At 39.3% G+C, this 72,089-nt stretch overlaps 1 protein-coding gene across 1 annotated transcript; it reads left to right on the top strand.

Moving 5' to 3' along the window:
* The first annotated feature begins 27,928 nt into the window (after positions 1-27,928).
* On the top strand, positions 27,929-28,442 carry LOC133052069 (spermatid nuclear transition protein 3-like). The gene is made up of 2 exons (XM_061136841.1): positions 27,929-28,045; positions 28,227-28,442. Exons 1-2 carry the CDS (start codon positions 27,929-27,931, stop codon positions 28,440-28,442), a joined length of 333 nt encoding a protein of 110 aa, XP_060992824.1.
* The last annotated feature ends 43,647 nt before the right edge of the window (positions 28,443-72,089 follow it).

The raw sequence follows: 72,089 nt of genomic DNA, 5'->3' as shown, positions 1-72,089 counted from the left end.
ATTAACTGGCTTAAGTGAATACAAGAAGGGACTTACATTTGTATGGGAGAAGATAACATGCTTCCAGTCCCACCATATTTTAACTGCCTCTGTGTCATTCAGATGGAGATATCCAGCTAGTAGCTGAAAAATATGGCCAAAGACCTCAGAAGAAAATTCAGAACAGGTTACTGAAGTATATAGTAAGGAAGTTAAATCCATATGAGTGAAGGAAATTATTTAAGGTAAACCATATAAAGCAAAACATAAAAAGAAGAGACTACATGGAGATCAAAATAAAACCTGCTTTGGGAATGTTTGGCTTATTTTTTTTTTTAATTTTTATTGATATCCATCACAGTGTGTAGTCAACATACTATTATCTAATTCTCTCAGCAAAGAGGGAAATTATAGAAAAATAGAGATACATTTATCATTATTATAGCAAGTTATATAATTCTTCTAAAATACTCATTTATTGCATAACTCCAAAGAGATGGATTGTGCTGCTTCCCAGGTGGTACAGTGGTAAAGAATATGCTTCCAATGCAGGAGATTCAAGAGAGGAGAGTTCAATTGCTGGGTTGGGAAGATCCCTTGGAGTAGGAATGGCAACCCACTCTAGTATTCTTGCCTGGAGAACCCATAGACAGAGGAGCCTGGCAGGCTATAGGCCATGGGGTCACAAAATGTCAGACACAACTGAGCACACATGCATGTAAAGGGATAGAGTATTAGAAAAATTGTTTTCTGATTAGAACATGACCTTACATGATAAGAAGATGCATTGCTTTATTTCATTCTGATATATTTTGGTCCTATGGGCTTTTCCCTTATTATTTAAGATGCACTATTAAGATTCATCTATTTATGTTAGGATCTCTGTAAACGAAGTCCCATCTAAAGTATTGGATCTAAGTGTCTGAAGTATTCTGACTCATACAAATTTCAGCATCTAAGATGATATGTCTGCCCTTAAATACCAGAAGAGAAAAGAAGATTTATCTGAAATCATTGATGCCTATCAAATATTAAAAAATTGAACAGGCAGGACTGGGGTTCTGCTTGGTTATTTTCCCATTTGCTTTTAGAAAGTTTCTTCCCTCAAATATAGCATCATCATTCCTGTAAAAAGAACAATGCCTTTTCCTGAAGTTATCCAGAAAGTCAAAGGGAAAATTAGGTTATAAATCTGGCCCAGTTTTTTCTTAGACATGTGATATTCCAAAGTCATTTGACTTCTCTAGGTCTCAGTTCCTTATGTTAAGAGTTTTAAAAATATACAATTATGAAGATGATTAAGTAAAAGTCTGCTGCATAGCATGTAAGATATTAACTCTCTCCAACACAGTTCCACAAAACCAGGAGTTATTCTCTATTGTCCCAATTGATGTGCCCAGGAAAATTCTTGGCACAAGGTATTTAATCAATAAATATTTCTGGAATGGATGAATTAATTTTATCTTATTTTACCTGACTTTAACATCTTTCAAGTTGCAAATAAAAAGCAAAAAGAAAAATAAATAAAAACATACAGAAAAACATTTACATTGATAAAAATAGGTAAAACTATTTCATGGAAGCCAAGAGATCATAATATAGTTTCTTTGAATGGGAAACACCAAATCAGACCAAGTAGAAAATCTTAAAATATGCAAAAGAGGAACATTCTGTGCCATAATTTCTATTCATCTCAATTTTTAAATAAGCTTACAGTAAGAAACCAAAGCAAAATAAACTTTCACCAGGACGTAGGAGTTTTGAATATTTTTAATGCATCCGTATGTGTATTTTCTGAATTGTCTACTCTCTTCAATTAGTTTCATAAGCTAACACCACGTTTTACCATTACTAAGCATGTCTCACCCCAATTATACCACCTGTGGTCACTCTGCTGTTGGTGTTTTTAATGTAAAAGGTTTAAATTCTAGGGCAATTGCTTTTATGAATGAATGTTGCAAACAGGTCTATTTTTGATTTATCTGTGTATCAGACTGGAGATCCTCACATCATTTTACAAATCTCTTTCCCTTTCCATAAATTGTTTTCTTTTCCTCTTGCTTTTGGTTAAACATTAGCTGCATATTCTTTTTAAAATGCCTCTATGTTTTAGTCATTTAGATATTTTGCCCTGAATTCATTTCAATTTTTCATCATCCACTGAAGTCTAATACACTTCCTGAATAATTTAGTGGTTGCCCAAGCATTTGCAATATAAATTTGCTACTGATCCAACTCACCTTTCAGATAACACTGTAGCATATCATGGATAACGAAGGTAACATAACAGATGTAACCAACTCTTTGTTCCTGTCCCTTATAACATTGCTGTCATTCATTTCACTTATCTGTATGCTATAATCACCTAATACATTGTTAGCATTATTTGAGAAGTTATATAGAAGATCAATGAAGAAGAATTAAAATATCTTATTTTCCCTTCACATATTCCTTTTCTGATGGTTGCTTTCCTTACATAGATCTAAACTTATGACCCACATCATCTTTTTTCTCTTTGAAGAACTTTTAACATTACTAGCAGGGCAAATCTGTTGGAGATAAATTCCTTCTCTTTTAATGAATCAGGCTATATTTCCTCTTCACTTTTAAATAATTATTTTGCAGGATATAGAATACTAGGTTGGTATCCATTTTATTTAAATATTTTAATATTTCACTCTCCTCCCTCTTTGTTTGTGTGTATTTTTATGAGAAGTCCTCTGTACAGTTCTTGTTCTTCAATAGGTTAGACTTCTTATCCTTTAACTTTCAAGATTTCACTTAATCTTCAGTTTGCTCAAGTTTTAATATTGTATTCTTTTTTATGGTGCTTTCTTATTGGAATATAATTGCTTTACAATGTTGTGTTAGTTTATGTTGCACAACAATGTGACTCAGCCATATGTATACATATGGTATGCTTCTAAATACATAGAAGAATATACATACATATATAATCATATAAAATCTATATGTATGTAATTTTGGACTTTATCTTGCTTGGTGTTCTCTGAGCTTTTTTGTGTGTGTGGTTTAGTGTCTGTTGTTAATTTTGGAAAGTTATCAGCCAATATTACTTCAATTATTTCTCCTACTCCATTCTCTACTTTACTTCTAATATTCTGATTTTGTGTATGTTATATTTTTTGAAATTCTCCCAGAGTTCTTGGATGTTATGTTCTGTTTCTTTTTTTCTTCTTTTTTCTTTGCATTTCAGCTTAGAAAGTTTCTTTTATTGATGCATCTTTAAGGTTACTAATTTTTTCCTTGGCTCTGTTCAAATTATTTATGTGTTCAACAATGGTACTATTCATTTCTATTATACTATGCTGGATTTCTGTCATTTTCTTTTAACATATTCTTAGCATTTCCATCTTTCTACTAACATTGCTCATCTGTTCTTGCACATTGTCCACTTTTTCTATTAGAGCACTTAACATTTTAATTAAAGTTATTTTAAATTCCCTGTCTGGTAATTGCAAAATCTGTATCATACCTGAATCTTTTTGTGATGATTTGTTAGTCTCATTAGACTGTGTTTTTGTCTTGCCTTTTAGGGTGCTTTGTACTGTTTTGTTGAAATGTAGATGATATATCAGGTAATATGAAATATGTTAATCAGGATTCTCCAGGTAGACAGACCAAAACATTCCTTCAGATTTTCCCATAAGATGTTATGGACTACATATGTTATATTACATATATTTCATGAACCTTGAAAGAAGTAATTGATAAGTTGGGCTTCATTCAAGTGAAAAACTTATGTTCTGTGAAATACAATGTCCAGACCATGAGAAGACAAGACACAGACTGGGAGAAAATATTTGCAAAAGCCACATTTGATAAAAGACTGTTATGTAAAATATACAGAGAACACTTCAAAGTCAACAATAAAAAAATTTGATTACAAAATGAACCAAAATCTTAACAGACACTTTGCTGAAGAAGATATATAGAAGGAAAAAAAAAAACATATGAAAAGATACTCCACACCAGGGAATATGTCATCAGAGAAATGCAAGATAAAACAACAGTGAGATACCATTACACACCTATTAGAATGACCAAAATCCAAAACAGTGACAATACCAAAGGATGTGAAGTAAGGATGTGAAACAATAAGCACTCTTTTTAAAAAATTAATTTATTTATTTTAATTGAAAGCTAATTACTTTATAATATTTTGGTGGTTTTTGCCATACATTGTGAAGAAGGCTGGGCACTGAAGAATTGATGCTTTTGAACTGTGGTTTTGGAGAAGACTCTTGAGAGTCCCTTGGACTGCAAGGAGAGACAACCAGTTCATCCTAAAGGAGATGAGTCCTGGGTGTTCATTAGGACTGATGCTGAAGCTGAAACTCCAGTACTTTGGCCACCTCATGCGAAGAGTTGACTCATTGGAAAAGACCCTGATGCTGGGAGGGATTGGGGACAGAAGGAGAAGGGGACGACAGAGGATGAGATGGCTGGATGGCATCACCGACTTGATGGACATGAGTTTGGGTAAACACCGGGAGTTGGTAATGGACAGGGAGGCCTGGCATGCTGCGATTCATGGGCTTGCAAAGAGTCGCACATGACTGACCAACTTAACTGAACTCAACTGACACGAATCAGCACGGGTGTACCTGTGCCCCTGTCCCGAAACACCTCCCACCTAACTCCCCATCCCATTCCTCTGGGTTGTACAGTGCAACAGCTTTGTGTGCCCTGCTTCATGCATCGAACTTGGACAGGTCACCTATTTCATATATGGTAATATAATGTTTCAATGCTATTCTCTCAAATCATCCCACCCTCACCTTCTCTCAAAGTCCAAAAGTCTTATTCACTACAGGTGAAAATGCAACACAATAGAGCCACCTTAGAAAACAGTCTTGTGTTTCTTACCAAACCGAGCATATGTTTAACATATAGTCAAGTGATTGTGCTCATTGATATTTACCCAAAGAAGTTGAAAACTTAAGTCCATAAAAATAATGTATATACAAATATTTGTGAAAAACTTACTCTAAATTGTGAAAACTTGGAGGCAACCAAGAGGTCCTTCAGTAGGTGAAAGTATAAACTGTGGTACTTTCAAATAATGAAATATTAATCACTTCTAAAAAGTAATGAGCAATGAAGCCGTGAAAGACATGGGGAAATCTTCAATGCATATTACTAGGGGAAACAAGCCAATGTGAAAAGGCTACCTACTATATGATTCCAACTACAGAGCCTTATGAAAAAGGCAAAAGTCTAAAGAGTAAAAAGATCAGTGGTGACAAATGGGTGGGGAGGGATGAATAGGCAGAGCACAGAGAATTTTTAAGTCAGTGAAATTAGACTGTATGATACTATAATGATGAGTACATGTCATTATACATACAGGAGGCCAAATCCATGGACTATGCAATACCAAGATGAACCCTAATGTAGATTAAGTAATTCAGGTGAATATGATCTACCAATGCAGATTCATCAATTGGAATAAATGCACCACACTTATAGGGGGTGTTGAGAATCAGTTCTGTTCCGTTGCTCTGTCATGTCCGACCCTTTGCGACGCCATGGACTGCAGCACGCCAGGCCTCCCTGTCCATCACCAACTCCCGTAGTTTACTTACACTCATGTCCATAGAGTCGGTGATGCCATCCAACCATCTAATCCTCTTTCATCCCCTTCTCCTCATGCCTTCAATTTTTCCGAGCATAAGGGTCTTTTACAATGAGTCATGTCTTCACATAGGTGACCAAAGTACTGGAGTTTCAGCATCAGCATTAGTCCTTACAATGAATATTCAAGACTGATTTCCTTTCGGATGGACTGGTTGAATCTCCTTGCAGTCCAAGAGACTCTCAAGAGTCTTCTCCAATATGACAGTTGAAAAGCATCAATTCTTAGGCACTCAGTTTTCCTTATAGTCCAACACTCACATCCGTACATGACTACTGGAAAAGCCATAGCTTTGACTAGATGGACATTTATTGACAAAGTAATATCTCTGCATTTAAATATGCTGTCTAGGTTTGTCATAACTTTTCTTCCATGGAGCAATCGTTTTAATTTCATGGCTGCAGTCACCACCTACAGTGATTTTGAAGCCCCCAAAAATAGTCTGTCACTGTTTCTGTTCTTTCCCCATTTCTTTCCCATGAACTGATGGGACCAGATGCCATGATCTTAGTTTTCTGAATGTTGAGTTTTAAGCCAACTTTTTCACTCTCCTCTTTCACTTTCATCAAGAGGTTCTTTAGTTCTTCTTTGCTTTCTGGCATAAGAGTGGTGTCATCTGCTTCTCTGAGGTTATTGATATTTCTCCCAGCAGTCTTGAGTCCAGCTTGTTCTTCATCCAGCCCAACATTTCTCTTTATGTGCTCTGCATATAAGTTACATAAGCAGGGTGATAATATACAGCCTTGATGTGCTCCTTTCCCAATTTGGAACCAGTCTGTTTTTCCATGTCCAGTTCTAACTGTTGTTTCTTGACCTGCATACAGATGTTTCATGAAGCAGGTCAGGTGGTCTGGTATTCCCATCTCTTTCAGAATTTTCCACAGTTTGCTGTGATCCACATAGTCAAAGGAATTGGCATAGTCAGTAAGCAGAAGTAGATGTTTTTCTGGAAATCTTTTGCTTTTTTGATGATCCAACGGATGTTGGCAATTTGATCTCTGGTTCTTCTGCCTTTTCTAAATCCAGCTTGCACGTCTGAAAGTTCATGGTTCTCATACTGTTGAAGCCAGGCTTGGAGAATTTTGAGCATTACTTTGCCAGGGTGTGAGATGAGCACTATTGTGCAGTAGTTTGAACACACTATGACATTGCCTTTCTTTGGGATTGGAATGAAAACTGACCTTTTCCAGTTCTGTGGCCACTGCTAAGTTTGCCAAATGTGCTGGCATACTGAGTGCAGCACTTTCAAAGCATCATCATTTAGGATTTGAAATAGCTCAACTGGGATTCCATCACCTCCACTAACTTAGTTCATAGTGATCCTTCCTAAGGCCCACTTGACTATGCATTCCAGGATGCCTGGCTCTAGATGAGTGATCATGCCATCTTGGTTATCTGGGTCATGAAGTTCTTTTTTGTATAGTTCTGTGTATTCTTGCCACATCTTCTTAACATCTTCTGCTTCTATTAAGTCCATACCATTTCTTTCCTTTATTGTGCCTATCTTTGCATTAACTGTTCTGTTCCTATCTCTAATTTTATTGATAAGATCTCTAGTCTTCCCATTTTATTGCTTTCTTCTATTTCTTAGCATTGATCACTGAGGAAGGCTTTCTTACCTCTCCTTGCTATTTTCTGGAACTCTGCATTCAAATGGGTATATCTTTTCTTTTCTTCTTTGCCATTTGCTTCTCTTCTTTTTTAAGCTTTTTGTAAGGCCTCCTCAGACAACCATTTTACCATTTTGCATTTCTTTTCTTGGGGATGGTCTTGATCACTGCCTTGTGTACAATGCCATGAAACTTCATCCATAGTTCTTCAGGCACTCTGTCTATCAGATCTATCCTTGAATAATCATAAAGGATTTGATTTAGGTCATACCTCAATGGTCTACTGGTTTTCCATACTTTCTTCAATTTAAGTCTGAATTTGGCAATATGGAATTCCAGATCAGAGCCACAGTCAGCTCCCAGTCTTGTTCCTGCTGACAGTATAGACCTTCTCCATCTTTGACTGCAAAGAATATAATCAATGTGATTTCGGTATTGAGCATCTGGTGATGTCTATGTGTAGAGTCTTCTTTTGTGTTGTTGGAAGAGGGTGTTTTCTATAACCAGTGCGTTCTCTTAGGAAAACTCTACTAGCCTTTGCCCTGCTTTGTTTGGTACTCCAAGGCCAAATTTGCCTGTTACCCCAGGTATCTCTTGGCTTTCTACTTTTGCATTCCAGTCCCCTATTATGAAAGGAAAATCATTTTTGAGTGTTCTAGAGCACCTTGTAGGTCTTCAGAGAACCATTCAACTTCTTCAGCATTACTGGTCAGGGCATAAACTTAGATTACTGTGATATTGAATGGTTTGCATTGGAAACGAACAGAGATCATTCTGTCATTTTTGAGACTGCATCCAAGTACTGCATTTTGACCTCTTTTGTTGACTATGATTGCTACTCTATTTCTTCTAAGGGATTCTTACCCACAGTAGTATATATAATGGTCATCTGAGTTAAACTCATCCATTCCAGTCCATTTTAGTTTGCTGATTCCTAAAATGTTGATGTTCACTCTTGAATCGCCTCTTTGACCACTTCCAATTTGCTTTGATTCATGGAACTAACATTCCAGGTTCCTATGCAATATTGCTCTTTACAGCATTGGTCTTCCATCACCAGTCACATCCACAACTGGGTGTTGTTCTTGCTTTGTTTCTGTCTCTTCATTCTTTCTGGAGTTAGTTCTCCACTGATCTCCAGTAGCATATTGGGTACCTACCAGCCTGGGGAGTTCATCTTTCAGTGTCTTATCTTTTTGCCTTTTCATACTGTGCATGGGGTTCTCAAGGAAAGAATACTGAAGAGGTTTGCCATTCCTTTCTCCAGTGGACCATGTTTTCTCAGAGCTCTCCACCATGACCTGTCCGTCATGGGTGGCCCTACACAGCATGGCTCATAGTTTCATTGAGTTAGACAAGGCTGTGTTCCATGTGATCAGATTGGTGAGTTTTGTGCAAGTGTGGGTTTCATTCTGTCTACCCTCTGATGGAGAAGTATAAGAGGCTTATGGAAGCTTCCTGATGGGAGAGAGTCACTGAGTGGGAAACTGGATCTTGCTCTGATGAGCCAGGCCATACTCAGTAAATCTTTAATTCAATCTTCTGTTGATGGGCGGGGTTGTGTTCCCTCCCTGTCATTTGACCTGAGGACGAACTATCCTAGAGTTAATGAAGATAATGGCAATCTCCTTCAAAAGGTGCCATGCAGACACTGCTTCACTCAGAGCCCTCGACTCTATAGCAGACAACTACTGACCCATGCCTCTGCTGGGGATGCCTGGAAGCTCAGCAGCAAGTCTCGGTCAGTGTCCTGTTGGGTCACTGCTCCTTTCTCCGGGGTCCTAGTCCACACAAAACTCTGTTTGTGCTATCCAAGAGTCTGTTTCCCCAGTCCTCTGTAAGTTTTGGCAACTGTATGGTGGGGTTAATGGCAACCTCCTCCAAGAGAGCTTATGCCACAACCAGGTTTACTGTACTGAGAGCCCCTGCTCCAACAGCAGTCCACTGATGACCAGTACCTCTGCAAGAGACACTCAAACACAGTTCTGTCTCAGTCTCTGTGGATTCTTTGGGTCCTGGTGCACACAAGGTTTGTTTGAGCCCTCAGAGAGTCTCTGGTGGGTATGGGGTTTGATTCTAAACGTGACTTTGCCCCTCCTATCATCTTACTGGGGCTTATTCTTTGTGCTTGGATGTAGGGTATCTTTTTTTGGTGGGATCCAACATTCTCCTGTTGACAGTTGTTTAGCAGCGAGTTGTAATTTTGGAGTTCTTGCAGGTGAAGTTGAGCACACGTCCTTCTACTCTGCCATCTTGGAGAAAATGTTGAGAATGGAGAAGGCTATACATGTGTGGACACAGGGAATATATGGGAGATATCTGTACCTTCCTCACAATTTTGCCATGAATCTAAAACTGCTCTAAAAATAATGACCCTAAAAATGAGACAAATAAACAATATACATTCATGGGTCACTTACTTTAAGGCTTCTAGGGCACCCAAAGTGGGATAAGCTACGTCCTTGATCCAGTTGACTGCTCTCAGATCCTTCCACTCTTCTACTTAAAATTCTCCCACAGTGTCAGGGTGCAAGGGGTAGTGAAAGTATAAAAGAGAAGTACAAAGAAGTTGTTTTTTGGTGATGAAATAGCTCTGCATCTTGACTGTGCTGGTAGTTACATGCACTTAACACATTTGACCACATATCCAGGCACTATGGCTGAGCCAAGTTGACAAATAAAGGTAACCATGACAAGGACTGAGGTTTATAAATTGCCCTTTATTGCAAGCTTTGTTGGCTAAAAAACAAATATGCTCTAAAGTAATGAGGGAGTTGATTTGAAAAGATGATTACAATGTGTAATATGAACAAAATCTGAAAGTGTCTCCTAGTCAGCCAGAAATGAATTTTATTTTTATAACAAGGAGTTAACAAGGTTAGAAAGAATTGTTTATGGAAGAGTGATGTGAACCAGTGGCATGATCAGGCAGTTCATATGATGTTCAGGTTCATAAGATGCTGTGATAGAAAACTAGAGTCAAAAATGTTTTTCCTGACGGTCCACACATTCTCAAGAAAGATCCATTTGGGAGTGTTGCTCCAAGATTCATTTGTTATTTGTTTAAGCATCCCAATATTTGTTGTTATTTGTGAGTTAAAGTTCATAAACCATATACACAGAAGAGAAACTTTAAAATTTGTTCAAGTTACAGTTCTCACAAATCACTGGGGCAAACAGTTCAGCTAATTAATCATTGACAAGACAAACAATGTGAAATTGGAGGGTCTGTGCCTGAGTTGTTCTAGGTAAACAAGAGGATGACCTACAAATCTTAGCTAGGCCATAAGGGAAAAAGTGACACTTTGCTGTAGGCTGTTTCTCAGACCACAAAACGTGGTGGGATTTCTTTAATAATAACAGTTTTACAGAATCACAGGGCTCTGGTAAATTTCAAAATTGCTAGGTTTCATGTTTATCTGATTATGAGTTGGGCTTATTTAAGGTTTCCTCTTGATATAGCTGCCAGAGGCTTCAAGGTCCTCTAGTTCTGTCATTGAACTTCTCTCTTCTACTGTCTTTCAGTTCAGTCCTTCAGTCGTGTCCGACTCTTTGCGACCCCATGAATCACAGCACGCCAGGCCTCCCTGTCCATTACCAACTCCTGGAGTTTACTCAAACTCATGTCCATTCAGCCATCTCATCCTCTGTTGTCCCCTTCTCCTCCCACCTTCAGTCTTTCCCAGCACCAGGGTCTTTTCCAATGAGTTAATTCTTCGCATGAGGTGGTCAAAGTATTGGAGTTTCAGCTTCAGCATCAGTCCTTCCAATGAACACCCAAGACTGATCTCCTTTAGGATGGGCTGGCTCTACTGTCTTTAGGTTTCCCTGATAATGCCTTCTTAAATAACAGCAGCAAATTATAAATTAGAGCTATAATCCACTGTTGATTGGGTGAAAAGGTATTAAGTTCAGTTCAGTTGCTCAGTCGTGTCTAACTCTTTGTGATCCCATGGACTGCAGCATGCCAGGCTCCCTGTCCATCACCAACTCCCTGAGCTTGCTCAAACTCATGTCCATCGAGCCAGTGATGCCATCCAATCATTTCATGCTCTGTCATTCCCTTTACTTCCTACCTTGAATCTTAACCAGTTCTAACTGTTGCTTCTTGACCTGCATGCAGATTTCTCAGGAGGTAGGTAAGATGGTCTGATATTCTCATTTCTTTAACAATTTCCCACATTTTGGTGTAATCCACACAGTCAAAGACTTTGGCTTAATCAATGAAGAAGAAATAGATGTATTTCTGGAATTATCTTTATTTTTCTATGATCCAAATGATGTTGGCAATTGGATCTCTGGTTCCTCTGCCTTTTCTCAATCCACCTTGAATATCTAGAAGTTCTTGGTTCATTACTATTGAAGCCTCGCTTGGAGAATTTTGCAATTTACTTTGGTAGCATATGAGATGAGTGCAATTGTTCAGTCCATTGAATATTCTTTGGCTTTGTACTTCTTTGAGATTGGAATGAAAACTGACATTTTCCAGTCCCATGGCCCCTGTTGAGTTTTCCAAATTTGCTGGCATATTCAGTGCAACACTTTCACAGCATCATCTTTTAGGACTCGAAATAGCTCAGCTGGAATTCCATCACCTCCACTAGCTTTGTTTGTAGTGATAGTTCCTAAGGCCTACTTCACTTCACTCTCCCGGATGTCTGGCTCTAGGTGAGTGGTCACATCATCATGGTTATCTGGGTCATTAAGACCTTTTTTGTATAGCTCATCTGTGTATTCTTGCCACTTTTTCTTAATATCTTCTGCTTCTGTTAGGTTCATACAGTTTGTGTCCTTTATTGTTCTTATCTTTACATGAAATGTTCTGCTCATATCTCTATTTTTCTTGAAGAGATCTCTAGTCTTCCCCATTCTATTATTTTCCTCTTTTTATTTGCATCAATCACTGAGGAAGGCTTTCTTACCTCTTCTTGCTATAAAGTATGGGGGCATCAAAGCTCTTTAATCTCACTAAATTTGTCTTTTGGTGTGTTCCTGGGCTGTGACCTTCACAAGAGTTTCTACTTTCCTCTTCCTCCTGCCAGAGACTTGAAAGGATGTTTCTTGACTCTTCACTATGAGAAACTGAAGGGATTCCTGGACCCCATGAAATGATGGAGGCTTTCCTAAATTTTGCAGTCCCTAGGAGTTTCCAACACTGACTCTAGTGCATAATCAGTCTGGCAATTACTCAGAGTTTCTGTTTAGGTGGATTTACCAGTTTGTGGCTCCAGCATCATCCATTTCAGGTAAGCAGATGTGAGCTGTGTTTCTTTGTATTTGCCTATTACCCAGATTTGGGAGTGGGTTTTGCCTTATGACTTCAATTCTCTGGTGGTTTCAGGAGGTCATTTATTTTCAGTTTGTTCAGATCTTTTCTTGCTTGAAGGGTAGGAGTTTTGACTTTTAAGCCCTTTCCATGTCAGAGCTGAAACCAGAAGTCCTCAATGTCATTATAATTTATGATTAAGAATCACTATACAGAATTTAAAGTGCATAAAATCAAATGCACTAATTAAATTTTTGTATATTTTATCTTTGTTTATATTTATCCTTGTGAATGACTTGTTGTTTTCATTGATATAAAGTGTGGTGTTTTATAAATTTTTAATTCAAACAGTCAAAAGTTGAAGGAAATTCTAATTTACTCCATTTGGATATGAAAAGAACACACCTGTCACATAATTTTGTTGATAGATTATTTTATTTCTTGCATATACCTGGTTTTATTTTTTAAAGCCTATTCATGCATATAAAGTTATTTATTCTTAAAAATTAAAACTAAATAGCTCCATTCCAATGGGTGTATCTTTCCTTTTCTGTTTTGTCGTTCACTTCCCTTCTTTTCATAGCTATTTGTAAGGCCTCATCAGACAATCATTTTGGTTTTTGCATTTCTTTTTATTGGGGATGGGCTTGATCCCTGCCTCCTGTACAATGTCAGGAACCTCCATCCATTGTTCTTCAGGCACTCTGTCTATCAGATCTAGTCCCTTAAATCTATTTCTCCCTTCCACTGTATAATTGTGAAGAATTTTATTTAGGTCATAACTGAATGGTCTAGTGGTTTTCCCTACTTCCTTCATTTTAAGTCTGAATTTGGCAATAAGGCATTCATGATCTAAGCCACAGTCAGCTCCTGGTCTTGTTTTTGCTGACTGTATAGAGCTTCTCCATCTTTGGCTGCAAAGAATATAATCAAACATATTTTGGTATTGACCATCTGGTGATGTCCATGCGTAGAGTCTTCTCTTGTGTTGTGGTAAGATGGTGTTTGCAATGATCAGTGTGTTCTTTTGGCAAAATTATGTTAGCCTTTGCCCTGCTTCATACTGTACTCCAAGGCCAAATTTGCCTGTTACTCCAGCTATTTCTTGACTTCCTACTTTTGCATTCCAGTCCCCTATAAAGAAAAAGACATCTTTTCTTCTGTGTTAGTTCTAGAAAGACTTATACGTCTTCATAGAACTGTTCAACTTGAACTTCTTCAGCATACCAGTCAGGGCATAGACTTAGATTACTGTGATATTGAATGGTTTGCCTTGCCCACGAACAGAGTTCATTCTATCATTTTTGAGATTGCATCCAAGGACTCCATTTTGGACTCTTTTGTTGACTATGATGGCTACTCCATTTCTTCTAAGGGATTCTTGCCCACTGTAATAGATATAATGGTCATCTGAGTTAAATTCACCCAATCCAGTTCATTTTAGTTTGGTAATTCCTAAAATGTCAATATTCACTCTTGCCATCTCCTGTTTGACCACTTCTAGTTTGCCTTGATTCATGGACCTAACATTCCAGGTTCCTATGCATTATTGCTCTTACAGCATTGGACTTTACTTGCGTGGTGCCAGAACGAGTATGAGGAGATACCACATTTCCAAGGACAGAGAATACCCAGCAAGACAGCAAACTCTGGAACAGTGCCTGAGTGGTGCTGGAGGGGCGTGCACAGTGCTGAAGTGACTTTGAGGAAATACCCTTTGTCCAAGGGTAAAGGAGAAGCACCAGCAAGACTGTAGGAGAAGTGAGATTGCATTTAGAAACAAACCATATCTGCCAGAGATGCTCAGAGGGCTCAACCATACCTTGTGCGCACCAGGATGCAGACACTCCACAGAGACTTAGACAGAACCGTGCTCCAATGTCTCCTGAGGAGGAACAGGTCAGCAGGGGACTGCTTTGGGGGCAGGGGTTCTTGGTGCTGTAGACCTGGGTATGGTATAAGCCCTCTTGGAGTTCAGTTCAGTTCAGTTCAGTGGCTTAGTCGTGTCCGATTCTATGCGACCCCATAAATCGCAGCACACCAGGCCTCCCTGTCCAAAACCAACTCCCGGAGTTTCCTCAAACTCATACCCATCAAGTCAGTGATGCCATCCAGCCATCTCATCCTCTGTCATCCCCTTCTACTCCTGCCCCCAATCCTTCCCAGCATCAGGGTCTTTTCCAATGAGTCAACTCTTCACATGAGGTGGCTAAAGGATTGGAGTTTCAGCTTCAGCATCAGTCCTTCCAATGAACACCCAGGACTGATCTCATTTAAGATGGACTGGTCAGATCTCCTTGAAGTCCAAGGGACTCTCCAGAGTCTTCTCCAACACCACAGTTCAAAAGCATCAATTTTTCGGCACTCAGCTTTCTTCACAGTCCAACTCTCACATCCATACATGACCACTGGAAAAACCATAGCCTTGACTACACGGACCTTTGTTAGCAAAGTAATTTCTCTGCTTTTTAATATGTTATCTAGATTAGTCATAACTTTCCTTCCAAGGAGTAAGCATCTTATAATTTCATGGCAGCAATCACCATCTGCAGTGATTTTGAAGACCAGAAAAATAAAGTCTGACACTGTTTCCACTGTTTACCCATCTATTTCCCATGAGGTGATGGGACCAGATGCCATGATCCTAGTTTTCTGAATGTTGAGCTTTAAGCCAACTTTTTCACTCTCCTCTTTCTCTTCCATCAAGAGGTTCTTTAGTTCCTCTTCACTTTCTGCCATAAGGGTGGTGTCATCTACATATCTGAGGTTATTGATATTTCTCCCAACAATCTTGATTCCAGCTTGTGCTTCTTCCAGCCCAGCATTTCTCATGAGGTACTCTGCATATAAGCTAAATAAGCAGGGTGACAATATACAGCCTTGACATACTCCTTTTCCTATTTGGAACCAGTCTGTTGTCCAGTTCTAACTGTTGCTTCCTGACCTGCATACAGGTTTCTCAAGAGGTGGGTCAGGTGGTTTGGTATTCCCATCTCTTTCAGAATTTTCCACACTTTATTGTGATCCACATAGTCAAATGCTTTGGCATAATCAACAAAGCAGAAATAGATGTTTTTCTGAAACTCTCTTGCTTTTTCAATGACCCAGTGAATGTTGGCCATTTGATCTCTGGTTCCTCTGTCTTTTCTAAAACCAGCTTGCACATCTGGAAGTTCACGGTTCACATATTGCTGAAGCCTGCCTTGCAGAATTTTGAGCATTACTTTACTAGCATGTGAGATGAGTGCAACTGTGTAGTAGTTTGAGCATGCTTTGAGATTGCCTTTCTTTGGGATTGGAATGAAAACTGACCTTTTCCAGTCCTGTGGCCACTGCTGAGTTTTCCAAATTTGCTGGCATATTGAGTGCAGCACTTTCTCAGCATCATCTTTCAGGATTTGAAATAGCTCAGCTGGAATTCCATCAGCTCCACTAGCTTTGCTCGTAGTGATGCTTTCTAAGGCCCACTTGACTTCACATTTCAGGATGTCTGGCTCTAGGTGAGTGATCACACCTTCGTGTTTATCTAGATTGTGAAGATCTTTTTTTTTTTTTTTTTTTTTTTTTTTTTTACAGTTCTTCTCTGTATTCTTGCCACCTCTTCTTAATATCTTCTGCTTCTGTTAGGTCGATAACATTTCTGTCCTTTATCAAGTAGGTCCATTAACCCCACCGTAGAGCCACCAGAACTTACATAGGACTGGGGAAACAGACTGTTGAAGGACACAAACAGAATCTTGTGTGCACCAGGGCCCAGGAGAAAGGAGCAGTGACCCCAAAAGAGATTGACCCAATCTTGCTCGTGAGTGTCCAAGAGTCTCTGGCGGAGGTGTGGTTCTGCTGTTGCCTGCAGCAAGGTTGGGGACACTGAGTGTAGCAGTGCCTTCATGGGACCTTTAGAAGGAGCTTGCCATTATCTTCATGACCTCTAGGATACATTGGCCTCAGGTCAAATAACAAGGAGGGAACATAGCCTCACCCTTCAGCAGAAAATTGGATTAAAGATTTATTGAGCATGGCCCACCCATCAGAACAAGAGCCAGGTTCCCCCTCAGTGAGTCTCTCCAATCAGGAAGCTTCCATAAGCTTCTTATACTTCTCCATCAGAGGGCAGATAGAATGAAAGTCACACTTGCACAAAACTAACCAATCTGATCACATGGACCACAGCCTTGTCAAACATGAAACTATGAGCCATGCCATGTAGGGCCACCCAAGGTGGATGGGCCATGATGGAGAGCTCTGACAAAACATGGTCCACTGGAGAAGAGAATGGCAAACCACTTCAGTATTATTTCCTTGAGAACCCCATGAACAGTATGAAAAGGCAAAAAGATAGGACACTGCAAGATGAACTCCCCTGGTCAGCAGGTGACCAATATGCTACTGGAGATCAATGGAGAAATAACTCCAAAAAGAATGAAGAGATTGAGCCAAAGCACAAACAACACCCAGTTGTGGATGTGAGTGGGGATGGAAGTAAAGTCTGATGCTGTAAATAAACAGCCTAACCTAACATGTAAATAAATTAAAAAAGGAAAAATAAACGGAGCACCAAATTCTCAGAATTAAGGCAATAATAAAGATCAGAGGGGACAATAATGAAATAGAGACTCACCCTTCCCTAAAGTAAAAAGATCAACGAAATGGAGAGATATCTTTTTGAAAAGATAAGTCCTTAGACAAGGTTAACATAAAATAAAAGAGAGATGACTGAACTAAGCAAAATAATAAATGCAAAGGATAGATTACTAACAATATCACAGCAATATGAAAATAGTCATAAGAGAATACTATAAATAGTTATAGCATTTATTTATTTATTTTGTCCAACAAATTGGACAACCTAGAAGAAACTGAGAACTCTCTTGGAACACACGATATTCCAATACTGAAACAGGAAGAAGTGTATAATCTGAAACGATGAATCACTAGCAATGAAATTGAACTTATATTAAAAAATCACTTAGCCAAATAAAGGTCAGGACCACACAGCTTCACAGCAGAATTTTGCCAAGCATATAAAGAATAGCTTATATCCAACCATCTCAAAATATTCCAAAAAACTGAGAAGATGGAGTACCTCCAAATTAATTCTACAGAGCCACCATTATCCTGACACCAAAACCAGACAAATATACCACACAAAAAAGAAAATTAAATGCTAATATTTCTGCTGAATATAGATGATAAAATTCTTAACAAAATATCATAGAACCAAATTCAACAACACATTGAAACCATCATACACCATGATCAAGTTGGACTTATTCCAGGGGTACAAGGATGGTTCAATATCTGCAAATCAGTCAATGTGGTACACCACATTAGGAAAGAGAAGGACAAATTTACATGATTTTCTAAATAGATGCAGTGAAACCATTTGGCAAAATTCAATATTCATTCTTTACAAAATCTTATCATAATTGATATGGAGGGAATATATCTGAACATAATAAAGGTCATTTATGACAAACACAACTAATATCATATTCAGTGGCAAAAAGCTGAAAGCTTTTCCTCTAAAATCAGGAACAAGGCAATGATGCCCACTCTTGTCATTTCTAAAATAGTGGAAGTCCTAGCCACTGTAATCAGATTTCCTGGCAGTCCAAGGGACTCTCAAGAGTCTTCGCCAACACCACAGTTCAAAAGCATCAATTGTTCAGTGCTCAGTTTTCTTCACAGTCCAAATTTCACATCCATACATGACCACTGGAGAAACCATAACCTTGACTAGATGGACCTTTGTTGGCAAAGTGATGTCTCTGCTTTTTAATATGCTATCTAGGTTGGTCATAAATTTCCTTCCAAGGAGTAAGCATCTTTTAATTTCATGGCTGCAATCATCATCTGCAGTGATTTTGGAGCCCCCAAAAATAAAGTCAGCCACTCTTTCCACTGTTTCAACTTAAAGTTTTTACACAGGAAACAAAAACATGGACACAATGAAAAGACAATCTACTGAATGGGAGTAAATATTTGCAAATGATATGACAATAAGGGGTCAACATACAAAATATATAAACATATGACTCAATATTAAAAAAAACAAACAACAACAACAACAACAACAAAACTAAATGATGGGAAGATCTGAATTTCTCCAAAAAACATATGCAGGTGACTAACAGGCACATGAAAATTTACTGGACATCACTAAACATCAGAGAAATGGAAATCAAAATCACAAGGAGATTCACCTCACAGCCGTCAGAATGGCTATCATTAAATCAAAATGTCTGAAAATAACAAATGTTGGCAAGGATGTGGAGAAAAGGAAGCCCTTATACATAATTGGTGGGAATGTAAATTTGTGCAGTCACTATGGAAAAAATCATGGAAATTTCTCAAAAATCTAAAAGAAGAACTCCCATGGGACCCAGCAATTTCAATCCTTGGTACATATCAGAAGAAAATGAACACTAATTTGAACAGATACATGAACTCCAATGTTTATTACAGCCTTATTTACAATAGAAAATATATGGAAGTAACCAGTGAAAAAGACACATGTGGTTCATGTCTTCATAGCACTAGCATGAAGTATGGGATAAGTAAGTATTTGAACACTCTAGTAATCCTTAGAAATAATGGCAGATACATGTTCGTTAAGATGGAAAAATTCTCCCAGCATATTTTATAGAAAAGGACGGCTACAATATAGTATATAGTTTGATTCAGTATGTATAAATTACTGACTTATATCTGCTCATCCAAATATATGTGTATTATATATATTTTAGCACTATATACCATATATATGTTATAAGTATTTAGGTAGAACAACAAAGACAGAATATTAACAGTATATATTTCTATTGACAAACTATTGGTGTTCTCTAATTTCATATTTATACTTCATTTTGCATTTCCATATTGCCTTGCCTCCAGTATATATTTACAATTAGAAAACATTAGTAATGTTCTTTCGAAGCAGGGTAACCCACACATTAAATTAACATATGCCCAGGTGTCCCTTCAAATTCTTCTCTCTACCTACAAGGCCATGTTTCTTCACAATTTCCCCATCATAACTCAGATGCCAGTCATATCCAAGGCATGAATAACCAGCTTTCTTGGATCTCAGTGCCTTTGCAGGTTCTCCCACACTGTCGGGGAAACTTTCCACTTGGTGATCTATCTACTTTAGGTGGTTCAGGATTCATCTCGGGTGTTTTTACTTAAAAGTACCCTTCCCCCACCTCCTTGCCATCAGACTATGACAAATGCCTCTCTTCTTTACCACCACAGCCCAGTGTGGTTTGTGTACTATGAACCAACTCATTATATAAATGGAAAGATAAGTTTAATATTACATTCCCCCTTTTCCTGCCCTGTTCTCTCACACCAGCAGCTCATCACTTTCTAGTCTCGACCTCACTCACCTGGTCCCACTTACACCAGCCTCCTTGTTTTATTGGAAGGACACAGACAATAGCAATTGGGGTCTTTTGCTCTGGATATTTCCTCTCCCTAAAATTATTTCCCAAAGATAACCCAAGGTCAGTCCCTCATGTCTTTAATTAAGTCTTTGCTCAAATGTCCTGGATTCATAAGGCCTTCCATCATTATCTTCTGGGGAGGAAAAACTCCCCATTTCTCATAACTCATAAGGTTCTCTCTATACTGTATAATTCACTATTTGTGGTTAATATTAACCTTCCATCTTCACTGACTAGAATGTAAGCCCCATGAGACCAGGGTCCTGTGTATTGGCTCCCGATGTGCGCCTTGCACCCACAACAGTGCCTGAAACAGTGCAGGGGCTTAATTAATACCTGTGAAGTGGGAAATAAATGTTACACCAAAGAATTTATGTCCATTTTTATAATTAAATAAAACAAATCCAGACTAATGTAAGAAGGAACTTGATTTGAAATGACTATGGGGATAGTCATCTTACACGCTACCTAAAAAATCCTGAGAATTCTCCAAGCTAGGCTTCAACAATACCTGAACCAAGAGTTTCCAGATGTTCAAGCTTGATGAAGAAAAGGCAAAGGAACAAGAGATCAAATGGACAGCATCCATTGGATCATAGAAAAAGCAAGACAATTCCAGAAAAGCATCTGCTTCACTGACTATGCTTAAGCATTTTCCTGTGTGGAGCACAATAAATTGTGGAAAATCCTTAAAGAGATGGGAATACCAGACCCTCTTACCTGCCTCCTGAGAACTCTGTATGTAGGGCAAGCAGCAATAGTTAGAACTGGATATGAAACATCAGACTGGTTCCAAGCTGGGAAAGGAGTATCGTAAGGCTGTATATTGTCATCCTGCTTATTTAACTTATGCAGAGTACATCATGAGAAATGCAAGACTGGATGAAGCACAAGCTGGAAGATTGCTGGGAAAAATATCAATAACCTCAGATATGCAGACGACACCACCCTTAAGACAGACAGCAAAGAGGAACTAAAGAGCTTCTTGATGAGGGTGAAAAGGAAGAGTGAAAAAAGCTAGCTTAATTCAACATTCAAAAAACGAAGGTCATTGCATCTGGTCCCATCACTTCATGGCAAATAGATGGGGAAACAATGGAAACAGTGACAGACTTTATTTTCTTGGGCTCTGAAATCACTGCAGCCATGAAATTAAAAGACACTTGATCCTTGGAAGAAAAGCTGTGACCAAACTAGACAGCATATTAAAAAGCAAAGACATTACTTTACTGACAAATGTCTGTAGGTCAAAGCTAAATTTTCCATATAGTCATGTATGGATGTTAGAGTTGGACCATAAAGAAAGCTGAGCACTGAAGAATTGATTCTTTTGAACTGTGGTGTTGGTGAAGACTCTTGAGAGTCCCTTGGACTGCAAGGACATCAAAGCAGTCAATCCTAGAGGAAATCAGTCCTGAATACCCATTGGCAGGACTGATGCTGAAGTTCCAATACTCTGGCCATCTGAGGCAAAGAACTGACTCATTGGAAAAAACCCTGATGCAGGGAAAGTTTGAAAGCCAGAGGAGAAGAGGATGACAGAGGATAAGATGGTTGGATGGCATAACTGACTTGATGAGCTTGAGTTTAAGTAAGCTCTGGGAGTTGGTGATGGACAGTGAAGACTGAGGTGCTCCAGTCAAAGGTTCTCAGAGAGTCAGAAACAGCTGAGCCATTGAACTGAACTGATTGCAATAGGGAGACTGCTTTGACCAGACTTCCTCACATGTCTCAAACTAGAGCAGAAAAACATGTCTCTTTAACATGGAAGGACAAGTTGTGGGGATAGTTGAGCAGACTGCATGATGGAGCAGTTTAACAGGAAATGTTTCTCTCTGCAGTGAGCTGATTCTCAGAATGAGCTGTTAAGGGAGACAGAAATGTTTGCATCTTAGGGCTTGCTCAAGCTTGGGGGAAAGCTGAAGTTCAGAGGAGAGAAGCTTGGCTAAAGTTTAGTCAAGTCAAGTCAGCGGGTATCTTATGGATAATTGTGAGCACTTGGCCAGTCTCTGCTGTTGTTTAAGAGAGGCAAAGTCTGTCCTTAGACAATACTGTTGTTACTGAAATCGCAAGTCCATGTGCCTGACACAGAATGAGGTCCATCAAACCTAAACGTTAGTGTTTGGAACAGGAAAAGGTTTGTTAAAGCCACCATGAGATGGGTGGCTCATGCCCTAAGAAGCCAAAGTTCCTGAAAGTTTTTAATAAGTGTGTTTAAAAACAAATCAAAAAAGAAATAAAAATATGCATAGAAACGAATGAAAATGAAAACACAACAACCCAAAACCCAAGGGACACTGTAAAAGCAGTGCTAAGGGGAAAGTTCATAACATTACAGGCTTACCTCAAGAAACAAGAAAAAAGTCAAATAAATAACCTAACTCTACACCTAAAGCAACTAGAGAAGGAAGAAATGAAGAACCCCAGGGTTAGTAGAAGGAAACAAATCTTAAAATTTAGGGCAGAAATAAATGCAAAAGAAACTAAAGAGACCATAGCAAAAATCAACAAAGCTAAAAGCTGGTTTTTTGAAAAAAATAAGCAAAATTGACAAATCGTTAGCAAGACTCATTAAGAAACAAAGGGTGAAGAACCAAATTAACAAAATTATAAATGAAAATGGAGAGATCACAACAGACAACACTGAAATACAAAGGATATTCATAACAGTCTACTACCAGCAGCTCTATGCCAATACAATGCACAACTTGAAAGAAATGGACAAATTCTTAGAAAAGTATAACTTTCCAAAACTGAACCAGGAAGAAATAGAAGATCTTAACAGACCCATCACAAGCAAGGGAATCAAAACTGTAATCAGAAATCTTCCAGCAAACAAAAGCCCAGGACCAGATGGCATCACAGCTGAATTCTATCAACAATTTAGAGAAGAGCTAACACCTATCTTACTCAAATTCTTCCAGAAAATTGCAGAAGAAAGTAACCTTCCAAACTCATTCTATGAGGCCACCATCACCCTAATTCCAAAACCAGACAAATATGCCACAAAAACAAAAAAACAAACAAACAAAAAAACTACAGGCCAATATCACTGATGAACATAGATGCAAAAATCCTTAACAAAATTCTAGCAAACAGAATCCATCAACATATTAAAAAAAAACATACATCATGATCAAGTGGGCTTTATCCCAGGAATGCAAGGATTCTTTATTTTTTTTCATTTATTTTTATTAGTTGGAGGCTAACTACTTTACAATATTGTAGTGGGTTTTGTCATACATTGACATGAATCAGCCATGGATTTACATGTATTCCCCATCCCGATCCCCCCTCCCACCTCCCTCTCTACCCAATCCCTATGAGTCTTCTCAGTGCACCAGGCCCGAGCACTTGTCTAATGCATCCAACCTGGGCTGGTGATCTATTTCACTATAGATAATATACATGTTTTGATTCTGTTCTCTCAAAACATCCCACCCTTGCCATATGGCAAGGATTCTTTAATATCCGCAAATCAATCAGTGTAATACACCACATTAACAAATTGAAAGATAAAAACCATATGATTATCTCAATAGATGCAGAGAAAGCCTTTGACAAAATTCAACATCCATTTAAGATTAGAACCCTTCAGAAAGCAGGGATAGAAGGAACATACCTCAACATAATAAAAGCTGTATATGACAAACCCACAGCAAGCATTACCCTCAATGGTGAAAAATTGAAAGCATTTCCCCTGAAATCAGGAACAAGACAAGGGTGCCCACTCTCACCACTACTATTCAACATAGTTTTGGTAGTGTTGGCCACAGCAATCAGAGCAGAAAAAGAAATTAAAGGAATCCAGATAGGAAAAGAAGAAGTTAAACTCTAACTGTTTGCAGATGACATGATCCTCTACATAGAAAACCCTAAAGACTCTACCAGAAAATTACTAGAGCTAATCCATGAATATAGTAAAGTTGCAGGATATAAAATTAACACACAGAAATCCCTTGCATTCCTATACACTAACAATGAGAAAACAGAAAGAGGAATTAAGGAAACAATACCATTCACCATTGCAACAAAAAGAATAAAATACTTAGGAGTATATCTATCTAAAGAAACAAAAGATCTATAAATAGAAAACTATTAAACACTGATGAAAGAAATCAAAGAGGACACAAACAGATGGAGAAATATACCATGTTATGGATTGGAAGAATCAATATTGTCAAAATGACTATACTACCCAAAGCAATCTATAGATTCAATGCAATCCCTATCAAGGTACCAACGGTATTCTTCACAGAACTAGAACAAATAATTTCACAATTTGTATGGAAATACAAAAAACCTTGAATAGCCAAAGTAATCTTGAGAAAGAAGAATGGAACTGGAGGAATCAATCTGCCTGACTTCAGACTATACTACAAAGCCACAGTCACCAAGAGAGTATGGTACAGGCACAAACACAGAAATATAGATCAATGGAACAGAATAGAAAGCCCAGAGATAAAGCCACAAACCTATCGACACCTTATCTTCGGAAAAGCAGGCAAGGATATACAGTGGAAAAAAAGACAACCTGTTTAACAAGTGGTGCTGGGAAACTGGTCAACCACTTGTAAAAGAATGAAACTAGAACACTTTCTAACACCATACACAAAAATAAACTCAAAATGGATTAAAGATCTAAATCTAAGACCAGAAACTACAAAACTCCTGGAGGAGAACATAGGCAAAACAATCTCTGACATAAATCACAGCAGGATCCTCTATGACCCACCTCCCAGAATATTGGAAATAAAAGCAAATGGGACCTAATTAAACTTAAAAGCTTTTGCACAACAAAGGAAACTATAAGCAAGGTGAAATGACAGCCCTCAGATTGGGAGAAAATAATAGCAAATGAAGCAACAGACAAAGGATTAATCTCAAAAATATACAAGCAACACCTGAAGCTCAATTCCAGAAAAATAAATGACCTAATCAAAAAATGGGCCAAAGAACTAAACAGACATTTCTCCAAAGAAGACATACAGATGGCTAACAAACACATGAAAAGATGCTCAACACCACTCATTATCAGAGAAATGCAAATCAAAACCGCAATGAGGTACTATTACAGGCCAGTCAGGATGGCCGCTATCCAAAAGTCTACAAGCAATAAATGCTGGAGAGGGTGTGGAGAAAAGGGAACCCTCTTACACTGTTGGTGGGAATGCAAACTAGTACAGCCACTATGAAGAACAGTGTGGAGATTCCTTCAAAAACTGGAAATAGAACTGCCATATGACCCAGCAATCCCACTTCTGGGCATACACACTGAGGAAACCAGATCTGAAAGAGACACGTGCACCCCAATGTTCATCACAGCACTGTTTATAATAGCCAGGACATGGAAGCAACCTAGATGCCCATCAGCAGATGAATGGATAAGGAAGCTGTGGTGCATATACACCATGGAATACTACTCAGCCATTAAAAAGAATTCATTTGAATCAGTTCTAATGAGATGGATGAAACTTGAGCCCATTATACAGAGTGACATAAGCCAGAAAAATAAAGACCGATACAGTATACTAACACACATATATGGAATTTACAAAGATGGTAATGATAACCCTATATGCAAAACAGAAAAAGGGACACAGATGTACAGAACAGACTTTGGGACTCTGTGGGAAAAGGCGAGGGTGGGATGTTCAGAGAGAACAGCATCGAAACATGTATATTATCTATGGTGAAACAGATCACCAGCCCAGGTTGGATGCATGAGACACGTGCTCAGGGCTGGTGCTCTGGGAAGACCAAGAGGGATGGGATGGGGAGAGAAGTGGGAGGGGGGATCGGGATGGGGAATACATGTAAATCCATGGCTGATTCATGTCAATGTATGACAAAACCCACTACAATATTGTAAAGTAATTAGCCTCCAACTAATAAAAATAAATGGGAAAAAAAAAAAAAAAGAAACAGCAGTCTTGAGGCACAGCTTTCACTCTGCCGTGTCCCATTCCTGGTTAAGGGGAAGCAGCTCTCAGTCAGTACCTCCTTCAGTGCCAGGTTCCCACACTCTGCCCAGCTGTCCTACCTGACGGAGACAGGCATCCAACACAATAGGTCCTCAGTGTCCTCAGGGCATCTAAATGGGGAAACCAGTTCTCACAGACTGAGACCCAGAGAGAAAACCACTGGTAGTAGGTCTCAGAGACAGGGGTGGGGGAGAGGTACACTGCTTTTCAAGGCTTTGGCCAAGGCTAGTGGAGAGCCTTAGTGAGGGCTCTGGAGCACTACACCATGTAGTCCCCAGTCTATTCCCTGGGCCCTCCAGCTCTCCCACTGGCCCAAGTTTGCGTGAGCTCCAGGGCCTCCGGAAGAAGGCCTGAATCTGCCTCTAATCTCAGTCTCCTCCTGATTACCACACCACCCTTGACTTAATCACTTCCCCAATGGTCCCTCACTGACAGTAACCTGTGGGCATTGCCCACTGCAGTGCTGCCCAATAGCTAAGCAGGACAGCTAACAGTCACTCATTTACAATTGTTTGCCTGTGGCTGGGGCCCTCTGAGGCACCAAGCAATGGTTGGGCAACACCTGTTGCCTAGGAACAGGGTGGGTTGAAATGGAACACACCAATGGCTACCTGTTAAGCGCTGTGCTCATCCTGCTCTGTTACACTGTAAATAGAAAAAGAATCACTGTGAATTTAAGGTTTGTGAAAGTAGTTTTCAACGTGGGCTGGCCTGCACATTCTTGTTGGCTTGGAACTATTTATACTATATGCTGAACATGTGATCAAGTGGCAGCGGTTGGAGGGGCATAGAGATAAGTGCTGGTGACAGGAACGCCTGGGAATATAACGAAAAGAATGATAGGCAAAAGTTAAATAAGTATTTGAAATAAAAATCTGAGGTTGGAAAGGAGTCAGTCAAAAAGATGCCAGCACACTGGACCCAAAGTGTCCTTATGTAACAGAGCAACATGGGCAGAGCCCTTCGCAGGTAGCCGTTGCTGTGTCGTATTACTCCGCATCCTGTTACTAGGCAACAGGACTTGCTCAGCCATTGGTCAGTGCCTCATTGGCCCCACCCACAAGCAACCAACTATCAATGAGCTACCTACAGGTACTTGTCCTGCTCAGCTATTGGTCAGCACTGCAATGGGCCCTACCTACTGATAACGGTCAAGGAGGGGTGACTGGGGAATTGATCCAGTCAAGAGTCAGTGGTGCAGTGGTGAACTGACTCTTGACTTTGAGCACCTTCCTTTTAAAAAAAAAATAATCAGCAATTTATTTCTGCTAGATGGGGCAAGTTGAGTTTCCCTATTCAATATGAGAATTGAAGTGTCCACCCAAAATGGAGGAGACATTTAAAACTGTCTTTGCTCTGATGTATAATCTTATGGAGACTGTGCATTGAACTTTGGGAAACAGACTGAGGATTCACCTAGTCTGGGGGTCGCTAAAGCTCGTCACAGTAGATAAAACATGCAACCTGTCCTTAATTACCTTTGTCCACTTAAAGTGCTTTCTCTTAAGTTCCTTAAGCCCCTTAGGAATCCAAGAGGGAGAAAGTGATCTAGAGATGAAGTGCTTAGACTAGTACTCTGAAGGGATGAAGTGGGACAGAAAGGGTTTGGCAGATGTTCATGGAGGGATGAAAGTGGCAGGAGTGTTGAAGTGGCACATATAAGTCAGAGGATAAAGGGAACAGAAAGGAAGTTTGAAGGTCATGAGGAGAAGCACCATGCCCCTGAATCACCACTCCCCAGAATCAGACACACAGACATGTCAGCAGTGGGAAAGTTATATCAGGGCCTCCCTCAGCATTCACTAGCCCATGTTGATGGGCACAGTGGTGCATTGTGATGTCTAAGCCCCCCAAGCTACTATTGGCTGGGGCAGTGCCTAACAGACCAATCAGATTGAAGGGTGTGGCTCCTCATTGTCCTCAAAGGCTATAAATAGGGAGATCAGAGGCAGAGAGTCTGGGCTAGGCCACTTCTTGGCACCATCATGACTAAGGCAACCAGGAAGCCACAGCAGTCAAGAAGAGTTGCAATGCGGTTTGCTTCAAGGAAGAATGGAACAAAGAAGACCCTTTGTCAAAGGAGGTGCAGAGGCGGTGTGAAGGTAAGATGACTCCAACTAAGCTTCCCATGTTCTCCATTGACTTTGCTGCCCAAGACCTCTACACTACCCATGCCCGGCACAAAAGCCGTCATTAGCCCACATCCCTCTTTCATGAAATCTCCCTTCCACCTCAGTTTTTATTTCCTTTCCTCAAAGCTAATACCCTTGTCTTGTCTTCCAGGCACGAAATATGACCAAGAGGGTCAGAAGACCTCTACAAAGTATCTTCAGAAAGAAAATCCGTTCGTATGCCACTCAATCGAAGAAATTGAAGAAAACAAGAAAAACAAACTGTTTCTTCTCTCGCTGTGGACGTAAGAAATCGAATCGAAGCCGAAAAAGGTACCAAACTGTGAGGCAGAGTCAAGGAAGGAGGCAGAATCCAAGGAGACGATAAGCTCAGCTGCCCCAAAAGACGAGACCCTGGAGAAGTACAACGTGGGCAGCCAGTAAGTGAATAGCAAAGTTTAGACAGTTTTGAATTGTGTCTTCAGAGGTCTGCGTTCTAAGCAATGCCCAACCAAGAAAAGACTCTTATACTAACATAATAGACTGATGGCTGCAAATAAAAGAAACATCAAATGGTGAAAAGATGATATCTGTGTGTGTGTGAATTTTCTGATGGAAGGGAGGGAAAGAAGAGAAGAGGTGGGCACTGGAGATGGGAGGGATATGTGGTCCTGAGAGGTTGGGGAACAGACCTTCAGGTCCCCAGTTAGCCAGAGATTAGCGGTGTGGATTGGGTCAGGAGTCTGCACTGAAGATGGATAACCCTGCTTAACACTTGATTTCAAGGACAAGGAGTAGTGGTGTGGTGTCCCTGCCTTTGTCTGGGGTGTGGAAAGACATTGATGTCTAGATTGCCAGGCCCAGATGGGAAGGGGTTTTCACATGGGGGTGGTGAATGTGAAACTCCCCCTGAGAAAGGCAGGCAGAAATCACCTCCTGGCCACCTACCTCATAATGGGGTTTGTTGCATCACTCACCTATGCTGTCAGCTAAAGGGGCTCAGAAGGCACAAAGTGCTGATACAACTAAAACCCACAACTAGAACTCCCAGGGACTCAAATAATGTTTGGAGGGAACTAACCAAATATTAATTAGGCCACCTATTTGCTAAGAACATTTTGGGAGCAATGTATTCCCAAAGAAGGGCAGTGGTGGTGGCCCAGTCCTAGTGCACATTACAAACAGGATCACTCTCTATAGAGAAAAAAAAAAAAATTTGGTGGGGGGGCACTATGTAGGTTGTGGAGGCATAGTTCCCTGAACAGGGATTGAATCCGTGCCTTTCTAGTGAAAGCATGGATTTCTATCTACTGGACAGTCATGGAAGTCAGTACAGAGAATTTTACATAGGTACTAATATAAGACTGAGTAAAAATTGGTCTTTTAATTATCACCATATTTTAGGATTTCTAAATAACTAGAGTCGTAAAACATTCTCATTCTTCCCCAGTAAAGTCTTTTGTTAGTCCAACTTTGACAAGTTTATCATGGTTTAAAGGAAAGAGTATGAAATATTTAATTTGATGTTAACTTTCATTTGGAAATGTTTTGAAAGGTTCAAGGAGAAATTAATCAAATATGGAGATACACAAGGCAGAGTCTCTGATGATATGCATCCTGTGTTTCTTCAGAAAACTTTTTAGAAGCAACTAAAACACAGAGTTTCACCATCAGCATCCAAAGGGTTGAGTTCAAATTTTAACTCAATGATATGTTATCTTTGATCTGGACTGCAGCTGCCTAATTCAAACTTTCAGGCACTTTAACGCCTGGGAGACCCCATTGATGATTCAAAATCAGTCACTGAATGTGATTTAAAATCAATAAGGGTGAAAGACCCCCTAGGTGTGCTGTCCTTTTTTTTTTTTTAATTCTTTTATTTCAATTTATTTATTTTGATTGGAGGCTAATTACTTTACAATATTGTAGTGGTTGTGCCATACATTGACATGAGTCAGCCATGGGTGTATATGTGTTCCCCATCCTGAACCCCCCCTCTCACCTCCCTCCCCATCCCATCCCTCATGGTCATCCCACCGCACTAGCCCTGAGCACCCTGCCTCATGCATCCAAGCTGGACTGGAGATCTGTTTCATGTATGATGATATACGTGTTTCAATGTCATTTGCTCAAATCTTCCTACTCTCGCCTTCTCTCACAGAGTCCAACAGTCTGTTTTTACCTTTGTGTCTCTTTTGCTGTCTCACATATAGGGGCATTGTTACCATCTTTCTATATTCCACTTACGTGCGTTAATATACTGTATTGGTGTTTTCCTTTCTGACTTCCTTCACTCTATAATAGGCTCCAGTTTCATCCACCTCATTAGAATTGATGCAATGCATTCTTTTTAATACCTGAGTAATATTCCATTGTGCATATGTACCACAGCTTGCTTAACCATTCGTCTGCTGATGGACATCTAGGTTGCTTTCCATGTCCTGGCTCTTATAAACAGTGCTGTGATTAATATTGGGGTACACGTGTCTCTTTCAATTCTGGTTTCGTCAGTGTTTATGCCCACAGTGGGATTACAGGGTTGTAGAGAAGTTCCATTTTGAATTTTTGAGGAACCTTCACACTCTTCCTCTCCAGCATTTATTCTTTGTAGGCTTTTTGATAGGAGCCATTCTGACCAACATGAGATGGTACCTCATCGTGGTTTTGATTTGCATTTCTCTGATAATGAGTGGTGTTGAGCATCTTTTCATGTGTTGTTAGCCATCTGTATGTCTTCTTTGGAGAAATGTCTGTTTAGTTCTTTGGCCTGATTTTTGAATTGGTCATTTATTTTTTTGGAACTGACCTGCAGGAGCTGCTTGTATATTTTTGAGATTAATTCATTGTCCATTACTTCATTTGCTATTATTTTGTCCCGTTCTGAAAGATGTTTTTTTCACCTTGCTTATACTTTCCTTTGTTGTGCTAAAGGTTTTAAGTTTAATTATTTATTTTTTGCTTTTATTTCCATTCCTCTGGGAGGTGGGTCATAGAGGATCCTGCTGTGATTTATGTCAGAGAGTGTTTTGCCTATGTTTTCCTCTAGGAGTTTTATAGTTTCTGGTGTTACATTTAGATCTTTAATCCATTTTGAGTTTATTCTTGTGTGTGGGGTTAGAAAGTGTTCTAGTTTCATTCTTTTACAAGTAGTTGACCAGTTTTCCCAGCACCATTTGTTAAAGAGATTATTTTTTCTCCATTATATATTCTTGCCTCCTTTGTCAAAGATAAGGTGTCCATAGGTGGGTGGATTTATCTCTGGTCTTTCTGTTTTGTTCCATTGATCTATATTTCTGTCTTTGTGCCAGTACCATACTGTCTTGATGACTATAGCTTTGTAGTATAGTCTGAAGTCAGGCAGGTTGGTTCCTCCAGTTCCATCCTTCTTTCACAAAATTGCTTTGGCTATCCAAGGTTTTTTGTATTTCCATACCAATTATGAAATTCTTTGTTCTAATTCTGTGACCTCTATAGAACTTTCACAATTTGTCCTCAGTCATGATGGAACAAGTGAAATGATGAAATATTTTCCCTCTTACTGGTCCTCAATTCCATTTGTCATTAAAAGGTTATTCATTTCTGAAAAACTAGCATGACTAAAATGGAAGACAGATTTCTAGTTTGTGATATATAATGTAGGCATCAATAAATTCTTTTCTGCAGACTTCAGTCTATTTTTAATTATACTGATACAACTAATGATGCATAATTTAGTTTTCTATGTAGATCAATACTAAGAATTATATTGATCCTTTCCATAATCTCATCCCCAAACTTTTAAACACTACAGTTCTATATAGTATTGATGAATGTTTGCTCCAACCTGCAATTACACCAATATCATCAGTATATTCCATGATTTTCTGATTGAACATTTCTCCAAAGTTCTTAATGTAGGAATTTCATATGTGATAGTAGTTTCCTATTTATAGAAGCTCCATAGCTAAACATTAATAAAAAATAGCTTTAGATTTATAAAATGGTTACATTCAGCTGTACAACCATACCAGTACTTGACAGAATTTGGACTTCCTGTCTTACCAAGAAACCCTGTCTATTCTGTAAATCAATAGTCAACTTCCCTGCATTTCCTTTATTAAAATTATTTTTCAGTGATAGGGTCCTTCTCAAAGAGCAAAACAAGTAGAATATTTTCTATAGATGTATCCTATATATAGGATGTAGCCTATGTATACTATTATGACTTATACAGAGATACTTATTAATTTATATTTTGGCATATATGTGGAAAACCAAACGTACTTAGAAAATGTAAAAATATCATATATTTCTAGAAGAAAGCCATATAAAAACTAATATTTCTCAAATTCAGGCTAAATTCATTGTATCTGAATGTGTAAGCATATAATATTAATAATTTTACATGTGCAAAACTCCAATAAATATAATTGCATGGAAACTAGTTGGGAATGAAAAACACTTATGTAAAACTCTAAAAGTCATCAAGTGAAAACAGACACTCATTAGAAAATGATCAAGATAATTGAAAGACTTGAACAAAAACTTGGCCAAAGAAGTCACAGCAATGGCAAATAAGCACAGGAAAAGATGTTGACCATATCAGCGATGATGGAAATGCAAATCAAAACTATAAAGAGTTTTAACCGCTCTATATCTATCAAAGTGGCTATGCATTTTTTAAAAGTGACCACACTACAAGGTGGCAAGAATGCAGAGAAACTGGATCATTCATACATTTCTTGTGAGAGTATAAAATGGTACAGCTATCTTGAAAAAGAGTTTTATACTTTATTATACAACATGCTATAAACATGCAAGTATAATTTGACCCAGAAGTTGTACTCCTGCATATTTATTCTAGAGAAATGAACATAAAACTTTTACATGAATTTTCATCGAAACTTTGTTTGTAATACCTAAAAATGTAGACAGGTTAGATGTCCTTCAATGAGTGAATTGTTCAACTGTGGTGTAACCATAGTTACATAACCATACCACCATACCAGTCACACAGTTAACCATACCAGCAACACTCTTCATCAATAAAATGGAAGAAAATATTAATACACATAACAACGTGGATGAATCTCAAGTGCATGCCAAAGTAAAACAGAGGCCAATCTCAAAAAGACATATACTTTATGATTCCATGTATATATAATTCTCAAAATGACAAAATTAGAGACATGGAAAAGAAATCAGTAGTCGTAAGGGATTATGGAAAAAGAATGCAGCTCCAAGACTGTGGTATTAGGGAATTCCTTTATGGTTACAGAATAGTTCTCAATCTTGAGGTGGTTATGCAGATACATATAGATTTTACATACATATGCATATACATAAATATACATATAGGATATATTATAACCATAATATATAAGAGCTCTCAAATATACTAATCAGAGAACAAACAAAAACCACTACAATACTGTAAAGTAATTAGCCTCCAACTAATAAAAATAAATGGAGGAAAAAAAAAAACTCAAAAATAAATGTGGGAAAATATTTGAATAGCAATTGGTTGACATAAGATATGACATAAGTTATACAGATGACTGATAAACATAAAAATTAATTAACCTAATTAGTAATTAGTACTTAATGCATATTAAGTATGCAAATTGTATATTGGATAAAAGAAAAAAAATAACTGAGAACATAAACTACTCTCAGGAAAAGAGAGAAACAAACTCTCCTCAATTGCTTATAAGAATGCAATATGATAAAGACACTTTGGGAAAAGTTTTTCATTACTCATAAATATCTGCACACTGGAAAACTGTGTAATCTCATTCCTAAAAACTCCCATGTAAAACATGAATTTCTGTTCACATAAAGCCCTTCATGCCAATGTTTATTGTGACTGTATTAATAATAGCCCCAAACTGGCAATAACTCAAATGTTATTCAACTGGTAAACCAATATACACGTTGTGCATTCATCCGATGCAATACTATTCAACAATAAAAAGGGACATGCTATTGATGATTGTAAGAACTTGAAAGTTTTTCAAATTAACTTAATTAACTACTTACAGTATGAGTTAATAGGCACATGGAAAAATGCTGAGCATCACTAATAATTAGAGAAATAGAAGTCAAAATCACTAGGAGATATCACCTCACAGCTATCAGAATGGCTATCATCAAGTCAAAAAGTCTGAAAATAACATATGACGGCAAGGTTTTGGAGAAAAGGAAGCCCTTGTATATAATTGGTGAGAATGTAAATTTGTGCACTCAACTTGGAAAACAACATGGAAGTTTCTTTAAAAAACTAACAATAGAACTACCATGTGACCCAGCTATTCCACTCCTAGCTATATATCAGAAGAAAATGAACACTAATTTGAAAAGATACATGAACCCCAAAGTTTATTACAGCCTTGCTTACAGTAGAAAAGATATGGAAGCAACCAGTGAGCAAGATGCACATGGTTCCTGTCTTCATAGCACTTGATGGAGTATGGGATAAGTAAGCATTTGAACATCACAGTAATCCTCAGAAATACTGGCTGTTACATGTTTGTTGAGGTGAGAAAATTCTCCCAGCATATGGTATAGAAAAGGAAGGCTACAATATAGCATATAGTTTGATTCAATTTGTATAAATTAAAAAAAAATCACTGATGTATATATGTTCATCCAAAAATATGTGTATTAAATGTACATATTTAGCATTATATAACATATATAATATATATGTTATAAACATTTAGGTAGAACAACAAAGACAGAATATGAACAGTATATATGTCTATTGACACACTTATTGGTGTTCTCTAATTTCATCTGTATACTCCTTTTTGCATTTCCGTACTGCTTTGCCTCGAGTATATATTTACAATTAGAAAACATTAATAATGCTCTTTCAAAGCAGGGTAACCCAGACATTAAGTTAACATATGCCCAGGTGTCCCTTCAATTTCTTCTCTCTACCTCCAAGGCCATGTTTCTTCACAATTTCCCCATCATACCTTAGATTCCAGTCATATTCAAGGCATGTATAACCAGCTTTCTTGGGTTTCGGTGCCTTTGCAGGTTCTCCCCGACTGTCTGGGAAACACTTTCACAACTTTCCACTTGGTGATCTATCTGCTTTAGGTGGCTCAGGATTCATCTCGGGTGTCTTTACTGAAAAATACCCTTCCCCCACCTCCTTGCCATCAGACTATGACAAATGCCTCTCCTCTTTACCACCACAGCCCAGTGTGGCTTGTGTACGGTGAACCAAATCATCATGTAAATGGAAAGATAAGTTTACTATTACATTTCTCCTTTTCCTGCCCTGTTCTCTCTCATCAGCAGCTCATCACTTTTTAGTCTCATCCTCACTCACCTGGTCCCACTTGCACCAGTCTCCTTGTTTTATTGAAAGGACATAGTCAATACCTTTTGGGGGCTTTTGACCTGGCCATTTCCTTTCCCCAGACTTTATTGCCCAAGATAGCCACAAAGTCACTCCCTCATTTCTTTAATTAAGTCTTTGCTCAAATGTCCTGGATTCATAAGGCTTTCCCTCACTAACCTCTGGGGAGGAAAAACTCCCCATTTATCATAACTCATAAGGTTCTCTCTATACTGTATATTTCACTATTTAGTCACTAATGTGAACCTTTCATCTTCACTGACTAGAATGTAAGCCCCATGAGAGCAGGATCATGGGTATTGGTTAGTGATGTGCACCTTGCACCCATAACGGTGCCTGAAACAGTGCAAGGGGTGAATTAATACCTGTTAAGTGGGAAATAAACTTTACACCAAATTATTTATGTCCATTTTTACAATTAAATACAAAAAATCCAGACTAATGTAAGAAGGAACTTGATTTGAAATGACTATGGTTATAGGGTAATGTCTCACACTACCAAAGTAATGCTGGAAATTCTCTAAGCCAGGCTTCAACAATACTTGAAACAAGAAATTTCAGATGTTCAAGCTGGATTGAGAAAAGCCAAGGAAAAAGAGATCAAATTGCCAACATCCTTTAGAACATAGAAAAGAAACAAAAGAATTCCAGAAAAACATCTGCTTCATTGACTATGCTAAATCACTCGACAGTATGGATCACAAGAAATTGCAGAAAATTCATAAAGAAATGGGAATACAAGACCATATTATCTTCCTCTTGAGAAATCTGTAGGGCAAAAAGCAACAGTTAGACCTGGACATGGAACAACAAACTGGTTCCAAATTGGGAAAGGGGTATGTCAAGACTGTATATTGTCACCCTGCTTATTTAATTTACATTCAGAGAACATCCTGAGAAATGTCTGACTGGATGAAGCAAAAGCAGGAATGAAGATTGCCAGAGAAATACCAATAAACTCAGATATGCAGACGACACTACCCTTAACGCATAAAGCAAAGAGGAGCTAAAGAGCTTCTTGATGAAGGTGAAAGAGGAGAAAGCAAAAGCTAGCTTACTCAACATTAAAAAAGAGGTTCGTGGCATCCAGTCCCATCACTTCATGGCAAATAGTTGGGGAAACAATGGAAACAGTGCAGACTTTCTTTTCTTGGGCTCCAAAATCCCTGAAGATGGTGACTGCAGCCATGAAATTAAAAGACACTTGCTCCTTGGAAGAGAAGCTATGACCAACCTCTACAGCATATTAAAAAGCAGAGACATTACGTTACTGACCAAGGTCTGTAGGTCAAAGCTAAGTTTTTTTCAGTAGTCATGTATGGATGTGAGAGTTGGACAATAAAGAAAGTTGAGTGCTGAAGAATTGATGCTTTTGAACTCTTGTGTTGAAGAAGACACTTGGGAGTCCCTTGGACTGCAAGGAGATCAAACCAGTCAATTCTAAAGGAAATCAGTCCTGAATACTCATTGGAAGGACTGATGCTGAGGCTGAAGCTCCAGTAATTAGGCCACCTGATGCGAAAACTGACTCATTGGAAAAGATCCTGATGCTGGGAAAGATTGAAAGCCAGAGAAGGGGATGACAAAGGATGAGATAGTTGGATGGCATCACTGATTCGATGGACTTGAGTTTGAGCAAGCTCCGGGAGCTGGTGATGAACAGGGTAACCTGGTGTGCTACAGTCCATGGTACACAGAGATTCGAACATTACTGAACGATTGAACTGAATCGATTGTAATAAGGAGAATTCTTTGACAACAAGATCTTCACATGTCTCAAAATAAAACAGAAAAAGATGTTTCTTTAACATGGAAGGATAAGCAGGGTGAGCAGCAACATGTGTGTGTGTGTGTGTGTGATGGGGCCAGTGGTGGGGATAGATAAGCAGGCAGCATGATGGAGCAGTTTAATAAGAAGTGTTTCTCTCTGTAGAAAGTTGATTCTCAAAATGAGCTGTTAAGGGAGACAGAAATGTCTGAACCTTAGTGCTTGCTCAAGCTTTGGGGAAAACTGAAGTTCAGAGGAGAGAAGCTTGCCTAAGTTTAGCCAAGCCTAGTCAGTGGGTATGTTACGGATGATTGTGAGCACTTGGCCAGTCTCTGCTGTTGTTTAAGAGAGGCAAAGTCTGTCCTTAGACAGTACTGTTGTTACCAAAATTGCAAGTCCATGTGCCTGATGCAGAATGTGGTCCATCAAAACTAAATGCTAGAGTTTGGAACAGAGAAGTGTTTATTACAAATTCATACAAGGAGATGGGTGGCTCACGCCCTAAGACCCCAAAGTTACTGAAAGTTTTCAGTAAGTCTGTTCAAAAACAAATGTTAGAGAGAGGTGTGGTTAGTTGTTGCAGAATTCTTAGTGTCAGACCCTTTGTTCTTAAGGTCAGGTCATGGTCAGGTAATGATGTTTCGGTAAATCTCTATCAGATGAATGTTATTCTCTGTCCTGACAATAAAGGGCAAAGTCTTAAGGCACAATTTTCACCCTGAAATATCCCACCCAGATCTCATGAAGCAGAAGCGGATCTTAGTCAGCAGCTCCTTCAGGGCCAGGTTCCCACATTCTCATCCCTGACAGAGCCAGGCAACCAACCTAATAGGTCCTCAGTCTCCTCAAGCCATCCAAATAGGGAGATCAGTTCTCACAGACTGAGACCCAGAAAGACGACCACTGTTATCAGGTCACAGAGACAGGGATGGGGGAGAGGTTCATCGCTTCACAAGACCTGGGACAAGGCTAGTGGAAGGCCTTAGGGAGGGTTCTGCAGTAGTACAGGATGTAGTCCCCAGTCTGTTCCCTGGGCCCTTGAGCTTACCTACTGGCCCAAGGCCTGGTGAGCTCCAGGGCCTCTAGAAGAAGGCCAGAATCTGCCTCATATCTCACTCTCCACCTGATGACCACCACACCACCCTTGACTTCCCACTGGTCCCTCATTGACAGTAACTTGTGGGCAGGGCACACTGTGGTGCTGACCAATACCTGAGCAGGACAACTAATAACTGTCACTCATTGACAATTGGTTGCATGTGAATGGAGCCCTCTGGGGCACCAAGCAAGGCTGAGCAACACCTGTTGCCTAGTAACAGGGTGTGGAGAAATGAGGCACACCAAAGGCTATCTTCTAATCACTGTTCCTATCCTGCTCTGTTACATTGTGAATAGAAAAATAATCACTGTGAGGTTAAGGTTGGTCAGAATAGTTTTCAAGGTAGGCTGGCGTTCACATTCTTGTTGGCTTTTAACTATTAGCTATACTATATGCTGAGCCTGTGATCAAGTGGCAGGTGTTGGAGGGGCATAGAGATAAACACTAGTGACAGGCATGCCTGGGAATACAATGAAATAATGATGAGTAAAAGTTAAATAAGTGTTGGAAACCAAAATCTGAGGTTGGAAAGGAGTCAATCAAAAAGATTCCAGCATGCCGGATGCAAAGTGCCCTTATGTAACAGAGCAGCATGAGCACAGCCCTTAGCAGGTACCCATCACTGTGCCTTATTACTCTGCATCCTGTTACTAGGCAACAGGTCTTGCTCAGCCATTGGTCAGTGCCTCACTGGACCCCGCCAACAAGCAACCAACTATCAATGAGCTACCTACTGGTACTTGTCCTGCTGAGCTATTTGTCAGCTCCGCTGTGGGCCCTGTCTACTGATAACTGTCAATGAGGGACCACTGGGTAAGTGATTTTGTCAAGAGTCAGTGGTGTAGTGGTCATCTGACTCTTGCCTTTGAGCATCTTACATTTTTTTTTTTTTAATCAGGAATGTACTTCTGGTAGATGGGGCAAGTTGAGTTTCCTATTCAATATGAGAGCTGAAGTGTCCCCAAAAATATTAGTGGAGGAGATATTTAACATTTTCTTTGCTCTGATGTATAATCTTATGGAGACTGTGTATGGACCTTGGGGCAGCAGACTGAGGATTCACCAAGTCTAGGGGTCTCTAAAGCTCACTGGGGTAGAAGAAACATCCAACCTGTACTTAACTACCCTTATCCACCTTAAGTCCTTGCTCTTAAGGTCCTTAAGCCCCTCAAGAACCCCCAACAGGAAAAGGGTGGTCTAGAGATAAAGTGACTAGAGGACTCTGAAGTTCTGAAAAGGGATGGAAAGTGTTTTGCAGAGGTTCATAGAGGGATGAAGGAGGCAGGAGTGTTGAAGGCAGACATATAAGTCAAAGGATATAGGGAACTGAAGGAAAGTCTGAAGGTCATGAGAAGAAGCACCGTGCCTCTGAATCACCACTCCCCAGAATCAGCGACACAGAGGTTTCAGGAGTGGGAAAGTTATATCATGGCCTCCCTTAGCATCCACTAGCCCATGATGTAGGCAAAGTGGTACACTGTGATGTCTAAATCCCCTAATGTCTAAGTCCACCATTGGCTGGGGGAGTGCCTAGCTGACATATCAGATTGAAGGGTGTGGCTCCTCATTGTTCTGAGAGGGTATATATAGGGAGGACAGAGGCAGAGATTCTGGATTAGGTGACTTCTTGGCATCATCATGACTAAGGTAACCAGGAAACCACAGCAGCCAAGAAGAGTTGCAATGTGGTTTGCTTCAAGGATGAAAGGAAGAAAGAAGACCCTATGTCATCAGAGGTACAGAGGCAGTGTGAAGGTAAGATGACTCCAACTAAGCTCCCCATGTTCTCCGTTGTCTTTGCTGCCCAAGACCTCTACACTGTCCCTGCCTGGCACAAAAGTTCTCATCAGCCCACATCATTTTTCATGAAATCTCCCTTCCAACTCAGTTTTTATACTCTTTCCTCAAAACTAGTGAACTTCTCCTGCGTTTCCAGGCACAAAATATGACCATGAGGGTCAGAAGACCTCTACAAGGAACCCTGAGAAAGAAAATCCAATCATATGCCACTCAAAGAAAGTGAAGAAAACAAGAAAGCCAAATTGTTTTTTTTCTGTTCCTGTGCACATAAGAAATTGAATCAAAGCCAAAAAAGTTACCAAAATATGAGGCAGAGTCAAAGCAGGAGGCAAAAACAAAACAGGAGATAAGCTCAAGCCACCCCAGAATAAAAGACCCTAGAGGAGTACAGCCTGGGTAGCCAGTAACTGAATAGAAGAGTCAGACAGTTTAGAAATGTGTCTCCAGAGGTCTGCTTTCTTAGAAATGGGCAATCAAAAAAAGACTGACTCTCACATTATCATAGTAAACTGATGGCTGCTATTAAAATAAAGATCAAACAGTGAAAATATGATATTTGTGTGTGTGAATTTTCTCATGGAAGGGAGGGAAAGAAGAGAAGAGGTGAGCACCTGAGAAGAAAGGGATATGGGGTCCTGAGAGGTTGGGGTACAGACCCACAGGTCCACACTTATTGAGAGAGTAGAGGTCTGGACTGGGTCAGGAGTCTGCAGTGAAGATGGATAACCTTGCTTAACAATTGATCTCAGGGGCAAGGAGTAGAGGTGTGGTGTTACTACCTTTGTTTGGGGTATGGAATGACATTAGGGTCTAGATTGCCAGAACACAGATGGGAAGTGGGTTTCACATGGGGATGGTGAATGTCATATTTCCCCTGAGAAAGGCAGGCAGAAATCACCTCCTGGCCACCTATATCATAATAGGGTTTGTTGCATCACTCACCTATGCTGTCAGCTAAAGGTGCTCAGGAGACACAAAATGCTGATACAACTAAAACCCACAACTAGCACTCCCAAGGACTAAAATAATGTTTGGAGGGAATGAACCAAATATTGATTAAGCCACTGTTTTGCTAAGAAACTGGTGGGAGAAGTGTGTTCCCAAGGGCAGGGCACTGGGTATGGCCCAATCCCAGTGCAGGTGACAAACAGGATCACCACCACAGAAAAGAATTTTTTTTGTGTGTGTGGGGGTACTATGCAGGTTGTGGGATCATAGTTCCCTGAACAGGGATAGAACCCATTCCCCTTCTAGTGAAAGCAGGGAGTCCTAACCACTGGACAAACATGGAAGTCTGTAGAGAGACTTTTGATACAAGTATTAATATAAGACAGAGAAAAAGTTGGTCTTTTATTTATCACGATACCCTAGCATTCCTAAATAACTACAGTCATAAAACATTCTTCCCCAGTAAAGTCTTTTGTTAGTCAAAGTTCTACAAGTTTATCATGGTTTAAAAGTAAGAGTATGGAATATTTAATTTGGTGTTAACTTTCATTTTGAAATGTTTAAAAATGTTCCAGAAGTAATCAAATATGAAGATATACAAGGCAGAGTCCCTGACCATGAGAATTCCGTGTGTCTTCAGAAAATATTTTAGAAAAAACTAAAACACAGAGTTTCACCATCAGCTTCAAAAGAGTTGAGCTCATATCACTCATTATCAGAGAAATGCAAATCAAAACCTCAATGAGTTACCATTACACACCAGTCAGAATGGCTGTTATCCAAAAGTCTACAAGCAATAAATGCTGGAGAGGGTGTGGAGAAAAGGGAACCCTCTTACACTATTGGTGGGAATGCAAACTAGTACAGCCACTATGGAGAACAGTGTGGAGATTCCTTCAAAAACTGGAAATAGAACTGCCATATGACCCAGCAATCCCACTTCTGGGCATACACACTGAGGAAACCAGATCTGAAAGAGACACATGCACCCCAATGTTCATCACAGCACTGTTTATAATAGCCAGGACATGGAAGCAACCTAGATGCCCATCAGCAGATGAATGGATAAGGAAGCTGTGGTACATATATACTATGGAATATTACTCAGCCATTAAAAAGAATTCATTTGAATCAGTTCTAATGAGATGGATGAATCTTGAGCCCATTAGACAGAGTGAAGTAAGCCAAAAAGATAAAGACCATTACAGTATACTAACACATATATATGAAATTTTAAAAGATGGTAATGATAACCCTATATGCAAAACAGAAAAAGAGACACAGATGTACAGAACAGATTTTGGGACTCTGTGGGAGAAGGCGAGGGTGGGATGTTCAGAGAGAACAGCATTGAAACAAGTATACTATCAAGGGTGAAACAGATCACCAGCCCAGGTTGGATGCATGAGACAAGTGCTCAGGGCTGGTGCACTGGGAAGACTCAGAGGGATGGGATGGAGAGGGAGGTGGGAGAGGGGATCGGGATGGGAAACACATGTAAATCCATGGCTGATTCATGTCAATGTATGGCAAAAACCACTATAATATTGTAGTTAGCCTCCAACTAATAAAAATAAATGGGAAAAAAAAAGAGTTGAGCTCAGACTTTAAGTCAATGATATTGTATCGTTTATCTGGACTGCAGCTCCCTAATTAAATCTTTCTGGCACTTTAACTCCTGGGAGACCCAGTTGATGATTCAAAGTCAGTCACTGAATGTGATTTGAAATCAATAAGAATGAAAGACACCCTGGGTGTGCTGTCCTTTCAAAGGAAGTGGGAGCACTTTCATGCCTTGCTTGAAGAAAATTAATTACCTAAATCAGCTACCAGGATGATATGGACAGAGAGACCTTATATCTATATATAGTTCGGTTCTGTGATTCCAGATCTGTATATAAAATCACCACTTAACACTATCCCACTTTAATTACCTGCTCTTGGACTTACTGAAATGTTTGCTTTTATAGGGAAGGCAACAGGTTGCTAGGCCTGAAGAGCTGAAAGCAAAAGTTGCTAAGTTGTATCTGACTCTTGGTGACCCTATAGACTATACTGTCCATGGAATTCTCTAGGCCAGAATACTGGAGTCATTAGATCCCCTTCTCCAGGGGATCGTCTAAATCCAGAGATCAAACCCAGGTCTCTTGCATTGCAGGCAGATTCTTTACCATCTGAGCCACAAGAGAAACCAAAAAATACTGGAGTGGGTAGCCTATCTCTTCTCCAGTGGATCTTCCAGACTCAGGGATTGAACCAGGATCTCCTGAATTGCAAGTGGATTCTTTCCCAACTGAGCTATCAGGGCAGCCCTGAGTTGGACCAAAGCATATGTTAGAGGGCCTTGTTTTCCCAAAGTAGCCCTGGTATGTATTTAAAAATACACCGATACACTGCCACATTCCAGAAAGAGGTGGGCATGCTCAGAGTTTAAAAAGGATCCAAGGACACCTAGGGTTAAAACAGAAAAACATAAATAATAAGTCATGAGTTTAGAAAGGATATATCCAAGTAGTATAACAGAAAATATCAATATCGGATGCCTGTATTTCCCCTGGAAAAGGATAGTATATTGTGATTCAGACATGTCAGGGCTTATTGCAAATGCTGTTTTTGGTTTTGGTGGGGAGTAGAGGGGGGCGGGTTTGCTCATTAGCACTTGCAAAGAGTAGTACAAACTCTTTACACTTCCACTTTTACAGGTTCCCTATGAATAGATTCCAACTGACCTCTCTAGCTGTGTCCATAACAACCTCTATTGACTAACACAATGATTTCCCTAAGACCTTCTGCTTTCCTCTTTGCCTGTATCCATGCTATCTTCTGTGACTCAGAAACTAGCAACCATCTGAGGCCAGCCTAATGGTCACCTCCTCCCAAAATTTTCTCATTCTCTTGAGTATTGCTTTCTTCATGTTCTCTAATCACTTACTGCATATTACATGCAGCTTTTATGATAGTTTTTTGAGTATGTATCTTATCAGAAACACATGCCAGAGAGGTAAATGGATTAGAAATCAACAGTGTGGTGATATAAAATATTAACAGAAGTTCAATTATCTAAGACTGTATGGGACTGTATACTCTCCTCTGCCAAGTTTGTCTAAGAATCTGTTAAAAAATATAGTAAAAACCATAAACTAGAGAGTGGATCATAAGTCAAAGGAATTTAAATGAGAAGCTTCTTTTATCAGAGGTCAAGAGGGACACCGTGTCCTTGTATTATGACCCCATATTTGAATGACATCGAAGGCAAAAGTCAAAAGAGTGCCCATGGACTCATGATAAGAGCACAATACTGCTGGCCCAGAGGCTTTTACTTGGCAGAGGTTTATGTGCTAAGAGTGAGAACATATCTGCACAGGACCACATCCGCATATCAGCGGGAATCAAGTCAGAGTCCCCAAACTTGACATGCTCCTGGCAGGTCCCTCACCCTATTACTTTTCCTACAGGCTGTCACCCATTTCTGCCTTGAGGTCATCAATATTAAATTTCACTTTGCCGTCTCTTCAATTAATCACAGTGGGCAACCTAGACATCTGAATGTAAGAGAATGAAACTGGACCCTTACCTTATCTGATACACAAAACTAAAATAAAAGTTGATTAAAGATTTAAATGTAAGATCTGAAACTACAAAACTACTAGAATAAAACATACTTGAGAAGTTATATAACATTCATCTTAGAATTGATTTATTGTATGTGACACCAAAACACAGGCAACAAAAGGAAAAATAGAAAACTAGAACTCAGTATAGTTGTCGATCAGTCATGTCTGACTGTTTGCGACCCCATGGACTGCAGCATGCCAGGCATCCCTGTCCATCACCAATTCCCGGGGTTTAACCAAACTCATGCCCATTGAGTCGGTGATGCCATCCAACCATCTAATCCTCTGTCATCCCCTTCTCCTCCCGCCTTCAATCTTTCCCAGCATCAGGGTCTTTTCAAATGAGTCTGTTCTTCGCATCAGGTGGCCAGAGTATTGGAGTTTCAGCTTCAGCATCAGTCCTTCCAATGAATATTCAGGACTGATCTCCTTTAGGACGGACTAGTTGGATTTCCTTGTAGTCCAAGAGACTCTCAAAAGTCTTCTCCAACACTACAGTTCAAATGTATCAATTCATCGGTGCTGAGCTTTCTTTATAGTCCAACTCTCACATCCATACATGACTACTGGAAAAAACTGCCTCCCCCAAAGAACGCATCAAAAATACATCTACATAGAAGCCAAACTGATGGTTACCAAATGGGAAGTTGAGGCGGCAGGGATAAATCAGGAGTTGAGGATTAACATATACACATGACTATATTTAAAATAGATAACCAACAAGGACCTACTACAAATCCACAGGGAACTCTGCTCAACATTCTATAACAACATAAATTGGAAAATAATTTTTAAAGAATAGGTATATATATGTGTGAGTTTTTGTGTTCAGTCATTTCACTCATGTCTGATTCTTTGTGACCCTATGGCCTATAGCCTGCTAAGCACCTCTCTCCATGGGATTCTCCTGGCAAGAATACTGGAAATGTTTGTTATGGCCTCCTGAAGGGATCTTCCCAACCCAGGGATTAAACCTGCATCTCCTGCATTACATGCAGATTCTTTACCAACTGAGCCAAGTGGTAAGCCCAAATATATGAATATGTAAACATAAATCACCTTGCTGTACACCTGAAACAAACACAACATGGTAAATCAATTATACTCCAATAGGAAAAAAAAAAAAAAAAGAATACATCAACATGTGGAAAAATTAGCTTAAAAAACTAATCAAAAAATTCAGAAACATTCCTAAACCTAGGTTCTAAGAATGATCCACAGGAAATAGGGTAGGAAGACAAAAGGAGCATTCAAGTTCTGACCTGTGCCCCTGGGAGAGAACTCAGAATATAAGGGAGATTACACAGGTGGAGATCTGCCCTGGGTGTGAGTGGTTTGAGCCATATATTGGACAAGCCAGTCCTGGGGTCTGACACAGGGAAGACAAGTACCCTTAGCTGGTTGCAGGGCCATGTGGACTAACAGGAGGGCTGTGGGAAGCCTGGACTGCCCCCTCAAGGAGCGCATGCTCAGGGGCTTACTCCAAAGCCACAATGAAGAGGACAGACTGAGACCGCACTTGTGGCTGCCTGTTTTCTCCACAACTACCCACCCCTACACATGCCCTGCTTACTTCATTTGGCTACTCTGCACTGCAGCAGGAGCTGCCATGATGAAGCATAGAACTGGGATGTGGGAAGCAGAGGTGCATCTGGCACAGGGTGACATCTGGGTGGGACAGCTGGGGCCATGCTTATGGAGGACACTTACACAGGCAGCTCATCAGGAGCAGTCCTGATCTCTGAGGAGGCCAGACTGTCACAGCAGATGACCCAGTATGTGCCCAGAGACCATGAGGGCTTCACCTGCCCAATAGCACCCCTCTTCAACAGGGCAAGGGTGGCAGAGGCAGGGGGAACTGATCAGCTGTGAGGGACCAATGGGTCTCAGACCAGAAGCTATGTTTAAGCAGGGTGGGGGATGCTACTTCTGGTGCTGGCACAGGTGATGAGTTGGAGGTAGACTGGACTTCTGTCAGCAGCTAGCCTGTAGACTGGCTTCTCTGTTTCCAACCTCCACATGCCCCTTTTGTCACTCTGAGGCAAGGGTTGCAGTGCTGGGAAGAGGGGAGGGCACACACTTAGAGGGAACACAGCCAGCTCTGGTCTGACAATCAGGGCTTCTGCTCCAGAAACATGGGACCCCACCCTGCCCCCAATAGGACTGAGAAGGCCACTGAGAATAGAGGAAGTCTCTGCCTCACATATGGCTCCAGCATTGGCTCTACCAATCTGCTATCAAGGTGACAGCTTCTGGCATATCCTGAGGAAAGACCTGACTTTTGGTCCATCAAATCCAACCCTCCTGCTGAGTACCGCACACTGTATAGGGATGCTCCCCTACAAGGACACCAATTCAAGACCATAATAGATAATTGATTCACTTAAATTCATAGAGACAGAAATGGGAAGACAGAAGGACTGGTCTCCATTGAAAGACTGAGTGAAAACCTCTGACAAAACAATAAAAAAGCAGAGATAAATAAGGTATTAGGTAAAGAGTCTGAAGAATTAGTAATAATAATGCTAACTAACCAGAAAAAAAAAAATAGAGAAACACAGTGAAAGTTCTATTAAGGAACTAGAAAATATATGTTAAAAAAAAAACACCTCACAGAGCTGAAGAATACAGTAACTGATATGAAAAACACACAAGAATAAACAGCAGACAGGATAATACACAAGAATGCATAACAATGGAAATCACTCGATCAGAACAGCTAAAAGAAAAACCAAAGTAAAAAAAAAAATGAGAACAGTTAAAGAGACCTAAGGATAACATTCAGCATATCAGCATTAATATTATAGGCATCTCAGAAGGACAAAATAGAAAGAAGATGGTAAAATGTGTTTGATGAAATTATGGCTGAAAACTTCCCAAACCAGAAGAAGGAAACACATCCATGAACACAAAGAACATAGGGTAGCAAACATGATGAATCACGACAAATCCACACTAAGATATAGTATAATTAAAATGGCAGACGTTGGAAATCAAAAGAGGATTCTAAAGGCAGCAAGAGACAACACAGAATCACATAAAAGGTAACTCCCTTAAGGTTATCTGCTGATTTTTGTACAGAAAAATTGCAGGCCAGAAGGGAGTAGTATGATATACCGATATTTAAAGTGTTGAAAGAAATACTTACAAACTGGAATATCTACCCAGTAAGATTATCATTCAGAATTGAAAGGGAGATAAAGAAATTCTCAGACAAGCAAAGATTATAAGAGTACATCAATACTAAACCAACCCTGAAAGTAATGTTAGAGGATCTTTTCTAAACAGAAAATAAGTAAGAATTTGTAGGAAAGATAAAATCCCACTAGTAAAGATACTAGCCAAGATATAAAGTTAAAGTTATCACTCAGTAGTGTCTGACTCTTTGCGACCGCGTGGACTGTAGCCAAGCTCCTCCGTCCATGGGATTCTCCAGGCAAGAATACAGGAGTGGGTTGCCATTTCCTTCTCCAAGGGATCTTCCCGACCCAGGGATTGAACCCAGGTCTCCAGCATTGGAGACAGACGCTTTAACCTCTGAGCCACCAGGGAAGCCCCAGCCAAGATATAGAAGCAAACCAAATAATCATCAACAGATAAATGGATAAAGAAGCAATGTTGTATACACAGACACGTGCACACACATACAATGGGATATTACTCAGCCACAAAAAAGAATGAAAATGTGCTATTTTCAACAACATGGATGGACTTGTGAGGAATTTTCCCTAGCAAAATAAATAAATTAGGGAAAGACAAACTGTGTAGTATCATTTACATGTGGAATCCAAAAATACACCAAACTAGTCAAGGTAACAAAGAAGAAGCTGGCTTAAAACTCAACATTTAAAAAACAAAGATCTAGGCATATGGTCCCATCAATTCATGGAAAATAAACGGGGAAACAATGGAAACAGTGACAGACATTATTTTCTTGGACTCCAAAATCACTGCAGATGGTATCTGCCACCATGAATTTAAAAGACCTGTGCTCCCTGAAAGAAAAACTATGACAAACCTAGACAGTGTATTATAAAGCAGAGACATGACATTGCTGACAAAGGTCCATCTAGCCAAAGCTATGGTTTCTCCAGTAGTCATGTATGGTTGTGAGAGTTGGACTATACAGAAAACTGAACATCCAAGATCTGGTGCTTCTGAACTGTGGTGTTGGAGAAGACCCTTGAGAGTCCCTTGGACTGAAAGGAGATCAAACCTGTAAAATTTAAAGAAAATCAGTCCTGAATATTCATTTTAAGGACTGATGCTGATGCTGAACTTCCAGTACTTTGGTCACCTGATGCAAAGAACTGACTCATTGGAAAAGACCCTGATGCTGGGAAAGATTGAAGGCTGGAGGAGAAGGGGACGACAGAGGATGAGATGGTTGAATGGCATCACCGATCAATGGACTTGAGTTTGAGCAAGTTGCAGGAGTTGGTGATGGACAGGGAAGCCTGTCACGCTGCAGTCCATGGGGTCACAGAGAGTCAGACATGACTGGAAAACTGAACTTAATGAATGGCTATACAGAATACTTTGACCACAAGTTCTTCACATGTATTAAAATAGAACAGAAAAAGATGTTTCTTTTACATGGAAGGATAAGAAGGGTGAACAGGAACTTTGTGTGTGTGTGTGTGTGTGTCTGTGTCTGTGTGTGTGTGTGTCTGTGTGTGATGGGGCAAGTGGTGGGGTTGGATGAACAGACAGTATGATGGAGCAGTTTAACAGAAAGTGTTTCCCTCTGTAGTGACCTGATTCCCAGAATGAGCTGTTAAGGAAGAGAGAAATGTCTGAATCATAGTGCTTGCTCAAGCTTGGAGGAAAGGTGAAGTTCAAAGGAGAGAAGCTTGGCTAAAGTTCAGCCAAGCCAAGTCAGTGGATATCTTATGGATAATTGTGAGCACCTGACCAGTTTCTGCTGTTATTTAAGAGAGGCAACATCTGTCCTTAGACAGTATTGTTGTTGCTGAAATGACAAGTCCATGTGCCTGATGCAGAGTGAGGCCCATCAAACAAAATGTTAGACTTTGGAACAGGGAAAGGTTTATTACAGATTCATACAAGGAGATGGGTGGCTCATGTCCTAAGAATCCAAAGTTACTGAAAGTTTTCAGCAAATCCCTTTAAAAGCAATTGTGAGAGATGGGCATGGTTAGTTGTTGCAGACTTTCTGGTGTGAAATCCTTTGTTCTTAAGGTCAGGTCATAGTCAGGTAATGCTGTTCCTGTAATCTCTACCATATGAATCTTATTCTTTGTCCTGACAAGCAAGGGCAGTCTCAAGCCACAGCTTTCACCCTGCAATGTTCCAGTCCTGGTTAATAGGAAACAGATCTCAGTCAGCAGCTCCTTCAGGGCCAGGTTCCCACATTCTGCCCAGCTCTCAGACCTGACAGAGCCAAGCAACCAACACAACAGGTCTTCAGTCTCCTCAGGCCACCCAAATGGGGAAACCAGTTCTCACAGAATGAGATGGAGAAAGACAGCCACTGCTAGTAGGTCCAGAAACAGGGATGGGGGAATGGTTCACTGCTCCTCAAGGCCTGGGCCAAGGCTAGTGGAGGACCTGAGTGAGAGCTCTGGAATGCTACAGGATGTAGTCCCCAATCTGTTCCCCCTGCACTTCAGCTCACCCCCCTGGCCCAATTCTGGGTGAGCTCCAGGGCCTTCTCCAGAAGAAGGCCTGAATCTGCCTCTTTTCTCACTCTCCTCCTGATGACCTCCACACCACTCTTGACTCAATCACTCCCCCAATGGTCCCTCATTGATAGTAACTTGTGGGCAGGGCCCACTGTGATGCTGACCAATAGCTGAGCAGGACAATTAATGGTTGCTCATTGACAATTGGTTGCTTATGGATGGGGCTCTCTGAGGTATCAAGCAAGGCTGAGCAACACCTGTTGCCTAGGAACAGGGTAGAGAGAAATGAAGTACACCAACGGCTTCCTGCTAAGGGCTGTGCTTATCCTGCTCTCTTACACTGTGAATAGAATAAGAAGCACTGTGAGGTTAAGGTTGGTCAAAGTAGTTTTCAAGGTAGTCTGGCCTTCACATTCTTGTTGGATTTGAAATATTAGCTATACTATATGCTGAGCATGTGGTCAAATGACTGCTGTTGGAGGGGCATAGAGATAAGCACTGGTGACAGGTATGCCTGGGACTACAATGAAAAGAATGATGAGCAAAAGTTAAATAAATGTTGGAAATCAAAATCTGATGTTGGAAAGGAATCAATCAACAAGATTCGCACACTGGACCCAAAGTGTCATTGCATAACAGAGAAGAATGAGCACAGCCCTTAGCAGGTAGACCTCGGTGTGCCTTATTACTCTGCATCCTGTTACTAGGCAACAGGTCTTGCTCAGCCATTGGTCAGTGTTTCACTGGGCCTGGCCCACAAGCAACCAACTATCAATGAGGTACCTACTGGTACTTGTCCTCCTCAGTAGTTATTCAGCACTGCAGTGTGCCCTGCCTACTGGTAACTGTCAATGAGGGACCATTGAGCAAATGATTCAATCAAGAGCCAGTAATGTGGTGCTGAGCTGACTCTTGCCTTGACTACATTATATTTTTAAAAAAATAATCAGGAATGCATTTCTGGTAGTGGGGCAAGTTGAGTTTCCCTACTCAACAAGAGTTGACGTTTTCCCAACAGTATTAGTGGAGGAAACATTTTAGACTTTCTTTGCTCTGATGTGTAATCTTATGGAGACTGTATATTGACCTTGGGGTAAAAGATTGAGGATTCACCAAGTCTGGGGTTCTCTAAAGCTCATCAGATTAGATAAAACATCCAACCTCTTAATTAGATTTTCCCACCTTACTTGCTTGCTCTTAAGCTCCTTAAGACACTCAAGAGCCCCCCCACAGGCAGAGGGTCATCTAGAGATGAAGTGTCTAGAGGACTCTGAAGGGCTGAAGTGGGATGGAAAGTGTTTGGCAGAGATTCATAGAGGGATGGAGGAGGCAGGTGTATTAAAGGGGGATATATAAGTCAAAGGATAAAGGGAACTGAAGGGAAGTTTGAAAATCATGGGAAGAAGGAAGGAGGAGGAGGTGCATGAAGATGGGAAGGGGTAGTTATTTGTTGAGTTAGTAGGGTGAGAGCCCATGTTTCTGAGGCCAACTAAATTCTAAATTGTCTTTAGTAAAAATTTCTGCCAGTTTTTAAAGAGCTTGAACTGAATTAAGGTCATAACAGCAGAGCAGTGAAAGAAGAGGGAGCAAACAAAGTCGAGTAAGGCTTTTTTTTCTTTCTTTTTTTTTTTTTCGAGTAAGGTTTACTCACAGGATTTGAGCCACGAGGTAGATGGGCCTCCCCAGTTCAGTTCAGTGGCTTAGTCATGTCCAACTCTTTGCGACCCCACAGACTGCAGCATGCCAAGCTTCCCTGTCCATCACCAACTCCTGGAGCTTGCTCAAACTCATGTCCATCAAGTAGGTGATTTCATCCAACAATCTCATCTCTGTTGTCCCCTTCTCCTCGGGCTTCAATCTTTCCCAGCATCAGGGACTTTTCCAATGCGTCAGTTCTTTGCATCTAGCGGCCAAAGTATTGAGCTTAAGCCTCAGCATCAGTCCTTCCAATGAATATTCAGGACTCATTTCCTTTAGGATTGATTAGTTTGATCTCCTTGCAGTCTAAGGGGCTCTCAAGAGTCTTCTCCAACACCAGAGTTCAAAAGCATCAGTTCTTTGACACTCAGCTTTCTTTATAGTCCAACTCTCACATCCATAGAGGACTACGGGAAAAACCTTAGCTTTGACTAGATGGACCTTTGTCGGCAAAGTAATATCTCTGCTTTTTAATATGCTGTCTAGATTGGTCATAGCTTTTCTTCCAAGGATCAAGCATCTTTTAATTCATAGCTGCAATCAACATCTTGAGTGATTTTGGAGCCCGAGAAAATAAAGTCTGTCACTGTTTCCATTGTTTCCACATCTATTTGCCATGAAGTGATGGGGCCGGATGCCATGATCTTAGTTTTCTGAATGTTGAGTTTTAAGCCAACTTTTTCACTCTTCTCTTTCACTTTCATCAAGAGGCTCTGTAGTTCTCCTTCCCTTTCTGCCATAACGGTGGTGTCATTTGAGGTTATCGATATTTCTCCTGGCAATCCTGATTCCAGTTTGTGCTTCATTCAGCCTAGCATTCTGCATGATGTACTCTGAATAGAAGTTAAGCAGGGTGACAATATATAACCTTGAGGTACTCCTTTCCCGATTTGGAACCAGTCCATTGTTCCATGTCTTGTTCTAACTGTTGGTTCTTGACCTGCATGCACATTTCTCAGGAGGCAGGTAAGGTGGTCTGGTATTCTCATCTCTTTAAGAATTTTTCAGTTTTTTTTTTATCCACACTATCAAAGGCTTTGACTTAGTCAATGAAGCAGAAGTAGATGTATTTCTGGAACTCTCTTGCTTTTTCTCTGATCCAGTGGATGTTGACAATTTGATTTCTAGTTCCTCTGCCTTTTCAAATTCTAGCTTGAACATCTGGATGCAGAAGCTTCACTTGAAGGTAACTCCCCAGGGTAATGCAATTGGAGATTCATTCCCTATTGATTTAAACTCCAAGAGGATAATAGGAAGACAATTAAGGAAGGAGGCTTGTCCCTACCCAGACCACATATCTGTCATTCCTGAAGAAGTCATGAGATCTCCCTCCACCACACATGCACAGAAAAGGCTCCTTGCAGACTGAAAGGGGAATAATGTCAAGAAATGCTCTATCTACCCAGACATCTTTTCAGTAAAATCCATCTTGGCTAAGAGAAGTGTGCACACATGTGGGAGGATCCTGAGATATACCAAAAGGGACTGTGAACCAGGCACACCAGAATGATTGGCCCAAAGGAAACCCAGAAGAAATGCCCCATAAAAGTAATTCAAACTACCATGAGGGCACAAACTCAGGACCTCTCCTTCTGTGTCTGCCTTTGTCCCTGTCCACACATACTCTATGATTTTCCTCTTAATCTGCATTGTAGGCAGACTCTTTACCAACTGAGTCACGTGGGAAGCCCAGATACATGTACATGTGAAGCTGAATCGCTTTGCTGTACACCAGAAACTAATGTAATGTGGGAAATCTATTATACTCCATTAAAAAAGAATACATCAAGGAAGGAACAAGATAGGGGAAGAGTAGGTGGACATATATCTCTCTCCAGGGATACATCAAGAATACACCTTTAGACACAGAAGTGATTGCAGAACACCAGCAGTGGGTGGGCAGGAGTACCTGACCACTGGAAAAGAGTATATAGACCCACAGAAAACTCAGTAGGATGAAGGAACTGGGGGTAAAACAAGAGAGTTAGTAGGAATAGACCTGCCCTCAGCAGGTGGGGGAACTGTAAAAGGGGTCTGATCCTCATAAGAAGGTAATTGTCTAGGTCAGAGGAGAAACATTAGACGCCGAGAGTGAAGCAGCTGATCTGTGACACCCTAAATGGAATGAGAATCAGATAGTCCTTGCCGCAGCCATACATACCCCAGGCAAGGACACAGGTCCCTTAGAAGGCACAGCAGCAGGGAGCTGGAGCATAGGATTTGTGGAGTAATCCCAGGGCCAGAGCTTCTGTTGACTGCTGGGAGATGGACCAAGGGGATGTGAGGGAGGAGACCCTGGTGGGAAATGCCTGTGTAGGAAAGCCAGTGAGCCATGGAAACATGGTGATACTGCTGAGTCATGCAGGGGTTGGAGCCAACACCATAGCTTCTCTCTCCCCACATGCCGACACAGGCAGCTGAACAAAAGGGAGGCTGCCCCATCAAGTGCCTGAGACAGACTAGGACACCACCCAGGATGTCCCTTTAAATGTCTGAGGTGCAGAACAACAGAGTAGTATTCCAGCAAGGGGGGGTCACTTTATGTGCCTGACATGCCAAACAACAGAGAAGGACCCCAGGCAGGGGAGCCTTCTAAGTGTCTGAACGGGTGAAGCTACGGAGTAAGACTAGCCAAAGAGGCTCAAAAATACTTTGATAGGACCATAACTCCTGTGGCTGAGGCAGTCTGTGTCCCTGTACACTTGACGCCACAAGGTTCCCCGCGACTCTAGTAGCTGTGACACCTTCACGCTCAACCCTCACTTGGGCAGAGCTTCCACAGGCAAAAAAAAAAAAAAAAAAAAAGTCTCGCATCTATGCACCCAGGGTCACTTCTGTCATGGTCAACTCTTTGAGACCCTGTGGACCGTGGCCTGCCAGGTTTATCTGTCAGGGGGTTTCTCCAGGCAGGAATATTGGAGTGTATTGGCCAATACTGGTTGCCATACCCTTCTAGAGCACTATATCTCCTGCTGCCCTAGCTGCTATCTCCCCTGAGTACCTGGTGGTGCCAGAAACCCTGTGACCCAAGCAGCTGCAACACCTCCAAATCTGGCCCTCACTGGGGCACACCCAAGTCCTCCAGGGCAGCCTCAGGAGCAAACCCCAGTGGACAACCCACATGCAGAGGTGTAGATAAAACCACAATTGCAACCCAGGGGCAGTGTGGTTAAGGAAGAGGACCCAAAATCTTCCCACCAGCTGTACAAGTTGCAGGTTAAATCCACAAGATCAACCAGACACTCTGTGCCTATGGAATATATAAAAGGACACTGAGAGCTCCTACAAAAGCAAACACACTAGTTCTGACAGCTGTGGACACTGGAGGCAAGAACACACAGGAGTAGGACCAGATTAGAGTGTGAGCTACCCCCGCAGCAGGTCAAGAGTCCAGTGCAATGTTGGAGGGCATCCTAGGGAGTTAAGGTGGACTGTGACTCACAGCAAGGGAAAGAACCCTGACAGCAGAGACTCAAGTAAAACATGTATTCATCATATATTTTGACTTGTTCTGTAGTTTCCTATGGATCTTTTTCATTCCCTTTTCCTCTCCCCCTCCACATGCAATTGTAGTTATCCATTATATTAGCACTATGAAAACTATTTAAGCTTTTGAGGTTTTTTTTTTTTCCAAATCACATTTTTTATTTATGTTATAAACTTCTGCCTCTACTTTGGTCTTTTGCAGTTCTGTAGAGTTTTTTTTCCTCTTTTTTAAACTTTAATTTTTAAATTTTTAAAACGTATTAATATGCTTTCTAAATTTATTTCTTTGTTTGCTTTTCCTACTCTTTCCCCCTTGTACTTAATCTAAATAAATCTTTATCTACCTCTATTTAACTTTGTATTTCCATTCTTTATTTTCTTCCTTTCTTTTTCTCACCATATTTGTTAGTTTTGTTTTCATTCCTTTATTCCCCAGTTGGCACCTTATTTTAGTTTTGTTTTCCAGTTTATGCTTTAGCTAATTTTGTTCTTAGCTGGTGGATATCATTTTGGTTTCCTTTGTTCACCAGGTCAAACTATTGTACTTTATTTTCATTAGACTGTTTTGATTTTGCTTATGGGTGTATATGTATGTGCATATATTCCATTATTTTAATTATCTTTTTTCTGATTTTGTAAATGCCATTTGTCTGGGGTTCATCCTTGGTTTCTCATTGTTAGGTATTTGTTTTAATCCCATTTAATGCCAGAAAAAACCACAGAGATCAAGCCCTGAGCCTGTGGAGTGGGAGCACTGATAAGAAGACCCTAGACTATCAGAGAATTCCTAACCCTAGGGAGTATCAAATAGTGAGAATTCCCACAAAGACAACCACTTGTATACAAGACCCAGCATCATCCAACTACCAATAGCACACTGCGCAGGATGCATCATCCAAACAACAAACAGGACAAAAATACAAACCCAATCATCAGCAGATAGAATTACCACCTCATTCAGCCCTGCCCATCAAAGGGGGAGGGAAAAAAAGCTAACCTCCTCCCACCTGAATGCAAGCACAAGTCACACCTTACATGAAGCTTACACAAACCATTTGACCAAACTTATGAGGACAGAAACCAAAAGAGAGAAAGATTTCAACCTTGAAAGCTAGGGAAAGGAGACCTCAAACACAATAAGTTTAAAAAACAATAATGAAAAGGCAGGGAAATGCTGCACAAATGAAAGAACAAACTAGAAACACACAAGTCCAAATAAGTGAAGAGGAAATAGGCAAACTACCTGAAAAAGACTTCAGAATAATGATAGTGAAGATGATCCAAAACCTTGAAAATAAAATGGAGATAATAGAAGAATCAATTAACCAAGACCTAGAAGAATTAAAGAATCATGCAAACAACACAATTACTGAAATTAAAAATACCCTAGGAGGAATCAATAGCAGAATATCTCAACCATAAGAATGGATCATTGAGCTGGAAGATAAAGTGGTGAAAATAACTGCTGAAGAGCAGAATAAAGTAAAAAGAATGAAAAGAACTGAGGATAGTCTCAGAGACCTCTGGAACAATGTTAAATGCAGCAACATTAAAATTATAGGGTTTCCAGAAGAAGAAGAGAAAAAGAAAGGGTATGAGAAAATTTTTGAAGAAATTATAGTTGAAAATTTCCCCAACATGGGAAAGGTAATTGTCAATCAAATTCAACAGGTGCAAAGAGTCCCATACAGGATAAACCTAAGGAGAAACATGCCAAGACACCCACTAATAAAACTAACAAAGACTAAACACAAAGAAAGAATATTAAAAGCAGCAAGGGAAAAGCAACAAGTAACATACAAGGGGAACCCCATATGTTTAGAAGCTGATCTTTCAGCAGAAACTCTGCAGGCCCGAAAGGAATGCCAGGATATTTTTAAAGTCCTGAAAGCGAAAAATCTACAACCTAGATTACTCTACCCTGCAAGGATCTCATTCAAAATTGGTGGCAAAATAAAAAGCTTTACAGACAAGCAAAAGTTAAGAGAAGTCAGTACCACCAAACCAGCTTACAGCAAATGTTATAGAGACTTATATAGCCAGGAAATACAAGAGAAGAAAAAGATCTACAAAAACAAACCCAAAACAATTAAGAAAATGGCAATAGGAACATATATATCAACAATTACTTTAAGTGAAAATGGATTAAATGTTCCAACCAAAAGACACAGACTGGCTGAATAGATACAAAATTGACCCATATATATGCTGTCTACAAGAAGCCCATTTCAGACCTCAAGACACTATAGACTAAAGTGAGAGGATGGAAGAATATATTCTATGAAAAGGGGAAGCAAAAGAAACATGGAGAAGCAATCCTCATATCAGAAAAAATAGACCTTAAAATAAGGAAGATTACAAGAGATAAGGAAGGACACTACATAATGATCAAGGGATCAATCCAAGAGGAAGACATAACAATTGTAAATATCTATGGATCCAACATATGAACACCTCAATACATAAAAAGAGACTAACAGACATAAAAGGAGAAATTGACAGTAACACAATAGTAGTAGGAGACTTTAACACCCCACTCACAGCAATGGACCAATCATCAAAAGAGAAATTTCATAAGGAAACACAAGTCTTAAATGATACATTAGACGAGATGGATCTCACTGATATCTTCAGGATGTTCCATCCAAATGCAGTAGGTTGCACCTTATTCTCAAGTGTACATGGAGTATTCTCCAGGTTAGATCACATCTTGGGTTGCAAATCAAACCTCAGTAAATTTAAGAAAATGGTAATCACATCAAGCGTCTTTTCTGACCACAACACTGTGAGACTAGACATCAATTACCAGAAGGAAAAACAAAAAACTGTAAAAAATTACAAAATCATGGATATTAAACAATATGTTTCTAAATAATGAACAGGTTACTGAAGAAATCAAGAGGTAAATAAAACCATTCCTAGAAACAAATGACAATGAAAGCACGACAATTCAAAACCTATGGGATGCAGCAAAAGGAGCTCTAAGAGTGAAGTTTATAGCAATGCAATCCTACCTCAAGAAACAAGAAAAAATCAAATAGATAGCTAAATATTATACCTAAAATGACTGGAAAAATAAGAACAAAAGACCCCCAAAATTGGCATAAGAAAAGAAACGATAAGTATAAGAGGAGAAATAAATAAAAAATAAAGAAAGAAACAATGGCAAAGATTAATAAAACTAAAAGCTTTTTCTTTGAGAAGATAAAATTCACAAAACTTTAGCCACACTCATCAAGAAAAAAGAGATTAAAATCAAATAAAAAAATGTAAATTAAAAAGGAGAGATTACAACAGACATTGCAGAAATACAAAGGATTATAAGACACTATTATGAGTAACTATATGGCAATAAAATGAATAACCCAGAAGAAATGGACAGATTCTTAGAAAAGTTCAATCATCTGAGACTGAATGAGGAAGAAAAAGAAATTATGATCAACCCAGTTACAAGCACTTAAATGGAAACTGTGATTTAAAAAAAAAAAATCTCCCAAAAAACAAAAACCCAGGACCAGATGGCTTCACAGGTGAATTCTATCAAACATTTAGAGATTAGCTAATCCTTTTCTTCTAGAACACTTTCAAAATATTGCAGAAGAAGGAACACTTCCAAACTCATTCTATGAGGCCACCATCAACCTGATACCAAAACCAGACAAAGACAACACAAAAGCAGAAAACTACAGGCCAATATTACCGATGAACATAGATGCAAAAATTCTCAATGAAATTTTAGCAAACAGAATTCAGCAACACATCAAAAAGCTCATACATCATGATCAAGTTCGGTTAATTCCTGGGATGCAAGGATTCTTCAATATATAGAAATCAATCAATATGATACACCACATTAACAAACTGAAAGATAAAAACCATATGTCTTCTCAATAGATGCAGAAAAAAGCCTTTGCAAAGCTCAGCACCCATTTATGATTAAAACTCTTCAAAAAATGGGCGTAGAAGAATCCTAGTAAAGGCCATATATGATAAGCCTATAGCAAAGATTACTCTCAATGGTGAAAAACTGAAAGCATTCCGCCTAAGATCAGGAACAAGACATGGGTGTCCACTGTCACCACTGTTATTCAACAAGTTTTCAAAGTCCTAGCTATAGCAATCAGAGAAGAAAAAGAAATACAAGGAATCCAGATGGAAAAAGAAGAAGTAAAGCTATCACTGTTTACAGATGACATACTATACATAGAAACCCTAAAAATACTATCAGAAAATTACTAGAGCTAATCAGTGAATTTAGCAAAGTCACAGGATACAAAATCAATACACAACAATCACTTGCATTCCTATATAGTAGCAATGAAAATTCATAAAGAGATATTAAGGAATCAATCATGTTACTACTGCAACAAAAAGATTAAAATATCTAGGAAAAAAACATATTTAAGGAGACAAAAGAACTGCATATAGAAAATGGTAAAATACTGATGAAAGAAATGAAAGACGACATAAACAGATGGAGAGATAGTCCATGTTCCTGGGTAGGAAGAATCAGTATTGTGAAAATGACTATACTACCAAACACGGTCTATAGATTTAATGCAATCCCTTTCAAATTACCAATGGCATTTTTCACAGAACTAGAACAAAAAATTTTACAATTCATATGGAGACACAAAAGACTCTGAATAACCAAAGCAGTCTTGAGAAAGAATGGAGCTGAATGAATCAACCTTCCTGACTTCAGATTATACTACAAAGCTACAGTCATCAAGACACTATGCTACTGGCACAAAAACAGACATACAGACCAATGGAACAAGATAGAAAGACCAGAAATAAATCCACACACTTGTTGGGTAATTTTTTTTTTTTGGCAAAGGAGTCAAGAATATACAATAGGGCAAAGACAGCCTCTTCCATAAGTGGTGCTGGGAAAACTGGACAGCTACATATAAAAGAATGAAATTAAAATGCTTTCTAACACCATACACAAAGACAACCACAAAATGGATTAAAGACCTAAATGTAAGACCAGAAACTATAAAACTCTTAGAAGAAAACATAGGCAGAACACTTGATGACATAAATCAATGCAAGATCCTCTATGACCCACCCCCTGGAGTAAGAGAAATTAAAAAAAAAGTAAACAAGTGGGACCTTGTTAAACTTAAAAGTTTTGTACAGCAAAGGAAACTATAAACAAGGTGAAAAGAAAATCTTCAGGATAGGAGAAAATAATAGAAAATTTAAAAAACTGGCAAAGGATTAATTTCCAAAATATACAAGCAGCTCATAAAACTCAATTCCAGAAAAGCAAACAACCCAACCAAAAGTGGGGAAAAGACCTAAAGAGACATTTCTCCAAAGAAGACATACAAACTAACAAACACATGAAAATATGCTCAACATCACTCATTATTAGAGAAATGCAAATCAAAACTACAATGTGATATCAACTCACACCAGCCAGAATAGCCATCATCAAAAAGTCTACAAATAATAAATGGAGAGGGTGTGAAGAAAAGGGAACACTCTTGCACTGTTGGTGGGGATGTAAATTGATACAGCCACTATGGAAGATGGTATTATGGAGATTCCTTAAAAAACTAGGAATAAAACCACCATATGACCCAGCAATCCCACTATTAGGCATATACCCTGAGGAAACCAAAGTTGAAAAAATACACATGTTTCCCAATGTTCACTGCGACATTATTTACAATAGCTAGAACATGGAACCTACCTATATGTCCATCAACAGATGAATGGATAAAGAAGTGTGGTACATATACAAAATGGAATATTATTCAGACAGAAAAAGGAACACATTTGAGTCAGTTGTGATGAGGTGGATGAACCTAGAATCTATTATACAGAGTAAAGTAAGTGAGAAAGAGAAAAATAAATATCATTAACTAATGCATATATATGGAATCTATAAAAATCATACTGATGAAATTATTTCTAAGGCAGCAACAGAGAAACAGACATAGAGAACAGACTTATGGACACAGGGAGAAGGAAGAAGAGGATGAGATGTATGGAGAGAGTAACATGGAAAGTTACATTATCATGTATAAAATACATAGCCAATGGGAATTTGCTATCTGTATCAGGGAACTCAAACAGAGGCTCTGTATCAAAATAGAGGGGTGAGAGCTGGAGGGACATGGAAGGGAGGTTCAAGAAGGAGGGGACATATGTATACCTATGGCTGATTCATGTTGATGCTTGACAGAAAACAACATTTTATAATGCAATTATCCCTAAAATAAAAGATAAATACTTTTAAGAAAAACACATCAACATGTGGAACAATTATCTCACAAAACTAACTGGAAAATTGCAGAAAGATTCATGAACCAAGGCTCTAAGAAAGATCACAAGGAATAGAGTAGGAAGGGAAAAGGAGCATTCAAGTCTTGACCTGTGTTCCTGGGAAAGGACTCAGAATATAAGGGAGATCACACTGGTGGAGATCTGCCTGGGGTGTGAGTGATTTGAGCCATATATTGGACATGCCAGTTCTGGGGTCTGACACAGGGAAGACAAGCACCCTTAGCTGGTTGCAGGGCCATGTGGACTAACAGGAGGGCTGTGGGAAGCCTGGACTCCCCCCTCGAGGAGAACATGCTCAGGGGCTTGCACCCAAGGCAGGGGTAAAGAGGATACATTGAGTCCGCACTTGTGGCTGCCTGTTTTCTCCACAACTACCCATCACTACACATGTCCTGCTTACTTCGTGTGGCTGCTCTGCACTGCAGCAGGGGCTGCCATGATGAGACAGAGAGCTGGGATGTGGGAAGCAGAGGTGTCCAGGGTGGCATCTAGGTGGGAAAGCTGTGGCCATGCTCATGGAGGGCACTTACATAGGCAGCACATCAGGAGAAGTCCTGATCTCTGATGGAGGCCAAACTGTCACAGCAGATGACTCAGTATGTGCCCAGAGCCCATGAGGGCCTCACCTGCCCAATAGCACTTCTCTTCAACAGGGCAGGGGTGGCAGAGGCTGGGGGAACTGATCAGCTGTGAGGGACCAAGAGGTCTCAGACCAGAAGCTATGTTTAAGCAGGGTGGGAGACACTACTGCTGGTGCTGGCACAGGTGGCACATTGGAGGTAGCCTGGGTCTCTGTCAGCAGCCAGCCTGTAGTCTCACTCCTTTTTTTTCAATGTGCACAGGCCCCTCTTGTCCCTCTGTGGCAAGGGTTGCAGTGCTGAGAGAGGGGAGGGCACACACTTAGAGGGAACACAGCCAGATCTGGCCTGAAAATCAGGGTCTCTGTTCCAAAAACTAGAGTCCCCACACTTCCCCCAATAGGTTTGAGAAGGCCACAGAATAGAGGAAGTCTGTGCCTCATATCTAGCTTCAGTCCTGGTACCACCAATTGTCCCCCAAGGCGACAGGTGATGGCACACCCTGAGGAAAGATGTGACTTGTGGTCCATCAAATCCAGTCCCACCTCTGAGTACCACACAGATTGTACAGTCATGCTACCCCATAAGGACACCCCTTCAAGACCATAATAGATAATTGATGCACTTAAATTCACAGAGGCAGAGAAAAATGGGAAGTACTGATGCTGAAGTTGAAACTCAAATATTTTGGCCACCTGATGCAAAGAACTGACTCATTTGAAAACACCCTGATGCTGGGAAGGCAGGAGGAGAATAGGACAACAGAGGATGAGATGGTTGGATGTCATCACCGATTCAAAGGACATGAGTCTGAGTAAACTCTGGGAGTTGGTGATGGACAGGGAGGCCTGGCATGCTGCAGTCATGGGGTTGCAAAGCATTGGACATGACTGAGTGGCTGAAATGAACTGAGAAAAATGGGAAGACAGTAGGACTGATCTCCATTGAAAGGCTGAGAGAAAACCTCTGACCAAAAAACAAACAAACAAAACAAACAAAAAAAAAAACAGAGATAAATAATTTATTAGGTAAAGAGTTAGAAGACTTAGTAATAATAATGCTAACTGAACTAGAAAAAAAATAGTGAAGCACCATGAAAATTCTAACAAGGAACTAGAAAATAGAAAAAAGAACCAGACCAAGCTGAAGAATACAGTAACTGATATGAAGAACACACATGAGTAAACAGCAGACAGGATAATACACAAGAATGCATAATAATGGAAATCACCAGTTAGAATAGCTAAAAGAAAAACCAAAAATAGAAAAATGAGAATAATTTAAGAGACCTATGGATAACATTAAGCATATCAGTATTCATATTATAGGCATCTCAGAAGGACATAAGAGAGAGAAGATGGTAAAATGTATTTGACGAAATTACGGCTGAACACTTCCCAAACAAGAAGAAGGAAACACATCCATGAACACAAAGCACACAGTGTACCAAGCAAGATGAACCAAAACTCACACTAAGTTATAGTATAATTAAAATGGCAGGTGTTAGAAATCAAGAGAGGATTCTAAAGGCAGCAAGGGAAAACACAGAATCCATAAAAGGTGACCCCCTTAAGGCTATCTGCTGAGTTTTGTGTAGAAACTGCAGGCCAGAAGGGAGTGGCATGATATATTGACGTTTAAAGTGCTGAAAGAGAGATACTTGTAACCTAGAATATCTACCAGTAAGATTATCACTAAGAATTGAAAGAGAGATAAAGAACTTCTCCAACAAGCACAAATTGTTAAGAGTTCATAAAAAATAAACCAATCCTGAAATAAATGTTAGAGGATCCTCTCTAAATAGAAAAGAGGTAAGAATTCATAAGAGAGGAAAAATTCCACTAGTAGACGTAATAGCCAAGATATGGAAGCAAACCAAATGCTCATCAATGGATAAATGGATAAAGGAGCAGTGTTGTATACACAGAAGCACATACACACACACAGACACACACACCCACACCCACAATATGATATCACTCAGCCATAAAAAGAATGAAAATTTGCTATTTGCAGCAATATGGATGGACTTATGAGGAATTATCCTTAGTGAATTAAGTCAAATTAAGAAAAAGAAAGACAAGTACTGTGTAATATCATTTATACTTGGACTCTAGAAATACAACAAACTATTGAATGTAACAAAGAAGAAGCATACCCACAAATACAGAGGACAAACTAGTGTTAATCAGTGGTTTGGAGGAAGAGCAAGATAGCAGTATGGGATTAACACATACAAGCTAGTATGTGTAAAATCTATCACCAACAAGGATATATTGCACAGCACAGGGAAATATAGCCACTGTTTTGCAATAAATTTAAATGGAGTATAATCTACAAAAAACAGAATCGTTATGCTACATACTGTAATAAAGTATAATAATTCAACTATATTTCAATTAAAAAAAACAAAGTGAAAAGGCAACCTACAGAAATGGAGAAATATTTACAAATCCTACATATGATGAGGGGTTGTCGCTGTTGTTTTTCAGTTGCTCAGTCTGTTCTGACTCTTTGAGACCCCATGGACCGCAGCACGCCAGGCTTTCCTGTCCATCACCATCTCTCAGAGCTTGCTCAAACTCATGTCCATTGAGTTGGTGATGCCATCCAACCATCTCATACTCTGTCATTCCCTTCTCCTCCTGTCTTCACATCAGAATGGCTATAATAAAAAAAACAAACAACAGTAAGTTCTGCCAAGAGGGTGCAGAGAAAGGGAACTCTCCTGCTTTGACAGTGTGGATGTGAATTGGCGTGGCCAGTAGAGAAAGCGGTGTGAAGTTTCTTCAGAAAATTAAAAATTTGTACAGCTATATTATCCAGCAATCTCATTTCTATGTATCTATTAAAGGAAATAAAATCAGGATCTAGAATGGATACAAGCAATCTCATGTTTATTGCAGCATTATTCACAACAGACAATAAGTGGAAATAACCTAAATGTCCAATGACAGGTATATGGATAAAGAAAGTATGAGATATGCATACAAAGGAATATTATTCAGCTTTGAAAGGAAAGGAAATCCTGTCATATGCTATGCAGTGATTGAAACTTGAGGCCATTGTAAGTGAAATAAACTAGTCACAGAAGGAGAAATACTGGGTGATTCCATCTATATAAGTTACCCAATGTAGTCAGACTCAGAGAAGCAGATGGTAGAATGGTGGTTGCCAGGCTCTTTGGGAGTTGCTTTGCAATGGGTATTGAGTTCTGCACCAAGATGAACAATTTCTAGAGGTCTGCTGTACAACAGTGTACATGTATTTAGCAAGAGTGCACTGTACACTTAAAATTTGAGTTTAAATGTTATATGTTTTTTACCAGAATGAAAAAGAAAAAAAAATACATATCCTCCTGCTTTTTCTATATTTTAATGACAGTTATGAAAAGAAGCCAAGAGTTCTGAGTCACCCATTCCTCATTTCCTGGACTCTGGAAGGCATTCTACATCCTATTTTCTGACCATTTCTCCCATCTCCCCTCAACTACTGAAACTCATACTCTGGACACCATGGAAATGATCACTATCAACATAAGTTCCTCTATTTGCAAAATATTTCATCTTTTCACAGCACAGACCCCATTGTCCCTCTTCCTTGTTGCAGGCACTTACAGACCCTTGGTTGGCTGTCACTCTCTCACACACAACTCTAGTCTTAATTATGGGAAATTTCAATAAAACAATGATGGTCCAACCTGTCCTCTCACTTCCTTTTCCTATACTCCAGTGAACTTGTTTTCCATCCCCTTACTTAATCATTCCCATGTGTGTATGTTCAGTTGCTCAGTTGTGCCTGGCTTTTTGCAGCCCTATGGACTGTAGACCTCCAGGCTCCTCTGTCCATGGAATTTTCCAGGAAAGAATACTGGAGTGGGTTGTTATTTCAAACTCTACAGGATCTTCTCCACCCAACCACCTGAGAAGCCCAGTCATTCCCATGGCCATGTCCTAAGACTTTGTTCTTTCCAATAACCACAACTCTTTCACAGTCCTATTCCTTAACTGTAACTTCCTAGCTTTTGGAAATGGGAATTGTGGAAGAGTTGTGGTTATTGGAAAGAATAAAGTCGAAAAAATTCTTTGGCCACTAGGATCTGTAATACACTGAACCTACAACATTTTGTTATCTGTCACTCTACTTATATCCTCAGATTCCTCATTATTCAGATTATATTCTAGTCAATTACCAGAATCAGTAATTGCCTGCATGTCTTTTTCCAATGGCGCTGTTGTTCTCTTGTGGGTAAATCATTACTATGATAGGTTAATATTTCAAAAGTTCCCAGTAGAACATGTACTAAAGCATTGTGGATGTATTAGAGAGGGTGTGTTTGAGTTATGAGAATGGGATTGATAAGATATTGACAATGGGAGGTTAGAGAGAGTAAGTGACTAAGGATGACTTCTATTTGTCTATCTTGGGATATGGAGTATAAATTGTGGAGACATTAACTGGCTTAATACAAGTAATGGTAAATACAAGAAGGGACATACGTTTGTATGGGAAAAGATAATGTGCTTCCAGTCCCACCATGTTTTAACTGCCACTGTGTCATTCAGATGGAGATATCCAGCTAGTAGCTGAAAAATATGGCCAAAGACATCAGTAGAAAATTCAGAACAGAAGTTACTGAAGTATATATTAAGGAAGTTAAATCCATATGAGTGAAGGAAATCATTTAAGGTAAACCATATAAAGCAAAACATAAAAAGAAGAGACCAAAAAAATAATAAAATAATAAATAAAAAGAAGAGACTACATCAAGATCAAAATAAAACCTGCTTTGAGAATGTTTGGCTTTTTTTTTTTTAATTTTTGTTGATAGTCATCACAGTATGTAGTTAACATACTATTATCTAATTCTCTCACCAAAGAGGGGAATTATAGAAAAATAGAGATATATTTATCTGTATAATAATAAGCTATATAATTCTTCTAAAATACTCATTTATTGCATAGCTCCAAAGGGATGAATTGTGGTGCTTCCCAGGTGGACAGTGGTAAAGAATATGCTTCCAATGCAGGAGATGAAAGAGATGCGGGTTCAATCGCTGGGTTGGGAAGATCCCCTGGAGTGGGAAACAGCAACTCACTCCAGTATTCTTGCCTGGAAAATCCCATGGACAGAGGAGCCTGGTGGGCTACAGTTCATGGGATCACAAAGTGTCATGCACAACTGAGCACACATATATGTGAAGGGATAGATTATTAGAAAAATTGTTTTCTGATTAGAACATGACCTTACATGATAAGGAGATGCATTGCTTTATTTCATTCTGATATATTTTGTTCCTATGGGCTTTTCTCTTATGATTTAAGATGCACTATAAAGATTCATCTATTTATGTTAGGATCTCTGTAAACAAAGCCCCATTTAAAATACTGGATCTAAGTACCTGAAGTATTCTGAGTCTCATACAAATTGAAGCATCTAAGATGATATCTCTGTCCTTAAACACTGGAAGAGAAAAGATTTATACAAAATCATTCATTGCCTATTAAATCCTAAAAAATTGAACAGGCAGGACTGGGGCTCTGCTTGGTTATTTTCCCATTTGCTTTTAGAAATTTTCTTCACTCAAATATAGCATCATCATTCCTGTAATAAGAACAATGCCTTTTCCTGACGTTATCCAGAAAGTCAAATGGAAAATTAGGTTATAAACTTGGCCGAGGTTTTCTTCTTAGACGTGATGTTCGCAAGTCATTTGACTGCTCTAGGGCTCAGTTCCTTATGTAAAATAATTTTAAAATATATAATTATCAAGAGGATTAAGTAAAAGTTTGCTGCATGACATGTAAGATATTAACTCTCTGCAACACAGTTCCACAAAACCAGGAGTTATTCTCTATTGATCCGATTGATGTGCCCAGGAAAATCCTTGGCACAAAGTAGATAATCAATAAATATGTCTGGAATGGGTGAATTAATTTGATCTTATTTTATCTGACTTTAACATCTTTCAAGTTGCAAACTAAATAAAAGGCAAAAAGCAAAACAAAAAAGACATATGGACAAAGTTTATATCAATAAGAACAGGTAAAACTATTTCGTGGTAGACATGAGATCACAATATAGTTGTTTTGAATGGGAAACACAAATCAGACCAAGTGGAAAATCTTAAAATATGAAAAAGAGGAAACACTCTGTGTCATAATTTCTATTCATCTCAGTTTTTAAATAAGCTTACAGTAAGAAACAAAAACAAACTTTCACAAGGAGGTAGGAGTTTTGAATATTTTTAATGCATTCTTATGTGTACTCTCTGAATTGTCTACTGTCTTCAATTAGTTTCATAAGCTAACAGCACAGTTTTGCTGTAACCAAGTATGTCTCACCCTCAATTATGCCTCCTGTGGTCACTGTGCTGCTGGTGATTTTAATGAAGACGGCTTAAATGCTAGGGCCATTCTTTTTATGAATGAATGTTGCAAATAAGTCTATAGTTTATTTACCTGTGTATCAGACTGGAGATCCCCATATTATTTTACAAATCTCTTTCCCTTTCCATAAATTGATTTCTTTTCCACTTGCTTTTGGTTAAACATTAGCTGCATGTTCTTTTTAAAATGGCTTTATGTTTTAGTGATTTAGATATTTTGCCCTGAATTCATTTCAAATTTTCCTCATCCACTGAAGTCTAATACACTTCCTGAATAATTTAGTGGTTGCCCAAGCGTCTGCAATATAAATTTGCTACAGATCCAATTCACCTTTCAAATAACACTATAGCATTCCATGGATAAAGAAGGTAACATAACAGATGTAACATTTTTCGTTCCTGTCCCTTATAACATTGCTGTCATTCATTTCACTGATCTGTAAGCTATAAGCACCTAATATATTGTTAGCATTATTTCTTTGAACAGTTATATAGAAGATCAATGAAGAAGAAGTAAAATGTTTTGTTTTATCTTCATATATGCTTTCTCTGATGGTTGCTTTCCTTCAGTTCAGCTCAGTTCAGTTCAGTTGCTTAGTCGTGTCCGATTCTTTGCCACATCATGGACTGCAGCATGCCAGGCCTCCCTGTCCATCATCAATTCCTGGAGTTTAACCAAACTCATGTCCATTGAGTCAGTGACGCCACCCAAACATCTCATCCTCTGTCGTCCCCTTCTCCTCCTGCCTTCAATCGTTCCCAGCATCAGGGTCTTTTCCAATCAGTCAGGTCTTCCCATCAGGTGGCCAAAGTATTGGAGATTCACTTTCAACATCAGTCCTTTCAATGAACACTCAGGACTGATATCCTTTAGAATGGACTGGTTCGATCTCCTTGCAGTCCAAGGGACTCTCAAGAGTCTTCTCCAACACCACAGTTCAAAAGCATCAATTCTTCAGCACTCGGCTTTCTTTATAGTCCAACTCTCACATCCATACATGACTACTGGAAAAACCACAGCCTTGACTATAGTTTATGATCTGAGCAACAGTCAGCTCCTGTTTTTTTTTTTTTTTTTTTTTTTTGCTGACTGTATAGACCTTCTCCATCTTTGGCTGCAAGGAATATAATCAATCTGATTTTAGTGATGGACATCTGGTGATGTCTAAGTGTAGAGTCTTCTCTTGTGTTGTTGCAAGAGGGTGTTTGCTATGACCAGTGTGTTCTCTTGGCAAAACTCTATTAGCCTTTGTCCTGCTTCCTTCTGTACTGCAAGGTCAAATTTTCCTGTTACTCCAGGTGTTTCTCACTTCCTACTTTTGCATTCCAGTCCGCTATAATAAAAAGACATCTTTTTGGGGTGTTAGTTCTAAAAGGTCTTGTAAGACTTCATAGAACCATTCAACTTCAGCTTCTTGTGCATTAATGTTTGGGGCATAGACTTGGATTACTGTGATACTGAACAATTTGCCTTGGAAATGAACAGAGATCATTCTGTCGTTTCTGAGATTGCATCCAAGGACTGCATTTCAGACTCTCTTGTTGACTATGATGGCTACTCCATTTCTTACATAGACCTAAACTTATGACCCACATCGTATTTCTTCTCCTTGAAGAACTTTTAACATTACTAGCAGGGCAAACCTGTTGGAGATAAATTCCTTCTCTTTTATTTTTATTTTTTAATTTTTTTATTAATAGGAGGCTAATTACTTCACAACATTTCAGTGGGTTTTGTCATACATTGATATGAATCAGCCGGATGGGGAATACGTGTAATTCCTTCTCTTTTAATGAATCAGACTATATTTCCTCTTCACTTTTAAAGAATTATTTTGCAGGATTTGGAATACTAGGTTGGTATCCATTTTCTTTAAACATTTTAATATTTCCCTTTACTCTCTCTTTGTTTGTGTGTATTTTTATGAGAAGTCCTCTGTATAATCTTGTTCTTGTTCCTCAATAGGTTAGGCTTTTTTCCCTTTGACTTCTTTCAAGTTTTTCCTTAATCCTAGGTTTTGTCAAGTTTTAATATCGTATTCTTTTTTATAGTGCTTTCTTATTGGAATATAATTGCTTTCCAATGTTGTGTTAGTTTCTGCTGCACAACAATGTGACTCAGCCATATGTATACCTGTGGTATGCTTCTAAATACTTAGACAAATATATGTACATATATAAGCATATAAAATCTATATGTATGCAATTTTGGACTTTATCCTTCTTGGTGTTCTCTGAGCTTTTTTGTGTGTGGTTTAGTGTCTGTCATTAATTTTGGAAAGTTCTCAGCCAATATCACTTCAATTATTTCTTCTACTCCATTCTCTACTTTACTTCCAATATTCTGATTTTGTGTATGTTATATTTTTTGAAATTATCCCAGAATTCTTGGATGTTTTGTTATGTTTCTTTTTTCTTCTTTTTTCTTTGCATTTCAGCTTAGAAATTTCTTGTATTGATGCTTCTTTAAGCTTACTCATTTTTTCCTTGGCTCTGTTCAATTTATTTATGTGTCCAACAATGATATTATTCATTTCTATTACAGTATGATGGATTTCTGTCTTTTTCTTTTAACATATTCTTAGCATTTCCATTTTTCTACTAGCATTGCTTATCTGTTCCTGCACATTGTCCACTTTTTCTATTAGAGCTGTTAACATTTTAATTAAAGTTATTTTAAATTCCCTGTATGATAATTCCAAAATCTGTATCATACCTGAATCTTATTGTGATGATTTGTTAGCCTCATTAGACTGTGTTTTTGTCTTGCCTTTTAGGGTGCTTTGTAATGTTTTTTTGAAATGTAGATGATATATCAGGTAATAAGGAACATGTTAATTAGAGTTCTTCAGGTAGACAGACCAAAACATTCATTCAGGTTTTCCCATAAGATGTTATGGACTATATATATTATATTACATATATTTCATGAACCTTGAAAGAAGCAACTGATAAGTTGAGCTTCATTAAAGTGAAAAACTTCTGTTCTATAAAATACAATGTCCAGACCATGAGAAGACAGGCCACAGACTGGGAGAAAATATTTGCAAAAGCCACATTTGATAAAGGACTGTTATCTAAAACATACAGAGAATCCTTAATACTCAAAAATAAAAAGAAAGTCTTGTTACAAAATGAATCAAAGATCTTAACAGACACTTTGTTGAAGAAGATATATAGAAGGGGAAAAAATACAAAAAGATACTCCACATCAGGGAATATGTCATCAGAGAAATGCAAAATAACACAACAGTGAGATATCATTATACACCTATCAGAATGATCAAAATCCAAAACACTGACAATATCAAAGGATGTGAAGTAAGGATGTAAAACAATAAGCACTCTTTTTTAAATTA

The sequence above is a fragment of the Dama dama genome, chromosome X (assembly GCF_033118175.1).
Source record: "Dama dama isolate Ldn47 chromosome X, ASM3311817v1, whole genome shotgun sequence".
NCBI classification, from domain to species: Eukaryota; Metazoa; Chordata; class Mammalia; order Artiodactyla; family Cervidae; genus Dama; species Dama dama.
The sequence above is the reverse complement of the archived record's forward strand: the minus strand, read 5'-3'. Positions and strand labels throughout refer to the sequence as shown.

Coding starts and splice junctions, on each gene's coding strand:
- LOC133052069 (XM_061136841.1), top strand. CDS start 27,929: ATGACTAAGGCAACCAGGAAGCCACAGCAGTCAAGAAGAGTTGCAATG. Junction 28,046..28,226: donor GGTGCAGAGGCGGTGTGAAG/GTAAGATGACTC, acceptor CTTGTCTTCCAG/GCACGAAATATGACCAAGAG.